The sequence below is a fragment of the Mastigoproctus giganteus genome, chromosome 11 (assembly GCF_048544385.1).
Source record: "Mastigoproctus giganteus isolate SK-2022 chromosome 11, ASM4854438v1, whole genome shotgun sequence".
In the NCBI taxonomy this organism is placed as follows: Eukaryota; Metazoa; Arthropoda; class Arachnida; order Uropygi; family Thelyphonidae; genus Mastigoproctus; species Mastigoproctus giganteus.
In genome coordinates, this window is record NC_143585.1 from 77,569,029 (window position 1) to 77,641,117 (window position 72,089).

General features: G+C 37.7%; 1 protein-coding gene and 1 pseudogene across 2 annotated transcripts; one reads left to right on the forward strand and one right to left on the reverse strand.

Moving 5' to 3' along the window:
* Window positions 1-20,322: 20,322 nt before the first annotated feature.
* On the reverse strand, window positions 20,323-47,363 carry LOC150078152 (uncharacterized; annotated as a pseudogene). The gene is made up of 2 exons (XR_016547614.1): window positions 47,282-47,363; window positions 20,323-21,538 (listed from the first exon to the last, which is right to left on the reverse strand). The product of XR_016547614.1 is annotated as an uncharacterized LOC150078152 (transcript).
* Window positions 47,364-50,548: 3,185 nt separating this feature from the next.
* LOC150078153 (uncharacterized) lies at window positions 50,549-51,583 on the forward strand. The gene has a single exon (XM_090384478.1). The coding sequence runs from the start codon at window positions 50,549-50,551 to the stop codon at window positions 51,581-51,583; it is 1,035 nt and encodes a 344-aa protein (XP_090240604.1).
* Window positions 51,584-72,089: the final 20,506 nt, after the last annotated feature.

A 72,089-nucleotide genomic window follows, 5' to 3' on the forward strand; every position in this document is an offset into this window, starting at 1 on the left:
CATTTCTCTGAGGTTACTTCTATCCATATGCAGTACTTTGCATTTGTCAAGGTTAATCTTCAGTTGCCACTTCTCAGCCCAAATTTTATAGATCCTGTTGCAGTAGCACACTGCCATTACTGTCATTAACAACACTGCCAACCATTGTATTATCTGCAAACTTCGATACCTTCATCCTTTTATCCATTGTAGCAATTTACCCTTAATACCATTCTGCTCCAATGTGTACGGTAGTCTTCCATGCACAATAGTGCGTTGTATCTTCTGACCATTTAGCAGTTGAGCCCCTAATGGGACCCACCATTGCTCACACTTTGCCTCGAGGAGGCAGGTCAGGTACAGTAGATTATATTGCGTACTCTGGCAGGTTCTGCCACCTAGTTTCCGAAGAATTCAGTGGCAAGGGTCTATTGTAAAAAAAAAAGGGATAAGCACTAGAGTTTGATTAAGCCGAAATGGTTTAATAAGAGTGAGGTTTGAATTTTAACGTCAGTAATTTGGCTTTTAATTTCGAGAACATACGCTGTCGTTTTAGTTAGGGGGGGGGGACAAACAGATAGAAATATGGGGACTATAGAGAAGGCGACCCCAGATAGATCAGTGGGGATATGCCCCCCTAGGGGCATGCCCCAACAGAGGAAGAAAGGGGAAACCGGAAGGGGAGGAGACAGAGGCCCATCCCATTCCCTCACGACTAGGGGAAGGAATAAAGATACCGAGCAAGTGAGTCGGTACAGATCGCCAAAAAAGGCGATGGCAGCAAAACTGCAGATGTCATAGTCAAATCAAGTAGGTTAAGTCCGGTTGCAGTTGCTGAGACAGTGTGGTCCCATCCAATAGTTGTCAGGTTGGTTTTTGGTCATACATGGGAACGTTGTTCCATCCATAAAGTCCATTCTTCTGGTATTGCTGAGTCGTCTCGGCCGTTTTGCTACCCCTACATTGAGTAGTGTAACGTTAATTATTGAATATACATTAATTTATAGCTATAGGTGGGCCGTGGGAAAAAAAAATCTACAAACACCGGTCCGCAGTTGATAAATTTTGGGAAACCCTTATTTAGGCAATAGTGCCTTTGCTCAGCACGAATTAAGAGCTAAAGAGATTACCATCATAAACTTAGTAGTACCCTTGAAACCTATCCAACCAACAACCTATTCCACATACCGAGAAGTCGAGCTGGTCAACTACTTTCTGTGTATCCTTTAGCCAGTGAGGAGAGCAAGGCGTATTCAACATTAGGCTTTGGTCAATCTTCTACTGTAAGCACACTATCAGATTTAGGAGAGTGGTTTCCTTTAACCCAACAACTGGTTATCTATTGTTCCGCAGAGGAGAATTTCCCCTATTTCTGTTTAAATGGTCACAGTAGTTGAATATCCGAGTAATCAGACATTTTGGACACTTTCAAAACAAAAAAAAAAAAAAAAAAAAAAAATCAAATTTAAGGATAACGAAGACATTTGACCTTCTAAACATGAAATGTTGGCAGTTTCTGAAACTTCGTTGAGGCCTTCAGTGTAAAAAAATTGTTCCTGAACATATATGTATTTCAGTGTTGAAACAAATACGAACATTTTTTAATGATGATGTACAACAAAAGATAGCCAAATATTTTGCAAAATGATAATTCTTAAGTGTACTATTAAAAAAGTCGTTTCTATATGTAAAAAATCGCGTATCTATATATTAATAAATTGTTTTAAAATGTTAGAAATTTTATTTATTTTATCTTTTCAAAACTGTTTTTAATTGTTGAAAAGGTTATATTTCTTTATATCGAAATTTCTGTTTAATTAATGAATTTTTGCAACCGAACAATCGATTTCGTTATATAGAAATCCGATATTTTTATCATTGTTTTATTGAGTTTAAACATAAATAATATCATTGGTTATATGTATACCTACAGGGTGATTCACTACTAGTGCGACAAACTTGCAGGAGGTGTAGGGGGCACAAAGACGAATCGGAATCACATAGCATTGCAGGGTCCGAAATGCCTTCTTCATGCGGGAGGTCGCGTGAACAAAGACGCAAAGAAAAAGAACAGAAACAGCAACTCGTTAGTGTAACAGAAATCATTTTAATGACAAGTTTTACATTGGCAAAAAGCCTGCTACAGGTGTTCGAACGTTCAACCAGAAGTAGTCACACAGGCTTCACAGCGCCACCGCATGGAATCCCTAACGTTCTGGAAGATTCGTGGCATGTCTCGAATCTCCAAGGCAGCTACAGAGATGCGAGCGACGAAGTCCTCAACTGAATCAACTGGGGTCTCATACACCAATGTCTTCATTTGACCCCAGTAGAAGTCCAGACACGATCTAGCAGGCCAATGAACCGGACCACCACGACCTATCCAATGTTGTCCAAATGTAACGTTTAGGCGTTGGCGGACGTCATTGGTGTAATGTGGGAGAGCCCCATAATGCTGGAACCACATTGAGTGGCGCAACGACTGAGGAACATGTGCTTCTTCAATAAGTTCGGGCAGGACTTGCTGTAGAAAGATCAAGTATGCCCTACTGTCCAGACGAGGGGGCAGAAGGTACAGTCCAATGAGGTGGTCTCAACAATGCCGGCCCAAACATTGACAGAGAAACGGTGTTGAGTTGCACATGTTCGCGTACCATGGGGGTTCTCCAAAGCCCACAAATGGGCGTTATGTTGATTGAAGGTTTCCTATCTTGTGAAACTTGCCTCATCCGTGAAAAATACGGATGCAGCAAATGCACTGTCTGCCGCACTCTGTTGAAGAAACCAAGTAGCAAAAGTCCTCCGGAGTGGATAATCCACAGACTCCAATGATTGGACACGTTGCGGATGGTATGAACTCATTTGGTTTGTTGACAGTATCCTCCGTAGTGGATTGGGAAATACCCAATCATTGGCCTATTGCTCGAGTATTTGTACTCTGACTGCCTTCTGCAAGACGTAGGACATTCTCCTCATTGTCTGTCTGGCGTCATCATTCGCTCTCGATTCATGGTACCTCTCGTGAAACAACCAATCTCACGTAACCTTCTGTGCACACGTGTAAAAATCGTATGATGAGGAGCACGCCTGTGCAGGAAACGTTCCTGGTACAAGCGCAGAGCGGTGCGCCCATTACAGTCTGCAGCTACATATGCGAGGTGCATGTCAGCCAGTTCAACGTTTGAATACTCATCCATCCTACCTGCCTCGGGAACCGGTTCGCAAATGCTGACTTCCAGCAGGATCGCTGTTCACGCGACCTCCCGTTCAACGTCCTCTATCGCATGACGAAGGCATTTCGGACCCTGCAATGCTATGTGATTCCAATTCGTCTTTGTGCCCCCTACACCTCCTGCAAGTTTATTGCACTGGTAGTGAATCACCCTGTATACAGTATAATGTAAAACAAACTTCTCTTATTTAATAACAAAATTAAAAAAACTGCTAGAGGAACATTAATATATAAAATCACAGATTTTTATGGATAGATACATAAAGTTATTATATAGGAGCGTAAAATTATATCAAATCGTAATTATTAAATTATATCAAAGCTTAATTTTTCTTGCTTTTGTGTTAGCAAAATTTGTGATAATTTCATCAAAGTATATCTTTCTAGCAAGTACACGTTCAATTGAAAGGAGACATAGGTATGATGTGCGCTCTCATCTTGACGTCGATCTCAAATAATTCTTAACAAGTTTTAACTTGCTAAAACTCCTTCCCGTCATAGCTACTATCATTGGCATTGTAAGGAATATTTTAAGAACTTTTTCAATATTTGGATAGGTTTCTTGTAACTCCCATTTAGCCAATATATTTAAAATATCTGAGTGATACACTGTGCTGCCACTTTATTAGGTACACCTACCTAGTAGTGTGTTGGGCTTCCTTTAGCCTTCAAAACAGCCTGAATTCGTCTAGGCATGGATTGAACAAGATGCTGAAAACGTGCAGGAACGGAATGCCATGCAGATATGAGTGTCACACAATTCCTTGAGATTCGACGGAGATGTAGGCCTGCAGTGAACAGCCTTTTCCAGCTCATCCCAAAGATATTCAATAGGTTTGAGATCCAGGGACTGAGTGGGCCACTGCAGCAAAGAAAAATCAGTCATGCTCCTGGAACCATTCCATAGAGATTTGGGCTTTGTGCACTGGCACATTATTCCTGCTGGAAGTAACCATCTGAATGAGGATAAACTGCCAACATGAATGGATGCACTTGGTCAGGAAGGATGTTTAGGTACGATGTGGTATTCAGACGAATCTAGGGGTATCAATGGACCCGTGTGCCAAGAAAACATTTCCCACACCATAAGACTGCCCTCCACTACCTTGCACAGTAGTCATCAGACATGACGGGTCCATGGATTCGTGTTGTTTTCGCCAAATTCTGAGCCTTCCATCAACATGATGCACCAGGGACTTCTACTCGTCAGACCAAGCAACTGTTTTCCAATCCTTGATAGTCCAGTGCTGGTGTTTCTGTGCCCACAGGAGGCATGTTCTCTTGTTCTTCATTGATAACAAAGGTACACGATGTGGCAGTCGGCCGTTGTAGCCCATTTGCAACAGTGCGACTAGTGGTCCATTGCGATATTTTGTTCTGCGCACCAAGTTTGTATTCTGATGTGATGTGCGACATTGTGGCCCGTCTGTTTGCTCGCACATTTCTAGCCATCCTCCTCTGCCCTCTCCCAACCACAAGCAATTTTCTTCCAAAGGAATGCCCTTGAGATGTTTTCTGTTAGTTGCACCATTCTCGATACGCCCTTGAAACTGGTGCGTGAAAAGTTCAGAACTGCCGATTCAAAGATTCTTTGTCCATCACATCTTGCACCTACTACCATGCGACACTCAAAGTCCATTAGATCACTCCTTTTCTCCATTCTTGTTACGGCTTGTACGCTTAACTGATACTAGAAAGGTTGTTCTGCTGCATTTATATCCACAACTGTGGTCATGTGACTTGCAAAATTGTGGGACAAACCATTTGTGTGCACAGCAGGGGTGTACCTAATAAAGTGGCAGCACAGTGTATATTGTGTGGGAATTTTTGTTTTCTGATATTTAAATTACTTGGCGTTTAAAGCATTTGATTCCAATTTTAAATTGGTCTTGATTAATTTTAGGGTATTTTTCTAACAATAAAATAGCTTTAGTTTCTAAATCTTCACTTGTCATTGAATGGAACGCTTCGCCAGTCAAAAAATTAGTCTTCTACTATCTTTTTTTAGAGATTCAAATATTTCATTTAACTGCATTATAATACAATCAATTATTGAAAAACAAGAAATTTTTATTCCACCGAAGTTCGACGATTCGTCTTCAGCATGCACACCTGGCTTTTTTTTTTTTTCGTTTCACCTTTCTCATTTCAACTGGTACTATCTTCAATTTTTTTTCAAGTTTCCTCAATTTTAGTAAAAACAAATTCATCTGACATCCATTTAGGCCTAAACCTTAAACAATATTTCTCAGTTGTCATGAAAAGCCAGATTAATTCTTTGAACTCTTCCCATTTAGAATTTGCTGTTGGTAACATCATCAATTTAAAAACTATCTCAGACCACCATAGTCACCTTTAAGAAGCAAAAACCCCATCCTTTACCCCTGACAGTAGTTATCTCTTTCAGTAAATCCCACATCAGCATACTGTGATCACTGCCACCTAGTGGTTCCTTTATCTGCAGATTCTTGATGCATGAAGAATCACTACCGGTAATCAGATCAAGAGTGTTACTCCCTCTAGTTGCCTCCCAAACATGTTGCTGTAGAAAACAATCATCCAGTAAATACACAAAAGGCTTGCTAGTGTGTGAGTGACCAACCCACAAGTTCCAGTCAATATCTGGGAAATTAAAATCCCCCATTATAAGACAATCTGATTTACTGGCCCACTCTATTTCTTTGTTCAGTTGTTCATTATGCTCATCAGAGTCATTTGGCCATTAACACACTCCTACTCTCAATTTTGTTTTCTCAGTGCTAACCACTGGAGGACAAACAAAAAAGCTCAGAGGTGTGACGTCACAAAACGGACCATACTTTATAAAAGTTTATAATTGGAGTTTCTCTGTTATTTTCGAAATTTGTAAAACACTGTTCTGCCCTGATGTTTTTTTCCCGTAAGTGATTATAAATCCTGAATTTATAATTTTTTTTTGCTCTCATAAAATCACAAAAATTTCTGGAATCATAAGTAGCACGTACAAAGATAATGCAGTATTTCTTTTAATAAAATGTTTATTTTTATTTTAAACAAAGAACACAAGTTGACCAGAAGCTATTATCCATGTTGGGAATACACCTTAATCTTTTGATTGGCTATAGAAAGCAGTTGACTAGCATGACTTCTCGGTATGTGGGATAAGTGGTTGCATATGTTTTACGTTCCACTTACATTTTGGAATGATAGTTCCTTTAACCTTTAATTTGCACTTTCTAATTGCTTAAATTGCCTAAAGGCCAGAGGTGGAAAAAAGCATACAAAGTTAAGTCTCTCATAATCCGTTCGTTGTATGGAAATTTTCTTAATTTTACAGAAACTTTTAAATGTAATTACCAAAAAAAATTCAAAAAATTTGCTATAAAGAAGTTTGCTAAACACAGGTCTGACTGTAATTAAATCAAAAATGAAGGAATTTTAAAATATATAACTGGTCAAATGTGCCCTTAAAATGCTGCACCTGGGGCTGGTGCTCTGCTTTTGCTCCACCCTAGTTCCAGCTCTGATGCCCTCCCCTCATGTGAGTAGTCTGAGCAAGAGAAAGAAAGCCATAAGCATTGAGCTTTCTCAATCCATTCAATGCCTTAAACACCTCAATCAGATCACCTCACAGGTGTCTGGTCTCCAGATGCTGCAATTTGCAGAACTGAAGCCTCTCTTGGTAAGACCACTTTTTTGTTTCCTTTACCAATCACACTGCCTTTCTTTGTACCCATTCTAGCAAATCTACATCTCTCCTAAAATGAGGCCTCCAGGCTTGTATGCAGTGCTCAAGATGTGGCCTAACCAATGTCTTGTACAATGGGATAATTACCTCATCTTGCTAACAAAGTTCCTGTATATCAGTGACAAAACTCCATATGATGGGAGCATTGTCAATCAGTTCTGCCCTGGAGAGATTGTGCAAGGCTCGTGGGGTAGAATTTTTCTCAGCTCGGTCTGTGCTTGTTAACAAGAGAGAGTGCTTCTACAGGGATGGAATACATTTAAATAGAAAGGGTGCAAGAATATTTGCTGATGTTATCAAGGAAATGTTAGGTGGGTCGGAAAACTGTTAGCTTGGGGGATACACAGACTAATAGATTAACAGTAGCCGCTGGCAGAGGTGAAAGTGATTCTTGCACTGCTTCTATTGAAATGAGCAGCAGCCTGGAAAGAAAGGCAATGGGGATTTCCAGGACTGCTGGGAGTCATAGTGGAACAAATAAATACATGGGCTGTGTAGAGTAACTAAGTGTAAGAAGAGGTGCATGTATACTTGCATGTACACCACATGCTGGGAGTATAAGAAATAGATTTAATGAATTTGAAGTTAATTATTGGGATTTCAGATATGTGGTGTCATTCAGATATAAGGGAAGCAAAATTTGAATATGGGAGCATGGTTCATACAGAAAGGACAGGCAGGATAGGAGGGAGAGGGTTATGCTCTTAGTTAAGAAACAAAATCTAAGACAGTGCATCCAGTTGACATGGGTGGCCAGTGCAATGTTCAGTCAATTTGGTGTGACATAAGCACTGAGAAAGCAAAAATGAAAGTAGGAGTATGTTAGAGACCTAATTACTGTAACGAGTACAACAAAAAACAATATATAGGGAAATAGAATGGTTGTAACTCAGAATGTCTAGTAACAGGGGACTTCAGCTTTCTAGATATTTACTGGAATTGTCGGTTGGTCACTGAAACACTAGCAAGACCTTTGTGGATTTATTGGATGACTGTTTTTTTTTTTTTTTTTAAACCAGCATGTTAGATAAGAGGGGAGAAAGCAATATTCTTGAACTTATTATCATTTTATTTTTCATGCATTAACAATCTGTAGATTAAAGAACCAATAGGTGGCAGTGACCACAGTATATTAATTTTGGATACCATCAAAGGTAAAGGGAAGAGATTTTGCTTTCATAAAGGTGACTACAGTGGTATCACAGTTTTAAATTCTATACAGTGGGACCAACTGATGATGTTACTATCAGCAAATTCTAAATGGAAAGCGTTCAAGAAATTAATCATAGAAGCTACTAGGATTTTCATACCAACTAAGAAATACTCTTCAAGGTATAGGCCTAAATGGATGTCAGGGGAGCTGATGAAACTCATGGCAGAGAAGAACAGTGCATGGAATACATATAAATTATCAGGCAACACAGAAGCCTATGGTAGATAAAAACTAGTCTGTAATCAAGTTGCAAAGGCGGTCAAGGCAAGCAAAGGCAGATTATGAGAAATCTTTGGAAAAGGATGCAAAGAAAAACAACAAAGACTTCTTTACTCATGTAAACAGTAGAAGGGGATGAATCAAATTGGTCCATGCTATATTGATGATTTGACCCTTGATCCTGCTCAGGTTGCTAACAAACTGAATGAGTATTTTTCATCTACATTCACACATAAGGTATTCTTTAGGGAAGGGAATGCCAGAAGTTTATCAAGTTCTACCAGGAAGCTAAAGGATTTTTTAATAACTGAGAGGAAAGTGGAACAGAAATTGTTGAAGTTAAAGGATAAGAAAGGTACATGGTATCTTTCCAGTTATATTAAGGGAGACAGCAAAGGAAGTGAGCAAACCCTTAGTCATAATTATGACAGCATCCTTGGATTCAGGGGAAGTCGCCACAGACTGGTGATGTGTGAATGTATCCTCAATTTCCAAGGGGAGATAAAAGTATCACACAATTAATTACAGACCTGTTAGTTTAACTTCTATTCCAGTTAAAATAATGGAGTCACTAGTAAAAGAAGTAATTCAGAATCATCTAGAGAAGGCCGCAACTATACTTCAAACACAGCATGGGTTTGTTAAGGGGAAATCTTGTTTGACCAGTTTGAATGGTTACTATGATGTGGTCATAAAAAAACTAGATGCAAAAAATTATTCTGATATCATACAGTTAGATTTCAGAAAAGCTTGTAATACTGTTCCACATAAAAGACTGCTGTGCAAATTCAAGCAGTGTGAGATTAAGAGCAAGTTGCTGCTGGATAAAGGAATGGTTGGGTGGAAAAGACAGAGTGATAATCAGTGGACATTGCTCTTTGTGGACTAATGTTATTAGTGGAATCTCTGGGGTTTGGTGTTGGGCCCATTGTTATTTTCTATATTTATTTATGAAGGCATATCGAGCTTAATGTTCAAGTTGCAGATAATGCAAAGGTAAGCAGAGTGGTTAATGACAATATATCACTGCAATATATAACAAAAAAAAAAGGCAGATGGACTGAGAAATGACAACTGAAGTTTAACATTTATAAATGTAAAGTAAGTTTAGTGGAATATGAAAAAGACCTGGGGGTAATTGTGTAGTCAGATGTGAAGTTCTTTGAGCAATGCAGACAGGCTGTAAAGGCAGCTCATGGGGTTTTTATCAATGATATACAGGAATTTTGCTAGCAGGGATAAGAAGATTATCCCATTGTATAAGCAATGGTCAGGTCACATCTTGAGTACTGCAAACAGGTCTTGAGGCATTATTTTAGGAAGGATGTAGAGAACAGGTTACAGAAAATTGCAACGAGATTGGTGAGGGGAACAAAGAAGTGCTCTTACCAAGAAAGATTAGTTTTGCATATCACAGTGTCTGGAATCTGGCACCTGTGAGGTGATCCAATTGAGGTGTTTAAGGCTTTGAATAGTTTGGGCAAACTCAATGCTGATGGGATTCTTTCTCTTACTCGGACTAAGCACATAAGGGGGCATAAATTCAAACTGAGGAAGGATGGTTGCAAAATAGATGTTTGGAACTTTGTCTTCAGCCAAGTGGTTGATTAATGGAACAAACTTCTATCCATTGTTGTGGAAGTGGATAGTTTGAATTGTCAAGAAAGAACTAGAAAAACTATTGGAGGGATCAATAGGTGAAATTTTTTTGGCTGATGCTGTAAAAGCTTGCTTTCTTGCATCACTTGCCACTACTAATACTAACAGTAATGGTTCCTCTTATCACCTCTTTAATATGCTGCTATAGAAAACAGTCATCCAATAAATCTGCAAGTCTTACAAGTGTGTAAATTCTTTCATTATAAGACATTCTGATTTACTGGCCCACACTATTTCTCTGTATAACTGTTTGTTGTAGTCATCATAGTCAATAAGCCTATAGCCATAATTATGAGATATAACACATTTCTACTCTCACTTTCGTTTTCCCAGTGCTTATGTCACACTAAACTTACTCAACAATGTAATATCCATCCATATTGACTGGATGATGCACTGCCTTAGATTTAATATACCTCTTAACTAAGAGCATAACCCCCCCCACGTCTCTCCTGTGCTGTCACTTCTTTCTCCCTGTGGTAAAGGACAGGCAACGTTGGGTACTCGATTTTCAATGGTCCAATGACAAAGAAGCCAAATGAACAACAGACCAACACACCCCCCAACACTACACTATAATCTACCCTTTTCTGGCTTTTACAGAGTCCGTTTTGTGTCACAAAAGTTCATTGCAGAGTTAGGAGAAATGAAAAGCTGCAAGCCCTGTAACACCGTACACCACGTTCTTTCTGCACTCCTCATATTCAAATTCAAATTATGCATCTCTTATGTTTGAGTGATCCCATGTCTCTGATATGCCCACAATGTCTGCATTTGATGACTTAATCACTACTTCAAATTTGTCAAATTTATTTACTATGCTCCTAGCATTAGCGTACGTGCCAGTACACTAAAGCTAGGAGTCTGGATACTCTCCAGAAATTAAAACGAAATTCGTTTTAATTTCTGGAGAGTATCATACAGAAGTGTTCTACGTACTATATTGAGGTAAACTCCTCTTATTATTTTACAAATATTGATATCAATGTAGAATGTATTGAGCATTACAGCTCTGGTTCATACCATCTAATTCATTTTTTAAACTCTTATTGACTATTTCATTCACTTCCTTTCTCTCCAGGTATAACAATTTTTTCATTTTAATTTCTGGAGAGAATCATACAGAAGCGTTCTGCATACTATATTGAGGTACACTTCTCTTGTTATTTTACAAATAGAACCAATGTAAGAATCACTTTCATTTCTACCTGCGGCTCTAGTTAATCTATTATTCTGTGTATCCCCCCCCTGCAATCTATCAGTTGTCGACCCACTTAACACTGTCTCAGTAGCATCAGTGAATATTCTTGTACTCTTGCTTTAGTGTATCCCATCCCTGTAAAAATGGTCTCTTTTGTTAACAAGCATAGACCATGCTGAGAAAAATTCTATCCCATGAGTCTTGCACAATCTTTTCAGTGCTGAAGTGATTAACACAACTCTCAACATGTACTCCCTTCTATCTTGTCTGGGCAAGATTGCAGTCACTTTCAAATTTATCCTAACTTGCAACTTTTTCCCAACATTGCCCTGTACTTGTTAAGTACATCCTCAGATCTTCTCCTCTTAATATCGTTAAGAGTAAAAGATCTGAGGACTTTTGTACACATCAGCAATGTACTGACATTTGTACAAAAATATCATCATTTGTGCTCTTAACAGATGATATCTATTCTACAATGTCATCTATTTTTGCTCCTGGCAGACATAAAAAGTAAAGTGCAGCTATTATCAACCCACTGCAGGATGGAAGCCTCCTCAACAATTCATGCTGAAGGAAATGGACCATAATCTGCCATGCTGGTCCAGTGTGGATTGGCAGATCGACCGTATCCTGGTCCTATTCCACCTTTCCTTATAGCACAACATATTTTCCCTTTCCTTTACAACAGAATCACTGACAATAACTAACACAAATGTGTGTTCTTGCATATCTGGAACAGGACACAATACATTCCCCTTGGCTGTATCATGTCTGTTCCAGATAGGCCCACAATAACTGCACAAGAAGCACATTTCATAAGGATGTGATATTTGTAGTAGAACCATCCTTTCAGTTCTTCTCTGAGTCACAGCACTTCCTCTACTTTGAACCAGTTGCTTTGCTGCTCTAGTCTTTATCTTCATCACTGTTCTTAAGGTTGGGTCAGATGAATCAAAGCCTTCTATCTTTTTCTGTCTTTCCAGATCTTGTCTTCAAATCATTCTCTCCCACTCAATTCCCTTTGGTTCCACATCTCTAATCTGATCTCTCCACCTCTTCCTGGGTCTTCCTCTCTGCCTATTTTTGTCTATTTTCATCTCAAACATTCTTCTTGGTAATCTGTCCAAGTTCATTCTCTTCATGTATCCAAACCATTGCAAACGTGATGTAATCATCTTCTCCCTCAGACTTTCTATTCCCAAATTCATTCTTATATCAGTATTTCTTATTTTATCTCTTCTAGTTTTAGCTAGCATAGTCCTTAGCACCTTCATTTCCGTTGCTTGGACTCTGCTAGAATCCCTATTATTCATCCTCCACGTCTCAGCAGCATAGGTCAATATAGGAAACAAATATGCATTAGCATTAGTAGAGGCATTTGATGCAAGAAAGCAAGCTTATGCAGCATCAGCCAAAAAAATTAAAGTAAAATAAATAAATAAAAAATAACCACTTCCACTTCACCCCTCTGTTCGTTCGAAATACCTGTCCAGCCGAGCCTTAAACTTATTTAGGCTATCAACTTCCACGACAAGGGATGGAAGTCTGTTCCACCTACCAACCACCCGCTGGCTAAAGGCAAATTTCCGCACATCTATCCTACATCTGTCTTTCCTCAATTTGAATTTATGCCCTCTCAGGTGATTATTCTGAGCAAGAGGAAGAATCCCATCAGCACTGAGCATGCTCAAACCATTCAAGGCTTTATACACCGCTATCAGATCACCTCGCTGCTGCCTAGTCTCCAGACACTGTAATTCGCAAAACTTAAGCCTTTCTTCGTAAGAGCACCTCTTTGTTCCATTCACTAATCTTGTTGCCCTTCTCTGTACTCGTTCCAGCAGCTCTACATCCTTCTTGAAATGAGGTCTCCAGGCCTGTATACAGTACTCTAGGTGTGGCCTGACCATTGCCTTATACAAGGGAATAATCACCTCCTTATCCCTGCTAGAAAAATTCCTATATATCATTGACAATACACCATGAACTTCATATCTGCCTGTACAACCACCCCCAGGTCCCTTTCATTCTCTACCACTGTCAGTGTAGTACCACAGAGTTGATACGTTGCTCTGGGGTTGCTGTTTCCCATGTGTAGTACTTTACATTTGTCAATGTTAAACTTCATTTGCCACCTCTCAGCCCATCTGCTCAACCTTTCCAGATCCTGTTGCAGCAGCATAGTGTCAGTAGTGTCCTTGACAACCCTGCCAACCTTCGTATCATCTGCAAACTTGGACATTAAGCTTGATATACCATCATCAATATCATTTATAAATACAGAAAACAATAAAGGACCCAATACTGAACCCTGAGGGACTCCACTAATAACATTAGTCCACGATGAGCAGTGTCCATTGATTACCACTCTCTGTCTTCTCTCCCTCAACCACCCCTTTATCCATAGCAGCAATTTGCCTCGAATGCCACACTGCTCCAATTTGTGCAGCAGTCTTCCATGTGCAACAGTATCAAAAGCCTTTCTAAGATCCAAGTATATAATATCAAAAGTTATTCCCTGCATCCAGTTCTTTTGTTACTGCATCATAGTATCCAATCAAATTGGTCAGGCAATACTTCCCCTTAACAAAACCATGCTGTGTCTGAGCTATAACTGAAGTCTTGTCTAGATGATCCTGCAGTGCTTCTTTAACCAGTGCCTCCATTAATTTTCTGGGAACAGAAGTTAAACTCACAGGTCTATAATTACTTGTGTCAGCCTTTGATCCTCCTTTGTGAATTGGGGTCACATTTGCACATCTCCAGTCCATGGGTACCTCCCCTGAGTCCAAGGAAGCTCTCATAATTATGGCTAAGGGTTTGCTTACTTCCATTGCTGCCTCCTTTAATATAACTGGATAGATCCCATCCACCCCAGGTGCCTTTCTTGTGTTTATCTTCAACAATTTCTCCTCCACTTTACACTCAGTTATTACAAGATTCTCTAGCTTACTGCCAGAGTTGAATACACCTCTGGCATTCCCCTCGCTGAATAACTCCTCATGTGTGAATGTCGATGCAAAATATTCATTTAGTTTGTTAGCTACCTGAGCAGGATCATCAACAGTTGACCCATCGATATCAAGTGGACCAATCTGATTCATCCCCTTCCTTCTAGAGTTTACATAAGTAAAGAACTCTTTGCTGTTTTTCTTCGCATCCTTTGCCAAGGATTTCTCGTAATCTGCCTTCGCCTTATATATCAGCTTTTTACATTTCATTGGAACTTCCCGAGCCCATAACAAGCTATTAAAAGTATAGAAGAAACCCTGACTAGTTGCTATTCTCCTAGTTATTTCCATATAGGCTGCAAGTTAATGAATTCCCTAGGAGCTTAAAATTATCCACCACTTCCAGCATTTCCTTCCCCAATTTCACATCTTTTACACTCACCTCTTCCTCTCTGTCCATCACCATCTCTTTGCTTTTCTGGCCACTTATCTTTAAACCATACTCACTAACTACTCCTTCCCAATGTGTTAGTTTCTCTTGAAGTTCTTCCTCCTTGTTTGCCCAAAGGACAACATCATCTGCAAATACTATTGTTCCACCTTTTTTATCATCCACTGCTGCAAGGATATTGTCCATGACAATAAAACAAAGTAGTGGTGGCAATACACTGAATATTGGACACTGAAAACCAATCTGAATCCCCAAATTTTGTCCTCGCACAATTTTTACACTTTAAATATATATATTTTTAATCATCACTACCTCCTCCCTATCTATTACCATTTTCTCCAAACCCTTCCCACACTTTTTTTCTTTGCACACTATCATATGCCTTTTCAAGGTCTAAGAATACCAAAAAACACTCTTGGAAAACTCCCAGTGTCTTTCTAGCAATTCTCTTAAGGCAAATATCAAGTCAATCATTGACCTTCCTCTTATAAATCCATATTGTTCTTCCCTCATTCTCTCTTATTCCTCAATCCTGTCTCAAGAATTCACTCAAAGATTTTAGAACAGTGGCATAATAGGGCGATTCCCCTACATTTGTTGCATTCTCTTCTGGTCCCTTTCTTAAAAATTGGTATAATGATTCTTCTGTCTGAGGAATAATTTCTATTTAAATTCAGTTTAACTTGAGAATATTACACCAAACTAAAAGATACCTAAATGCAATAATATGTATTCTGCTACCAAATTTCCGTTATATGTATTACACTGTGCTGTTACCTTTGTAGAGTTTTAAATTAGTTATAGCCTTATTAGAAATAAAATTTCTTCTAAAACAAAAAAAAATATCCTAACCTATGGCAAGGGTTAAGGGAAGGTTAAGGGTTACGGTAAAGGGAAGGGTTATTGCTTTCGTAAAGGCAACTACGATGGTCTGAGACAGTATTTAAATTCTATACAGTGGGACCAACTAAAGATGTTACCAACAGCAAATTCAAAATGGAAAGCATTCAAAGAACTTATCTTGGAAGCTACTAGGCTTTACATACCAACTAAGAATTATTGTTCAAGGTTTAGTCCTAAATGGATGTCAGATGAACTAATGAGACATATGACAGAACAAAAATGCATGAGATACATATAAATTCACACGTGACACAGAAGCCTATGATAGATACAAGTTGATCTGTAACCAAGTTACAAAGGAGGTTAGGCAGGCAAAGGCAGATTATGAGAAATCTTTGGCAAAGGATGCAAAGTAAAACAGCAAAGAGTTCTTTACTTATGTAAACTCTAGAAGGAAGGGGATGAATCAGATTGGTCCACTTGATATTGATGGGTCAACTGTTGATGATCCTGCTCAGGTAGCTAACAAACTATATGAATATTTTGCATTGACATTCACACACGAGCAGTTATTCAGCGAGGGGAATGACAGAGGTGTATTCAACTCTGGCAGTAAGCTAGAGAATCTTGTAATAACTGAGAGTAAAGTGTTGAAGATAAACACAAGAAAGGCACCTGGGGTGGATGGGATCTATCCAGTTATATTAAAGGAGGCAGCAAAGGAAGTAAGCAAACCCTCAGCCATAATTATGAGAGCTTCCTTGGACTCAGGGGAGGTACCCACAGACTGGAGATGTGCCAATGTGACCCCAATTCACAAAGGAGGATCAAAGGCCGACAAGTAATTATAGACCTGTGAGTTTAACTTTTGTTCCCGGAAAATTAATGGAGGCACTGGTTAAAGAAGCACTGCAGGATCATCTAGACAAGACTTCAGTTATAGCTCGGACACAGCATGGTTTTGTTAAGGGGAAGTCTTGCCTGACCAATTTGATTGGATACTATGATGCAATAACAAAAGAACTGGATGCAGGGAATAACTTTGATATTATATACTTGGATCTTAGAAAGGCTTCTGATACTGTTGCACATGGAAGACTGCTGCACAAATTGGAGCAGTGTGACATTGGAGGCAAATTGCTGCTGTGAATAAAGGGGTGGTTGATGGGGAGAATACAGAGAGTGGTAATCAATGGACACTGCTCATCGTGGACTAATGTTATTAGTGGAGTTCCTCAGGGTTCAGTGTTGGGTCCATTATTGTTTCCTGTATTTATAAATGATATTGATGATGGTATATCAAGCTTAATGTCCAAGTTTGCAGACGGTACAAAGGTTGGCAGGGTTGTCAAAGGACACTACTGACAATATGCTGCTGCAACAGGATCTGGAAAGGTTGAGCAGATGGGCTGAGAGGTGGCAAATGAAGTTTAATATTGACAAATGTAAAGTACTACGTATGGGAAACAGCAACCCCAGAGCAAAGTATCAACTCTGTGGTACTGCACTGACAGTGGAATGAAAAGGACCTGGGGGTAATTGTGCAGGCAGATATGAAGTTCTCTGAGCAGTGCAGACGGGCTGCAAGAGTAGCTTATGGTGTCTTGTCAATGATATACAGGAATTTTTCTAGCAGGGATAATTTTTTTTTTTTTTTTAGTTAGTTAGTTGTTGGCGCATCGGCTTCTGTGACCATAATGCACCTCCCAAGGTTTTTGCAGTATTCTGATGCAAGCCCGAGGCGGGATTCGAACCCGCGACCTTTGGCTTGCCAGGCAGGCACTTTACCCACCCGGCTAGCCTGGTCGGCAGCAGGGATAAGGAGGTGATTGTGCCCTTGTATAAGGCAATGGTCAAGCCACACTTTGAGTACTGTATACAGGTCTGGAGGCCTCATTTCAAGAAGGACGTAGAGTTGCTGGAATGAGTACAGAGAAGGACAACAAGATTTCCCAAAGTGAATGGAATAAAGGGTTGCTCTTACAGAGAAAGGCTTAAGTTTTGCAAATTACAGTATCTGGAGACTAGACACCTGTGGGGTTATCTGATTGAGGTTTATAAAGCCGTCAATGGTTTGAGCATGCTCAATGCTGATGGGATTCTTCCTCTTGCTCAGAATAATCACCTGAGAGGACATAAATTCAAATTGAGGAAAGATAGTTATAGGAGAGATGTGCAGAAGTTTACCTTTAGTTAGCGGGTGGTTGATTGCTGCAACAAACTTCCATTGTCGTTGTAGAAGTTGATAGCTTAAACAGATTCAAGGCAGTACTATATAAACATTTGGAGCGAGTGGATGGGTGAAATGAGAAGAGGTTTTTTTTTTTGGGTGATGCTATATAAGCTTGCTTTCTTGCATCATGTGCCTTTACTAATGCTAAATGCTAACATATGACTCAGTGAGCCGATTTGGTTTCTGGCAGGCCTGATCATAGATGCTTTTTTTTTTTTTTTTTTTTTTTATGTGAACCCCAAACACGAGAGGTATTAGAACCTATAGTATTTAGTACCATGCTTGGGTTGGAGGTTGAGAAGACGAAAGAAGATATTTGTTGACATTGGACTTGAACTTCTGTAGATTGTAATGTTCAGGAAATACGTATGAAGGAAGGTTGTTCCAGAAAACGGCAGTTGAATGAATAAATGAGGAAGATGAAAAGTTGGTTCTGTGGGTTTGAAGTTGGACAGTAAATGGATGTTGACTGGTGGCGGCACGTGTTCGGACTGTTTTGAAAGAGAGAGCGGGAATTATAGAAGCCAATTCAGAAGAACAGTGCCCATGGAAGTATCTGTAGAAGAGGCATGCAGCAGAAACAGTACATCTAAGAGAAAGCGAGTGGAGAGACTCTGTTAGAGATGTATCATTAATTAACCTAACTGCCCTCTTCTGAATGGAATCAAGAAGCTTGAGAGAGGTTTTGCGGGCACCACCCCCAAATGTGGGAACAATATTCCATGGCAGGGCGGATTTGCGATTTATACAGAGTGAGCAGCTGTTTGGAAGAAAAGTAGCGCCGAGAGCGAAAGAGAAAACCAAGTTTTTTAGATGCAGAGGATGACTTCTAATCTCTCTTGTGCCAAGAGAGATTAGAAGTCAGGGTAATCCCCAAAAGAGATATATCATTATGCCTAGAAATCGGAGTGTCACTAAAGATAAGCAGCCGGTTGGTCATTCTGCTGTTCTTCGTGGGCAGGATGATAAGGCTATCGATATTAGAACATCCAGTCTACCTGAAATGAGCTCGGAGAAGGTAATTACAAGTGGTAATAACTTCAAAGTGAGGATGAACAATCGCAGCCTTTTGTTTCCCAAAAATCTGAAGTGGAAAACAGGAACCAACTAATAAAAGACCAAAACAAAAGTACAATGACAGTTATTTGAATTTCGGCTTTACATGTGTTGGAAATAAAGATGTTCCTGATGCACAGCGCATCGTAAGTAATAAAATATTAGCAAACAGTTCTTTGGCTCCTACTAAACTTGTGTTTTGTAAGTGTTCCGTATATATATATATATATATATATATATTGTGAGATGAAAAGTGACCCATGACTAAAAAAGTTTGGGAAATGCTGATCTATGCTACAGTCTGTAACTATCCCATGCTTTTTTCTTTAGCTCAATTAAACCCTTGCCCTCTCTGGTCATCCACAGGGGCATCTTTCTTTTGTGAAATGTCTTGAATAAATGTATGAACTTCCAAAATAAATCCTTTGAATACTTCCCATAATGAACTCATACTCAACAGCTTATTATTTCTTGGGCTCTATATAGTTAATAGAGCCCAAGAAATACCTCAATCCATTATAATTCCCTCTGTTGAAATTGAAACCCGCTCCTTTTCCCTTCACAATAGAATTATCTTTGGGCACTACCAACTTTATGACATTGTGGACACTACTTGCTATTGGTTCCTGCACTGTCAAATTTTGAATGTAGTTGAGATCCTTAGTAAGGTTATTAGAGCTCCTGGTACTTTTTCTGACATGTTTGAATAAATAACAATCATTCAGATTGCTCAGAAATCTGTTTCCTATGGTGTTTGGCCATCCACAGTTTCAAATCTGCATGAGGTAAACTCGGGTCGCCCATAATAAGACACTTGGCTACCCATTCAAGTTGCCCGTAGAGATTTTTGTCATATTCCTCAGAATCATCTGGTTTGTAACATACCCAACTATCATCTTCCCTCCACTGCATGTGACCTTACATCACACAGACTCAATGGCCATCTGAACTTTACTTGATTCTGGATATAGTCTGATCGCTTTTAGAGAACTTTTGATAAGAAGTATAACTTCCCCTCCCGAACACGCTATACTCCCCATAATTTAATTCTTCATGCCCTATCTCTGGATGGCATTATGTCTCCATTAGTCTTATTACATCAGAACTGATTGACATAATCAAAACTTCAGATTTGTTCAATTTATTTCAATACCCTTGGCATTACTATATAAATAAATTAAATTGACTTTTTACAACCCTGACACATCCTTTATATTATAGTTGCTTAAACACGAATTTCCTGGTGTGTGCGACTGCTGGTCATTTTTGAACTTATTTCAACGTTTCTTTTTGTGCACAGGATAATTATAGGTTGCACTCAAGTACTCACAGGGAGGAATGCCAGTGATTTCCCAAATAAAATCAGCCTTGTGGTGGGGGGGGGAATAACTTGTACTTTTTTAAATCAACTATGTGCCTTTCTTTGTGTATAATTTATTGGAAAGAAATAGACTATTAATCCAGTTTTTCTGATAGTTTAATCCATATACAACATGCATCACTGATGAATGAAAAAACAAAAAATTAGAAAATTAAGGATATTCATGGGCTTTAATTTCGTTGTACTCTTGTTAGAGTCTAGTACAGTAGACAGTTCTTTTATCCTAATTTTCATCTTTAAAATTTTAGCATTTGTTCCCAGGATTCCAAAAACTTATTAACAAAGTTTCAAAAACTATAGCACAGCATATAAAATATACTTTCAATAACATATATCTTTGGATTCACATGTACCTGCTACTAACTAACTTTATCAGTTAATTCTGGTGGATGTGAAGGAAGAATACAGCCTCGATGTCTGGTGACTTCTCTTGCAGCATAAATTCCACACTGAACTGCATATTCAATATTTTTATCCTGAGAAAACATAGCTAAAAAACCACCAACGAATGCATCACCACAGCCAATTGTATCTACAATTTCTTCTACTGCAGGGATTTGATAAAATTTTAAGTTTTCTGATTGTATTACAAAAAGAGGATCTGGCCCTTGGGTTATGGCAACAATACGTGCATGCTGCTTCACATGTGGAAGTGACGCAATAAATTTTCCAATAATCAGAATATCATCAGTTTTTTCACCCAAACTCCTAACAAATGATTTAGCCTCAGTAGCATTCCCTATTACTATATCAGCATAATATATGCATTCCTTTAATGCTTGTGAGTGATTTTCACAAACATATTCGCCAGATAAATTCATTGCAAAGATTTTGTTATACTCAGTTGCTAATCTTGCTACATGAAATATGCAACTTGGATTATTAGATAATAAGAAGCCCTCTGCATATATTATCTTTGTTTCTGTAATAGACTGTTTTACTTCTTTTTCATGTAAAAAGCTTATATTTAATAATGATGCAGCACCCAATCTTGCACATAATGTCCTTTGACCATTAGCAGTTATAAGACCTGCAGTAACTCCAGTTGGAGCTGAATGATACTGGTACAGAATCTTTACACCAGATGATGTAAGCTTTTCAAAAAGTAAATTAGAATAATCATCTTGCCCAACAGAGCCAATGAAGGTAACACTTCCTGTTCCACGATCTTGCAAAATCCACTGTGCAACTCGTGCAGCATTTTGAGCTGAACCACCAGGAGTTAAAACTGGAGAAAGATGCATAAGCTCATCAAAAAGACCAGAATGTTGTTCTGAGGCTTCAATGGCCATGTCAGATTTCAGGTCATATTTTTTTAATAGATCATCCTCACAAAATGCTGAGATATCAAGAAGGGCATTGCCTAAAAATACCACCGTTCCAGTCATTTCTGTAAAGAGATCACTGAAAATGATATATTATATTTAAAAGCATATTCAAATTTTCAAAAAAAAAAAGAAAAAAGTTAATCAAAAGAATACTGTTTACTCTTAGAAAACCTCAATTCTATTCAAAATTTTTAGAATGCATATAAAACTCGGCTACACATTTATAGTTTCAGCGATTTGAGTTATCATGCACCAGCTGAACAGAGATTTCTATTCAGCTTCTAGTCTATGAATTCTGTGACTAATAAAAATGGAGCTTTCCTCACAAGTGATTTACACTGTAACCTTAACCTTTGTATTGTAGTGCAGGGTATCTACACAATTGATGGGGACAAACTAAGTGCTGTTATTATCATATTATATATTTATACCTTATATCACTTCTTTGTCAGAAAAAAAAAAAATTAAAACCTCTTTAGCCTTCTGAATAAATTCCTTAAAAAATTTTTTTTAAAATTTGTTAAGAATTCTGTAACTTACAGAACTCAAAAGAGTTGAGTTCTATAAGTTAGTGTTTGGAAACCAAGCACAGTGCAGTGCAGTGACATAATCAAGTATGCAAACTTTAAAAGGGTTGAATAAACTAAAGGCCAAAAGCATCTTTTCACATGACATACATAAGAAGGCATAAAATTAAATTGAGAGGGTACAATTGTGGAATATATGTCCAAAAATTTTCCTTTAGTCAAAGAGTGACTGACAGAATGCTAGCCCACAAGCTTGGCAGTTTATCTAAATTTAAAGAGAAGCCAGAGAAATAACTAACAGAAATGGGTAAATGAAGTGAAAGAAAAATAATGTACTCATGTCTCAAATATTTTTTTTTTTCCCAGTTAATGACATAAGCTTGCTTCCTTCCATCATTTTGCCAATACTAATACTGACCATTATTTTGGAATGCACTGAATTATGATTGATTCAGTTGGCTGCAGAGCAGTTTCTACAAATACATATAACGAGACTAAGACTAATTAGGGGGACTTCTTTGAAAAATCCACTTAATTAGTCTGGTGACGTTAAGTGGTAATAATGGAAAGTTCTTTGAAGTTCATCATATAAAAATGCGCTACTTATCTTCTATTTTAATTATATGCCTCTTGAATATAGACATGAATTCATTCTAAAACAATAACAGAATGCTAACATGCTTATTTTACATATAAGAGATCAATAAATCAACATCTCAAAATCAATTAAAAGCCATTAAGAATTGAAGATGCAAGCTGCAGCAACACTTCACACAGCAGATTCTGTAAACTGCTATGATACGCCAATTTACAGCAGAAATTAACAAATACTTATCAACATGCGGATTACTTCTAAGAATTGTAATATCAATAACTAAAAAATGTAATATCATAACAACAGATGTGTAATGTACCAACTGTGTGGTACTACACTCAGGGAAGTGTAAAGTGAAAAAGACCTGGGGGGTAATAGTGCGGTCAAATATGAAGTTTGCTGAGCAGTGCAGATGGGCTCCCGGGGCAGGTCATGGAGTCTTGTCAATGATATATAGGAATTTTTCTAGCAGGGACAGGGAGGTGATTATCCTGTTGTACAAGGCAATGGTCAGGCCACACCTAGAGTACCGTGTACAGGTCTGGAGGCCTCATTTTAGGAAGAATGTAGAGTTGCTAGAACGAGTACAAAGAAGGGCAACAAGATTAGTGAGGGGAACAAATGGGTGCTCTTACCAAGAAAGGCTTAAGTTCTGCAAATTGCAGTGCCTGGAGAGTAGGCACCTGCAAAGTAATCTGAATGAGGTGTATAAGGCCTTGAATGGGTTGAGCAAGCTGAATGCTGATGGGATTCTTCCTCTTGTTCAGATTAAGAACCTGAGGGGACATAGATTCAAATTGAGGAAAGACAGTTGTAGAATGGATGTGCAGAAGTTTGCCTTTAGCCAGTGGGTGGTTGGTTGGTGGAACAGACTTCCATCTTTTGTTAAGTTGATAGCCTAAATAAATTTAAGGCTGAGCTGAACAGGCATTTGGAACAAATGGAGGGGTGAAATGGGAGGTTTTTTTTTTTTTTTTTTTGGCTGATGCTGTATAAGCTTGCTCTCTTGCATCGTATGCCTCTGCTAATGCTAACATTCTGATTGAATGCTAATGTACATGAATACAAAATCTATAAACTTTTATAAACATTATTCTTATACATCATGTGGAAAAGGACTGAATTTGATTTCTGCGTGAATGAGAGGAACTTTTAGGGAGGGGCCCTCTTCCACACCATGGCTGAGCTAGCTCAGATGAGAGTTATATGGCTTCTTCCACAAATTCTTCCTGTAAAATAGGAAATCTGTTGGTAGCTGGACCTGGCAGCTACCAACAATTTGTCCCATTTTATCTAATTATTTTATTTCATTTATTTATTTATTATTATTTTGTTCTAGTTTCTCTTCCATTAGAGCTGTCTGATCTAATGGAAGAGAAACTAGATTACTGGTGCATAAACATTCTGAAAGCAGAGCAGAGAGTTCTATCGAGACAGGGTTTGCATTCCACACTAGCAGTGAAGGGCACTGGCAAAAGTGAGGAAACTATTGAGTCTTGTGACTGAAATTTTGCAAGCCCAGCTTATATAAATGTCCAAAAATTCATTTAACCTTGGCCCTCAAAAAATCCAGTACAAAATGTATATTAATTAAAAATGCAACATTACTATGCTTTTATGAAATGAAATGATACTTTAACACTAAATTACTATAAGTACTGAAAAACAAATCTTCAAATTGGTCAATTTCTTACAGGGGACACTGCTACCAAATGGGGAATCGCTTACAAATAAACCAATTTACACTACAATGCTATCAACAGGTACATATACAAGACATTGCTCAGATAAAGCTATATAAATAAGTGCAATGTAATGTGCTCACCTTTGTTTAGTTTCATTTTACTTGTCACTTTCTTTACTGCAGGTAAACCTTCAATATATTGTTGCCTTACATTGCAATAGAAGTAGAAATAGGAATTAAATCTGCTTATCTAAGAACTGGACAAGAAACAAAAATTAAGCATATCCCTTCGTGTCAATTCTCAGACAATGATGATGCGAGTTAATAAAGTAACGATGTAAATAAAGAGCTTCTAGAGAATAACAACAAATCTTCCAACTGTGCAATTAAATGTGAGCTCAAAAAAACTGTGGAAAGTAGTACACTTGCAAGAGTCACTGTCAAACTGAAAGGATAAATTAACAACTATACAGACAAATAAACTTGCCCAGGAAATCATAATATCTTACAACAGGGGACTTTCCAGATACTGCCTAGAATTTGTGGGTTGGTCACTCAAACACTAGCAAAACTTTTGTGAATTTATTGGATGGCTGTTTTCTACAGCAGCATGTTAGAGAGGCAACAAGAGAGAGCAATATTCTTGATCTGATTATCAGCAGCGACTCTTTATGCATTAAGAATCTGTAGATTAAAAAAATCACTAAATGGCAGTGATCACAGTGTAATGATGTGGGATTTACTTAAATATGATGATTTCCAACTACAAATACTAAATGGAAAGCATTCAGGAAAATAATCAGAGAAGGTACTATGTTTTCTATACCAACTAAAAGGCAGCATTCAAGGTTTAAAACTAAATGAAAGTCAGAGAGGAAAATTGCATAAAATGATTATAAATTATCAGGGGACACAGAAATCTACAGCAAGCATAAACTTGTCTTCAATCAAGTCAGAGAGGCAACTTGACCGAGGAAAGATAACATTAGACTAGCTGTACCCATTGCTAAAAGTTCGCAATTGGTAGCAGAGATTTTCTGTAGCTGTTCTAAAGAAATGTAGAATGTGTTTGTTCATGAGCAGGTAAACCAGTAAGTGTTGAATCCTTTCTTATTTCTGTAAAATAAAACTATTCTTTCTTTTAAGGTAGGCAGTGCTAGTAGAGAAAATTGGCACATTCTGTAAAATAAAACTATTCAGAATTTTTATATTTTCCCATATTTCTGCACACCTAGGAAGAAATATCTTCAATTTGAGATCAAATCCGTTAGGCCTATCATATGCAATGGCTACAGCTAGCTGTACCCATTGTGAAAATTTCTCAATTGGTAGCAGTTTTTCTCTAGCTATCCTAAAGAAATGTAGCACCCATGTAGTATCAATAGACAGGAAACCCTTGATTAGTGCGGTTAATGGATCCTTGAAATATACCGCACATATTAAAACCGCACTAATCAAACTTAAGAAACAATGGGAATAATTATAATGAATCCTTGAAAATTATAAAATTGTAAAAACATTTTTTCTTACTCAATACGTACCTATAATGCACTGCATAGTTCTTAAATTATTAAGGAATAAATTTTAAAAAAAGATAGTATGATTTAAATTTTATTTTTTGCAAAAAAACTTATCTAACTTCGATTGAACAGTGGTAGCTTTCTTCCTTTCCTCCATGATTTTGCGATAACAATCAATTTGCTTATCTAACCCTCGACGAACGTTCATGCTTCTCTCTGCATCTGGATCAATCTCTATTCCTTTGCTTTTTCAAGTGTATTAAACAGTTCTTCAAGTTTTTTGAATGAAATTTCTTTGGGTGCAATTTGCTTTTCTTCTGCTTCATTTTCGTCTTCTTCCTCGTATGCATGTTGATGCTCAATTTCAAGATCGTCGTTACTAAAGTCTTTTGAATGCGATTCCAATAATTCTCTAATATTTTCCGAATCTACTTCGTCAAAGCCGAAGTCTTTTCCAATTGTAGTAATTTCACCAATAACTTTGTTGACAGGATTAATGAAACCGCAAAAATCATTTGCGCATTTGAGCAAAAGATTCTGCCAGATTGCTCTCATGCAGCTGTTTGTCATTTCTTCCCACGATTTGTGTATGTTTTAATATCGTGGTTTTTTCCAAAATTCATCGAGAGTGATTGCGTCATCTCCAGTTGTAGCTTGAATTGACTGAGCAAACGTTTGTCTCAAATAATATGCTTTGAATGCTAAGATGTTAAGAAAAACAGCAAGGATTTCTTTACTTATATAAACTCTAAAAGGAAGGGGATGAATCTGATTGGTCCACTTGACATCGATGGTTCGACTGTTGATGATCCTGCTCAGATAGCAAACAAACTGAATGAGTATTTTGCCTCTACATTCACACATGAGGAATTATTAAGGTTTGAAAATGGCAGGTTATCAAATTGTAGCAGGATACTTAATGATTTTGTAATAACTGAAAGCAAAGTGGAGGAGAAATTGTTGAAATTAAACATAAGAAAGGCTGGGATGGATGGGATCTATCCAGTTATATTAAAGGAGATGGCAAAGCAACTAAGCAAACCCTTAGCCATAATTATGAGAGCATCCTTGGACTCAGGGGAGGTTCCCACGGACTGGAGATGTGCAAATGTATCCCCAATTCACAAAGGGGGATCAAAGGGTGACACCAGTAATTACAGACCAGTTAGTTTAACTTCTGTTCCTGGTAAAATAATGGAGTCAGTGGTTAAAGATGCATTGCAGGATCATCTAGACAAGAATGCAGCAATAATTCAGACACAGCATGGGTTTGTTAAGGGAAAGCCTTGTCTGACAAATTTGATAGGATATTATGATGTGGTTACAAAGGAACTGGATGCGAAAAATAATTTTGATATCATATATTTGGATTTCAGGAAAGCTTTTGACACTGTTGCGCATGGAAGACTGTTGTACAAATTGGAGCAGAATGGTATTAAGGGTAAGTTGCTACAATGGATAAAAGGATGGTTAAGTGGGAGAAGACAGAGGGTGGTAATCAATGGGTGCTGCTCTTCTTGGACTAATGTGATTATTGGAGTCCCACAGGGTTTGGTGTTGGGTCCACTGTTGTTTTGTATATTTATCAATGATATTGATGAAGGTGTATCAGGCTTAGTGTCGAAGTTTGCAGATAATACAAAGGTTGGCAGGGTTGTTAATGACAGTAATGGCAGTGTGCTACTGCAACAGGATCTAGATAATTTGCGCGTATGGGCTAAGAAGTGGCAACTGAAGTTTAACCTTGACAAATGCAAAGTACTACATATGGGTAGAAGTAACCCCAGAGAAACGTACCAACTGTGTGGTACTACACTTAAGGTGGTAGAAAATGAAAAAGACCTGGGAGTAATTGTGCAGGCAGATATGAAGTTTTCTGAGCAATGCAGACAGGCTGCCAGGGCAGGTCATGGGGTTTTGTCAATGATATATAGGAATTTTGCTAGCAGGGAAGAGGAAGTGATTATCCCTCTGTATAAGGCAATTGTCAGGCCACGCCTTGTGTACTGCGTACGTCTGGAGGCCTCATTTTAGGAAGGATGTAGATTTACTTGAGCGTGTACAGAGAAGGGCAACAAGATTGGTGAGGGGAATGAAGGGATCCTCTTACTAAGAGAGGCTTAAGTTCTGCAAATTGCAGTGGCTGGAGACTAGGCACCTGTGCGTTGATCTGATTGAGGTATATAAGGCCTTGAATGGGTTGAGCACGCTGAATTCTGATGGGATCCTTCCACTTGTTCAGATTACGAACCTAAGGGGGCATAAATTCAAATTAAGAAAAGACAGATGTAGAATAGATGTGCGGAAATTTGCCTTTAGCCAGCAGGTGGTTAATTGCTGGAACAAACTTCCATCTGTCGTTGTGGAAGTTGATAGGTTGAATAAATTTAAGGAGGAACTGGACAGGCATTTGGAGGGAATGGTGTGATTTTTTTTTTTTTTTTTGGCTGATGCTGCATAAGGTCATACATTTGCTTTCTTGCATCACATGCCACTACTACTACTAATGTAGAAATAACTCCTTGGTCCACTGGCTGGAGTAAAGAAGTCATATTTAGTGGAAGAAATATAACCTTCACATTGTTATTTAAATCATTGAGTGAGATAGGATGCCCAGGGGCATTATCTAAAATTAAAAGAACTTTGAAATCTAAATTATTTGCCTTGCAGTATTTTTCGACTGCGGGACAAAAATGCATAGTGAACCATTCTTCAAACAACTGCTTTGTCACCCAAGCCCTTTTATTTGATTTCCAAATTACTGGAAGGGATTGCTTGTTACAGCCTTTTAACGCTCTTGGGTTAATTGTACAATAAATTAGCATCGGTTTCAATCTGCAATCTCCTTCAGCGTTAACTCCAAGTAGAAGTGTTAATCTATCTTTGGATGCTTTATGACCTGGTGCGGTTGCTTCTTTTCTTGCCAAAAATGTTCTCGTTGGCATTTTTTTTTCATAAAAGGCCAGTTTCGTCGACATTGAAAATCTGACGATAATCATACCCATTTTTTTCAATTATTTTCTTCAGTTCAAATGGGATATTTGGCTGCTACATCTTTATCGGCACCAGCTGCTTCACCTGTTAATTTAATATTCTTTATGCCAGATCAAGCTTTGAAATTTTCTAGCCAGCCTTTACTAGCCGAGAATGTTGACGTATCCCCTTGATATTTGTTTTCTTTTAATGAAGAAAAAGGCTCAAAGCTTTAATCTTGATGTTATTTCCATCAATAGGAATGCATTTCTGATTACAATCTTCTAACCAAATAAAAAGCAAATCTTCCATTTCAATCATTAATGGACTTCTGTTCCTAGTGCATTGCATACTTAAAGATGCAGATGCCATTTTGCCTTTTTCCTGGTGCTCACCTGCTTTGTTCAAAACGGCGCGTATGGTTGACTCACCAAAGCCTAGTGCTCTACCTATGTTTGCTTTGCTTTCGCCATTATCAAATCTCTTAATGATGTCAAGTTTAGTATCCAAAGTGATGACTTTTTGTTTATTACCCTTTTTCATAGCTATGAAAGGTAATTTTAAAAAAAAATTGTTTTGTTAGGATGAGCGATAAGCCTGCCGCACTTCTACACTCATCGAGGATTGCTGAGGAACTGCAGAGCGACTAGTGAGAGTGAGTACTTTATACAGAGCACTTTCACACAAGATGAAATTAGCGCCAGATCCTCGCTAAACGCTACACAGGAATCACTAAAATTGAACAAATTGTGAAAAATCAGAGCGAAAATAATACAGAATGAAACATACATCACATACTACTTAAACTACATTAACTGTACATTTAGCATGATGATATAATATCTGCGTTAACGCTAAAATTATACAAGAATATGAGTTACCAGAGCAAATTTCAATTTCAGAGTGGTATGGGGTGCTGCTGTCGAGCATTTCGGAGTCGATTCCCTTGCATTTAAGTGGAAGACCCTGGTGAGTGCGTGTCACGTATTTGCCGCTTCAGGCGCCGTCGTGAGTTGCCAAGCACCGCAAGAAAAAAACAGCGCACTAATCAAATTTGATAACGCATATATTAGCATTAGCATTAGTAGAGGCATTTGATGCAAGAAAGCAAGCTTATGCAGCATCAGCTAAAAAAAAAAAAAAATAAATAAATAAATAAAAAATAACCACTTCCACTTCACCCCTCTGTTCATTCGAAATACCTGTCCAGCTGAGCCTTAAACTTATTTAGGCTATCAACTTCCACGACAAGGGATGGAAGTCTATTCCAGCAACCAACCACCCGCTGGCTAAAGGCAAATTTCCTCACGTCTATCCTACATCTGTCTTTCCTCAATTTGAATTTATGCCCTCTCAGGTGATTATTCTGAGCAAGAGGAAGAATCCCATCAGCATTGAGCATGCTCAAACCATTCAAGGCTTTATACACCTCTATCAGATCACCTCGCCGGTGCCTAGTCTCTAGACACTGTAATTTGCAAAATGTAAGCCTTTCTTCGTAAGAGCACCCTTTGTTCCATTCACTAATCTTGTTGCCCTTCTCTGTACTCGTTCCAGCAGCTCTACATCCTTCTTGAAATGAGGCCTCCAGACCTGTATACAGTACTCTAGGTGCAGTCTGACCATTGCCTTATACAAGGGAATAATCACTTCCTTATCCCTGCTAGAAAAATTCCTATATATCATCGACAATACACCATGAGCTACTCTTGCAGCCCGTCTGCACTGCTCAGAAAACTTCATATCTGCCTGCACAACCACCCCCAGGTCCCTTTCATTCTCTACCACTGTCAGTGTAGTACCACAGAGTTGATACGTTGCTCTGGGGTTGCTGTTTCCCATATGTAGTACTTTACATTTGTCAATATTAAGGGGATAGCATCAAAAAAATTTTGCGCACTAATTAAAACCACATTGTTCAAAACCGCACTAATCAAGGGTTTCCTGTATGTGTGTAAATGTATTCAGGATCAGTCTTTCAGAACAATCCTGAATATATTTGCAGAGACATGAAAAGGCATGTTTCTTCTTTTCTGCAAAGTACATTCAACAAGACCAGTCAATTGTAGTATAGCAACGGACATGTCTTCCACGTTCTGACTATGACATACTTCTAAATCCTTAAATTACTTACTTTAAATAACTTCGAAACGAAAAACAAATAAACTTGAAGTTGATATTGATAACAATAAAATGATGAGTTCTGAATGTCAATGAGTGTATGAGCTCGTGTGTGCATTGTGGGAACATACAGTGAGCAGTGCAATGGAATCCTAACGATTAGTTCTTTCTTTTAAGGTAAGCAATTTCACAACTGGTAGCACAGTTTTATTATTATTTTTTTTCTCATGGCCACGAATCATAGAATGTGCAAATTGTTAATCAGAAAAAAATGACTTATCAACTTGGACAACTGTTTGTTTAACAGTTAACATCTTCCTGTGGCTCCATCTATGAAGTGACTGTTGAATTATTCTCGTTTGTATTACAAAACTGGCCCATTCTGTAAAATAAAAATATTCGGAATTTTTAAATTTTAACAACTTTCTGCACACCTAGGAAGAGATATCTTCAATTTGAGACCTTCCAGCCTATCGTTCACTGACTGCCGAAAGAAAACAGCTTCCATATTAAATATATAAATTATATAACTGCTTGTGTTAACGCTAGAAGAAAAGCAATAAAGCACACTGGTCCACTAGATATGAATGGAATAACTATTGATGATGCCGTTCGGGTTGCTGAAAAGGTGAATAAATATTTTTTTATCTACATTCACATGTGAAGAAGTATTTTGGGAGGGAAGATAACAGAAGTATATCAAGTTATAACTGGGAACAAAATTGCTTCCTGATGCTCGAGAGAAAGCTGAAAGAGAAATTAGTATTGGTAATGGCAATATGATTCAAGAAAACAAAGCTTAAAGAACACCAGCCAAAAAAAAAAAAAGTTTATTTGCCCATTTCTTCCATTACTTTGTCCACACCTTCCATAAATTTATTCAACTACCCACCTCCTCAATACTAGGTTGAAGTTTATTCCAACAACTGATTACTCGTTAGCTGAATGCATATTTTCATACATCTATTCTGCAACCATTCACCTCCAAGTTAAATTTATGGGCCCTCGTGTACTTTACCTTAGAAAGAGTAAAGATGGCCATCAGCCTTTAATTTATTCATTAAAAGTTGAAGCTAAAGGTAAATAAGGCACCAAAAGATGACATAACTGATCCAATTATATTAAAAGCAGCAGCAAAAGGCAAACAAACCTTTTGAAGTAATTAAGGGGGCATCCTTGGATTCAGGGTGAATCCATTGTGGATTAAAAAGGCAAAGTGGGCAATTATAGTCCTTTCTGTTCCGGGGAAAATAATGGAGTCAGTGATTAAATAAATAATGCAGCATCATCTTGACAGAAATACAGTTATATAGCAATCAAGACACAGATTTGTTAACCCATCAGCAGGCATGAGAGGGATTGTTCTTCTAAGTGTGCAGGGTCATTTTGACATCATGTGCCTATATTTGAAAAATCAGCAAAAAATAATTAAAAATTGTTCACATTTTTGGTATCACCTATATATTTTCAATCATTTATGAACATAAATGTGAAAAATCTATTTTTTTTTAATTAATATTTGAAAGTAAAACTCCCTTCAGACCTGTTGGTGAGTGAAATGCAAATTGAAAAATCCACATGCTTCAATGCACCTACATTTGGGTACCAACCTGTCAGTAACACGAGTGCATGATGCATGAAATGTGTGCATTAACAGTTTGATTCCAAACAATGTTTCAATGTCATGAAACCAGAAAGCATTACCAAATGGAGGAAAGTATGCAGCAATAAAGCCAGTTTGCTATTGATAACTGCAAGTGTCAGATGCCTGCCAATCAACATGTGCATATAATTGGGTTTAACTAATTCAGGAATTTGTTTTCCCTAAATGTGCGATAATTAATAGACATTTCTGGAATTTTCAGTGGTGAAATCAAAGAAAACATTTTCAAACAGATATTATTATTATTATTATTAGCCATGGTGCAAAAAAGCCAGAGGCTTATGCTGCACCAGCCAAAAAAAAAAATTCTGAATTACCCTGAGAGAGAGAAGTAGAAGGGAGTCACCAAGAAAGAGAAGAATGATGATATCCAGCTCAGGACCCTAGTTGTGCCAAGTCCATACTCACCAGATGTGAGCCCCTGAGGCTTTAGGAGTTTTAGCTGTGTGTGCAAAATAAAGAGCATGAACTGCTGAAATACTGTCTGGGGTCTAATCAATCCTGCACTACTAACTCGTGGTTAAGGACAGATTTTGTCTTACCAATCTGTTCAGCTACTACAACACACAAAGGAACTGGATGCAAAAAATAAGTTTGGCATCATATTCTTATATTTCAGTACAGTTTTTGGTACTGTTCCTAATGAACAACAAAGGAGTAACTTGTCCCTAATGCTACACCACCATATTATTTGGGCAATGTATTAGCCAAGTTAGACAAGTTACTGATCATCAGGACACTGTGTAGTTATTAATAGACACTGCTCTTCTTGGACTAATATCATTAGAGGAGTCCATTGAGGTTTGGTGGGCCTTACTGTTTTCAGTATTAATTAATAATATTGATGTAGGCATATCAAGTTTAATGTCTAAGTTTGGTGATGATACAAAGGCAGAAATGCAAAGTACTACATCTGAGTAGCAATAATCCCAGAATAACATACTAACCAGGCAGTACCACATTCAAGATAATGGGCAAAGTAAAAGACCTAGTGGTAATTCTATAATTAAACAAAAGTTCTCTGAGCAGGATTGACAGGCATCTAGGATAGCTTGTGAAGTTCTGTCAATGGTATGCAATTTTTTTTTAATTCTGCTAGCAAAGACAAAGAGATCATTATCCTGTTGTATTAGATAATGATTAGGCCACACAATGAGTAAAAAATGCAGGTCTGGAATTGGTGCAGAGAAGAGCAAACAATGTTAATTTTGGTGCTCAAACACAATACTGCTCAATTCAAGAAAGATTTCAATTCTGAAAATTGCAGCATCTAGAAACTAAATGACTGTGAGTAGACCTGATCGAAATGTTTAAGGCTTTAAATGGATTGAGTAAACTAGATGCTAATTGCATACTTATTCTTTTTCAGAGGACACCCATAAGGGAACATTAACCAAAATTGAAAAAGAATGATTGAAGGATAGATGGGTGAAAATCTGCTTTTAACCAGAGAGTATTATTGATTGTTGGCACAAACTTCCATCTGGTGCTTTGGAAGTGGGTAGTTTGGATAAATTTAAGGAAGGATTAGATAAATTATTCGAGGATGGACAAATAAGGCTCTTTTTTTTTTTTTTTTTTTTTAACTGATGTTATACAACTTTGCTTTCATGAATCATTTTGCCACTACTACTAATATGAATGAATAACTCTATACTTTCAAACTGACCACTCAGCTATATACATGTCAATGCTTCAAAGGTTTTTATTTTGTTGCTTTTACATGTTATTATATTTATTTTTACATCATCTTATTCTAATGGAAGTTTGTTCCAGTATCAACCACCTTCTAGAGGAAAGCAAAGTTCTGCACATCTCCTGCAACCATCCTTCCTCAATACGAATTTATATCCCCATACATATGTACTCTGCACAAGAGGCAGAATGCCATCAGTACTGAGCTTACTCAATCCATTTAAAGCCTTAAACACCTCAAACAGATCTCCCCATAGGTGCAGTCTCCAGATGCTACAATTTGCAGAACTGAAGTATTTCCTGATAACAGCACCCTTATGTTCCCCTCACTAATCTCACTGCTCTTCTCTACACCCGTTCAAAGAGATCCTTCTGAAAATGAGGCCTCCAGACCTGTGTGCAATACTCAAGATATGACCCAACCATTTTCATATACAACAGGATAATCACCTCCTTATCCCTGCTGGCAAAATTCCTGTATATGATTGACAAAACTCTTTGAGCAGTCCTAGCAGCCCATCTGCACTACTCAGAGAACTTCATGTCTAACTGCACAATTACCCCAAGTCTTTTCATTCTCCACTACACTAAGTGTTGTTCCACACACTGGTGTGTTATTTTGGGATTACTGCTCCCCATATGCAGTACTTTGCATTTGTTAAACTTCAATTGCCACTTCTTAGCCCATCTGTCTAATTTTTCCAGATCCTGCTGCAGTAGCATACCATGATTACTGTTGTTGCCACCCTGCCAACTTACACATTAAGCCTGGTATGTCTTCATCAATATCAAAAACAACAATGGGCATAGCACTGAACTCTGAGGAAACTCCACTAATTGATATCATATATTTGGATCTTAGAAAGGCCTTTGATACTATTACACATGACAGACTGCTGCACAAACTGGAGCAGTGTGGCATTGGAGGCAAATTGCTGCTATGGATAAAGGGATGGTTGAGTGGGAGAAGACAGAGAGCAGTAATCAATGGACACTGGTCTTTGTGGACTAATGTTATTAGTGGAGTCCATCATGGTTCAGTGTTGGGTCCATTGTTGTTTTCTGTATTTATAAATGATACTGATGATGGTATATCAGGCTTAATGTCCAAGTTTGCAGATGATACGAATGTCGGCAGGGTTGTTAATGACACTAATGATAGTACACTGCTGCAATAGGATCTACAAAAGTTGAGCAGATGGGCTGAAAGGTAGCGACTGAAGTTTAAGATTGACAAATGTAAAGTACTGCATAATGTGAAGCAGTAACCCCAGAGTAACGTATCAACTCTGTGGTACTACACTGACAGTTGTAGAGAATGAAAAGGACCTGGGGGTAATTGTGCAGGCAGATATGAAGTTTTCTGAAAAGTGCAGACGGTCTGCAAGAGTGGTGTCTTGTCAATGATATACAGGAATTTTTCTAGCAGGTATAAGGAGGTGATTATCCCCTTGTATAAGGCAATGGCCACACCTTGAGTCATATATTTGGTCAGGATACAGGTCTGGAGGCCTCATTTTAAGAAGGATGTAGAGCTGTTGGAACAAGTACAGAGAAGGGGAACAAGATTAGTATATGGAACAAAGGGTTGCTCTTACGAAGAAAGGCTTAAGTTTTGCAAATTATAGTGTCTGGAGACTAAGCACCCGAGGTGACTGATTGAGGTGTATAAAGCCTTGAACGGTTTGAGCATGCTCAATGCTGATGGGATTCTTCCTCTTGCTCAGAATAATCCCCTGAGAGGGCATAAATTCAAATTGAGGAAAGACGGTTGTAGGATAGATGTGCGGAAGTTTGCCTTTAGCCAGCGGGTGGTTGATTGCTGGAACAAACTCCCATCTGTCGTTGTAGTTGATAGCTTAAATAGATTCAAGGCAGAACTTGACAAACGTTTGGAGCGAGTGGATGGGTGAAATAAAGGGGTTTTTTTTTGGCTGATGCATTCTTGTATCATGTACAAATGCTATTGCTAATAACAGATGACCAAGAGCAGTTAGTCATCTGCTGATAACCACTAATGTCCACTCCCACTCAACCAGCCATAACAGTAACTTTCCCCTAATGCCATGCTGGTTCAATTTGTATAGCAGTCTTTTATGTGGAACAGTGTTAATTAGAAAAAGAGGCTGTAATAGAATGCATACACTATCGAATCATAGTTATGTTTGCTTAGGAATATAAAGTGATATGTACCCTTACAGCACATTTTTTTATACAACGCAAGTTACACACCTGATCACCATGGTTACTTTGCTCAAAAAAAAGAAAACACAAATAATAAAAGGAAAGCTTTTGCTAACCCGTGATCACATTCTGCCTTTAAAACAACACACACACACACACACACACACACACACACACACACACACACACACACACACACACACACACGACCTTGGCTTATGGAGAAGGCCACTTTTAATTCTACATATAACTCAAAAGTAAATAGTGTCATTAATTACAGTCTAATGGCTGCTACTTACTGTCTTACCAAACTAATATTAAAAGTAGTAGGGGATTTTTTTTAATATTAAAATTGCCACAGCCAAGTGATAAAGTGTTAGGGTACAAAACTATATGTGCTTTGAGTGACTATGGTTCAAGCCCAGGTGACTATTGAATACAGTAATATTCTGGTATTCTTTCTGTGAACTCCTCTGACGTTCTGTGGTCAGCTCGGAGTATAAACAGAATTTATTATTATATTAGACTTCAATATAAATATAACTTTTATTTAAAAACTATATATATAAAATGAGGTAAGACACTCATTCTATGAGATATCCTTAAAATTTTCATGACATACTCAATAAATAAATTTATTTATTTATACCAAAAACCCATATTAGAAACAACTATATTTTTTGTATACCATCTCTTCCACATATTACACCACATGACACTATCGAATCATAGTTATGTTTGCTTAGGAATATAAAGTGATATGTACCCTTACAGGCATTTTTTTTATACAATGCAAGTTACACACCTGATCACCATGGTTACTTTGCTCAAAAAAAAAAAAAAAAAAGAAAACACAAATAATAAAAGGAAAGAATCCCTGTCCTGCTTGCCAAATTATTTTAAATGTCCATGTTTTCATCTGGACATATTAAGAGATTCTTCTTATTATAGCAAATAAATTTAGTAAATAATTTTATACAGAAAGTATATAATACTATGTATACCATTCCAGCTATATAAAAATAATGAATATAATAAGCATGTCACGGTCAGTGTATTAAAACAGTTCAAATGGGCACTGGTGTAAAGTTGCGTTTTAAAATAAAACAAATGCTCATGGAATGTGATACTATTCATTCTGATGAGTAACTACTTATTCTGCAAAATACAATCTACAGCATAATGTTCTGGGGCCAATACCAGACTACTATTCACATACGAATGAATTATGTTTATTATCAATATCTTTCATATGAAAGGTAAAAGTAATTACATTCAGTATTCCATGAGTGCACAACACACTTTTTAACAAGCTGACTGAAACCAAATGTACTCAAAAAGTGATGAAGACTGCATAAAAGAAACAAATAAGCATACACTATCACAATTTATAGAACCAGGGGTGGGCCGTCCCGAGGGTGAAAGGTTTGCACTGCACTGGGCACCAACACTCAAGGGGTGCCTGAAAACCTGAAACTTACATACACATATGAAGAAAATTTTAAAGGGAGGGGTGGCACCAAATTTCAATTGGAACCTGGGCACCACATACCCTAGGAATGTCCCTGTATACAACTTCACCAATCACTGTAATACTTTAAATGACAGAGAGTTAACACAATCTATAAAGGAGCTATTCACATGCAGGAGGTGTGGAGGTATAATGCAGGTGTGGTGGCAGATTCAAGGAGTAGCAAACTGTTACTAAATAAGTTTTTCATTAAAAATAACATGAAATATTTGGGCTCTCACAAAAAAAAACAAAGCCTGTTTTTCCTGTCAGATCTATTGTTAAAAACAGATTATAAGAGTTTATCTTCCTAACTCTCTCAATTACAAGAGAGATACGAGAAGGCAAAAGATTATGAGATCTCTCATAGTTGCCATTTTGTGAAATGGGCTAATGTAAAATTTTAGACTGAACAGATTAGTATTTTCACTATAATTTCTTGTCACAACCAACAAACTAGTTAAGCCAGACTATTAAAATAAAATAAATAAAATACAATATGAAATATACATAAATAAAGCATTAATGCTTTTATCTGTTTTAAAATACAATAAAAGCATTAAAATAAAGGAATAAAAATAGTAGCTTCTGGGGCGAGGTGTCCCTTCATCAGCTAGTTAGTGTATAGTGCACTGAGTATATAATCTCATAAAATTTTATATGAGATTATACTCAGAGCACTGTACACTAACTGGCTGATGAAGGGACACCTAACCCCAAAAGCTACTATTCTTATTTTTATTCCTTTATTTTAATGCTTTCATAGCTATTTTAATGCTTTATTTATGTATATTTCATATTGTATTTTATTTATTTTATTTTATTTTAATAAAGTCTGACTTAACCAGTTTGACAGTTGTGATCAAGAAATCACAATGATATGCAGCCTGATGCCCAAGGCCTGTTTTCTAAAGATTAGTATTTTCACTTTAGACAAACAATAAACCTATTCAACATGATTATGCTCAAATCACTACAAACACTGGAAAAGTCAGCACCAGTCAACTTTAGTTGACTGGTGCTGCCTTTTGATTCATATTGTCAAGGTCAGTTCTACTCTGTGTGTGCAATATAACTGTGTAAAGCTAGGAAAAACTATATGCCCAGTGCCAAACACTAGATTTTAAAAACACAAAACAATATTTTTTGTTATACTGTAATAGGAATATGTATTAATCTAAAGACAAGAAAATCAGGTACAACCTTACAAGCAAAGTGCAAAACACAAATCATAAAACACAGTATTGTTCATGAAACTGCTTTATGAACAGGGCTGTTTTATGTCTGAGAATAAAAAATTTTAACTCTGAGTTAACCAACAATTTTTATTATGAGTCAGTAGAAAATGTAGGACCAGGTGCAGCATATTCTCATTCCCACCATGCATAAAGTCTATATTAATCTAATATCCAACTAAAGAATAATGAATATCACTCAAATATATTCAGGAATTCATACTTAATGCTAGCTGATGAAGTTCACACAACTTTAACAACCTAGAAATTGATGCAATCTGTTTTCAGTTATAAATGGCAAATGAATCTGCAATTTTTATTATCAAAAACAAAGATTCTGTTTTTCTTGGGATGTGAAACTGCCACTACTAATTAAAATCTCACCAATGTTGATTTTATAAAATTAATTGTATTATATGAACAACCAGATTGGCTTTATCTAAATTAAAGTTATAGTATTAAAACAGCATAATGAGCAAGGAAATGAACTTATTCTGCATTAAACTTAATCTGCCAAAATATATATACAAGGGGGTACAAAAAGTTTGTACCCTTAACCAGAAATAATAGCTCTAGAAAGGTAAAACTTCACAGGAACTTTAATCCTTTACTACGTACTCTCCATGTATAGTAACACATTTCTCCCATCAATGGATCAGTTGTTTAATACCTTTACCATGGAGGATGTCTGTGTGTGTGTGTGCGTGTGTGTGTGCTAGGTGCAGAGAATGCAAGGAAATTACGTGCCAACTCAGCGTTCTGATGGGTATCTATGAGAGCTTGTAGAGTCAGGTGGATGCCCTCGAAGGAATTAAAATGGGGGGGGCATCAAGTTCTCGGCTACCAAACTCAATGCCAGAGCACACTCTTACCAGGCAATGTAGCAGCAACCTTCAGGGAAGAATACGCTGGTCCCACAGGAGCTAGTTATTGTTGGTGACTCGATTGTCAGGGAAACAGGAAATATATTGTACAAAAAGGATAGGTGGAATAGGACCAGGGTATGTCTGCCAGGGGCAAAAGTTCATAACATTGTAGAGCAGATATCAACTTTAAAGGAACAAAAGGTGATATCATTGTACATGATGGCACTAATGACATGAAGTGTAGGAGATCTGTGGATTTACTAAGCAAGTACAGGTCAATGCTGAAAAAAAGTCCCGAGTTAGGGTTAAATTTGATAGTGTCTGCAATCCTGCCCAGACACGACAGGAGGGACTTTATGATGAGAGCCTTGTCAATCAATTGGGCCCTGGAGAGACTGTGCAGGGCTCATGGGGTTGAATTTTTCTCAGCATGGTCTGTGCTTGTTAACAGGACAGATTGTTTCTAGAGGGATGGGATACACTTAAATAGAAAGGGTGCAAGGATATTTGCTGATGCTATTGAGGAAATGTTAGGTGGGTCGGAAAACTGCTAGCTGAGGGGGGGATTCACAGACTAATAGATTAACCGTAACCACAGGCAGAGGTGGAAATGATTCTTGTACAGATTCTATTGTAATGAGCAGCAACCTAGAGAGCCGGTTGCTGGGGATTTCAAGAGCTGCTGGAAGTCATCATGTATATACATGGCCTGTGTTAGGGTAACTAAGAGTAAGAACAGGTGCATGTATACTTGCATGTACACCACTGCTAGGAATATAGTTAATAAATTTGATGAATTTTAAGTGCTGATCAAGACATCAAAAGGCACATATTGTTGGGATATCAGAGACATGGTGTCATACAGATATAGGCAGTGCAGAATTGGAATTTGGGAGTACAATGTGTACAAAAAGGATAGGGAGAGTAGGAAAGGAGGCGGGGTTACTGCTAGTTAAGAAACACAATCTAAGGAAGTGAATCCAGTTGACATTGGTAGACACTGCAATGTTGAGTTGGTTTGGTATTACATAAGCACTGGGAAAGAGAAAATGAGAGTAGGAGTGTGTTATAGGCCTAACAACTCTAATGAGTACAATGAACAACTGTGCAGAGAAATATAGTGAGCCAGTAAATCAGAATGTTTTGTAATGGGGATTTTAACTTTCCAGATATTGACTGGAACTTCAGTTGGTCACTTGCACGTTTTGTGGATTTATTAGATGATTGTTTTCTAGAGGAACATATTTGAGGGGCAACCAGAGGGAGTAATACTCTTGATCTGATTATCAGTAGTGATTCTTCAGGGATCTGCAGATAAAGGAACCACTAGGACGCAGTGATCACAGTGTGCTGAAGTGGGATTCACTCAAAGAGATAACTACCATCAAGGGTAAAGGGAAGGGTTTTTGCTTTCGTAAAGGCAACTACAGTGGTCTCAGAGATTTTTTTAGGTTCTATACAGTGGGACCAACTGATGATGTTACCAACAGTAAATTCTAAATGGGAAGCATTCAAGGAAGTAATTTTTGAAGGTACTAGGCTTTTTTGTTCCAACTAAGAAATACTGCTCTATGTTTAGGCCCAAATGGATGTCAGATGAACTAATGAGACTCGTGGCACAGAACAAAAATGCATGGGATGCCCATAAATTGTCAGGCGACACAGAAGCCCATGGTAGATACAAGCTAGTCTGTAATCAAGTCACAAAGGAGGTTAGGCAAGCAAAGGAAGATTATGAAAAATCTTTGGCAAAGGATGCAAAGAAAAACAGCAAAGACTTCTTTACTTATATAAATTCTAAAAGGAAGGGAATGAAACAGATTGCTCCACTTGATAACAAAGTTTCGACTGTAGATGATCATTCTCAGATAGCTGACAAACTAAATGAGTATTTTGCATCTACATTCACACAAGAGGAGTTATTCAAGGAGAAGCGGGCCAGATGTTTATCAAACTCTAACAGGGAGTTATATGCCTTTGTAATAAATGAGAGAAAAGTGGAGGAGAAATTGCTGAAGTTAAACATAAGAAAGGCACCTGGGGTAGTGGGATCTATCTAGTTATATTAAAGGAGGTGGCAAAGAAAGTTAGCAAACCCTTAGCCATAATTATGAGAGCATCCTTTGACTGGGGGGGGGGGAATCCCCACAGACTGGAGATATGCAAATGTATCTCCAATTCACAAAGGAGGATCAAAGGGTGACATGAGTAATTACAGACCTGTTTGTTTGGCTTCTGTTCCAGGGAAAATAATGGAGTCACTGATTAAAGCAGCATTGCAGGATCATCACAAGACAGCAGTAATAATTCAGACACAGCATGGGTTTGTCAATGGGAAATCATGTCTAACCAAACTGATTGGATATTATGATGTGGTCACAAAGGAACTGGATGCAAAAAACAATTTTGATATCATATACTTGGATTTCAGGTAAGCTTCTGATACTGTTGCACATGGAAGACTATTATACAAATTGGAGCAGTGTGGCATTAAGGGCAAGTTGCTACAATGGATAAAAGGATGGTTGAGTGGGAGAAGACAGAGTGGTAATTAATGGATACTGCTATATGTGGATTAATGTTATTAGTGGAGTCCCTCAGGGTTCCATTGTTGTTTTGTATATTTATCAAATGATATTGATGAAGGTATATCAAGCTTAATGTCAAAGGTTGGCAGGGTTGTTAATAACAGTAATGACAGTATGCTGCTGCAACAGAACCTGGAAAACTTGGTAGATGGGCTGAGAAGTGGCAACTAAAATTTAAAATTGACAAATGCAAAGTACTGCAAATGGGTAGCAGTAACCCCAGAGAAATGTACCAACTATGTGGTGTTACACTCAGGGTAGCAGAGAATGAAAGAGACTTGGGGGTAATTGTGCAGTCAGATATGAAGTTTTCTAAGCAATGCAGACAGGCTGCCAGGACAGGTCATGGGGTTATTCCTACATTTAACATGCTACCCAAATGAAAGCTTCATATAATCCAGTCTACTGCTGCTCATTAACATTTTACAATTGTGCCCTCTAGTTCTTGTATCCCTCACCAGTGAGAATATTCCTTCCTCATTCATCTTACTGATTGCCCTCAGTTCTTTATATACTTCAATCAAATCTCCCCCCCCACCAAAGATGTCTAGTGGCTAAGCTCTACAGACCACGTCTCCCTAGGCACAATTCAGCCCAGAGGCTCTTGTGGCAAAATAAACCTCCAATAACAATCACTTCACCTAAACCATTCTCCATTGGAATAATGCTTATCTCTATTTACCAATTTGGTCACCCTCCTTTGCTCCTTCTCTAGACATTCTATATCTTTCTTTTTTTAGATGCAGTTGACAGATCTGAATACCTAATCCAAATGTGGTCTCATCATCATCTTATAAAGATGGATGATTTACCTTCAACTTGCAAAATCTTAGAACAGCATCCTTCCTGTTGCCTGTTTACGTCAAATGTTGAAGTTCATAGATTCTGTAACCCAAAAGACTTTCGCATCCTGAAGATCCTTTAATTCCTCTCCACCTCATCTATAAACTATTTCTGGGTTTCTGTTCTCCATACACAATACCCTACACAAAACTTAATTGCTTTTTTTCAGATCATGCTTGCAACTGGTCAGTATCTGTTTTGAAGCATCATAGCCTAGTTCTGATCATTAACCATCAACACAACACCTTTAAGTCATCAACAAACTTTGACAGCTTCCCCAGCCACAGGTGCCATATTGAGTAATTAGAATAACTGAATCGATAATATATTTTTAAAATATGACAATCAATATTATAATTAATTATAAAAACCTGTCACTTCTATATAAAAGTATAATTTTATGGATAATAATTTTATATTATAATTACAATTTATATTTATGAAAACAAAAACATATTTCTAATATTCAGTCATTAGCATCAAAATCTAGTTATACTTCTGAAGATAAAAAACAAGAGCAGTCCAAACACTGATGATATAGTTTTAAATAGCATCACGTCACACGGGGGTGAGTCCCAGGACTTTCTTGGGGAGGGGCTAAAGCAGTGTTGTGGGGAATCACTGAACTTTGTCACAGCATTAAAAATCCACATTATTTTGATTATGAAGAAGCCTATAGCCTGGGGGAATGTGCTAGGGACTTACATAAGCCCCTTATTAAATTTTTGGGAATTATCTGACCCCTTGTTTTAAAAAAATTTGTTTTATAAAATGCTACAGATTATTTTATCAGGGAATAACCATTAGCTGAAATTCTTCTTGAGTGAGTCCTTTTTAACAAATTTCCACTCCTGACTATAACTCATACCTAGGAGCACCCCCGACAACACAAGTTAATTTGAAACATAAATAATGGTTCTTTCACTTCTACATATTTATTCAATGTTATTTATTTCAGTAATCAGTGGAACTAGAAAAAAGGAGGACCAGCTAAAGACTGAACCCATGTAGGGTGGCTCAGGTCTTGGTACACATTAAATAGTTACAAAAGGGAACAGAATTAAATAGTTACAAAAGGGGACATAATTGGGAGTTCATGTTTTTGGGAGAGGGGAAACAGTGTGAGTTAAAACTGTTCTGTTTATAGATAACACAGAAGCATAACATGCAAGAACATCTTAAGGTAGGATATTTAGCACCAATTATTCCCACCATAGAATCTACCTTTTATGTTAGCTCTCAATGCCACTGACTGACTCAGTATACACCTGAAAGATGCAGCTTTTTTAGATGAATGTTGTAAATGTAACTGAACTTCAGATGACTATACAGAAGTAAAAAGGGAAAAAAAAAAAATGAAAGGTGGCACTGGGTTGGCTACTTAACTGCAATGTTAGCATTACATTTTTTACAACAAGAATCTACTAAGATGCCTTTTCTCAGTGTGCACTTCTGGAATAATTAATAAACACTGAAAAATGTAGTTAGTTAAAACATCATTCCTGTTCAACAGAAAGCTGCTTACATGAATTCATTTTTATATTCTTACTTATCTCTTGATTTTTAAGGAGTCCTTATGTGCTGTAATGTAATAACTAGATCGTATATATAGTTTAGCTTAATTTTCAATATAGCAGAGGTGAGTGCTGAAAATTAAGCTAAGCTATATATACGATCTAGTTATTCTTACTTATTTAAAGTACTTCAGTTAGTTTTCAATTTTGGATGTCAGTGCACAAAAAAAAAAGTTTTTATGGATGGGGTCAAAACCATCATTATGGATGAAGATATAAATAGTTAAAAATTCACACTATATAATTAGTGACTATTTCCAAAGTTATTTTCATTAATCACCAATCAAAAAATGAAGTGGGTGGATAAAAGTTAAAATAATTTTTGATATAAACATTCCAGTTTACAAATTTTGGTTGATTTTTAAAGAAGTTACATAACAATTAACATGGACATATCACTGTGTTATTGTATCACTGTAAACTGAGTAGCCAGGTTATTAAGTACATCAACCTAATGGCAAGTTCTTAAAATACTAAAAACAACGCCAGTTGCAGTAGCATGAATTGCACAAGGTGCCAAAAGCTCTTATAGGGTGATCAGCCAAAGTAGACTTGATTGCATTTGACAGTTGCCTTAGATTGGATGGCAGCAGATCTCTGCAAACAGCTCATTCTGTTTACAGCAGAGATCATCCCAATGACACTCAAATGATTGCAATCTGGTGACTGGGCATGCTATTGAAATATATTAAAGTTTCCCCCTCATGTTTCTGGTACCCTCCTTGAGTGATCCACTCTTTGTAACATGGCACATTTTCTTGGTGAAAGTACCAGCAGAAAATGGATAAACTGTGAACATAAAAGGGATGCACCTGGTTGGCAAAAATGCTTAAGTAAACTGAGGCACAGGTGCTAATCCATAAATGAATCAGCATATGAGGGGACCTAATGCAAGTCACTAAAATACCATTGTCCATATGATTTGCTGCTGGCATGAAACAACAGGAACCATGATTTGTCAGACCAAGAAGCCTATTCCACCCCTTTCTCCTCAAATAAATCAGAGTTCATGTGCCTGCTGCTGTACCCATAGCTGCTTGTTTTTAGCTGGGTAAGAGGGGTCCCCCATGAGGTTATCTGCTGCTATACCCTATTCATGACAGATCAGATGAATTCCATGCACCTTTGCACACTACCACTGTACTGAGCTCTCATTTGGCAATTACTCTCATCCATTAGATTGGATAATTCTTTTCATCCCTGTCAACCTCTAACATCAACAAGCTGTATATGACTACATGACTACTATGACTGGGATATTAAACCACTCTCAGTACACTCTGAAAACTGTTGTGAGTGAGCCCACCAGCAAGGCCAAAGTCAGGACCAGTTGTAAGTGAGTGCACAGAGAGGCAATGCATCAAACCTTGTGATATCATCCACACTCAAAGTTGCTATGGTCATGACATTAGCCCATTCCCTCACTACATACACAATCCCTCATTATCTGATTACTTGCTTTTTATGGCCTACTTGGAACATGTGACAATGTCTCTGATGGAGTGGTCACTGCTTTGGATAATGAGTGTACCTAATAAGTTGGCTCTTCACTATATATCTAAATAGAGTATCCATATGAAATGTTATACACTATATATCTAAATACAGTTAGATATAGGAAATTTTTTTTTGGCTGGTGCAGCATAAGCCTCGGGCTTCCTTGCACCATATAGCTAATAATAACAATATCAATATACCCAGTAATAATTAGGTAACAAAAAAAATGTAACGATAGGAATGACATTAAAGTTTTCGAATATAACTATACATGAGTTATGAAAGATTAGAAAACCGCTGCTAAATCAGAAATCATGCATTATTATGTGTGGTAATCGATACCTGCATATATATATACGCTATCTACAAAGATAGCATTCAGGTTCATTTACTTCATTTATTTACGTTCATTTATAAACTTTACGTGACGAAAAGTTTATAACGTCCTATTTTGGATAATAAAGTTTAGTACTGTATACAATAAAAAAAAAAAAAAAAAGTAATCACTTCGATAAGATATGAAATGGAGGAAATTTCCATAATTACGTGGATATGCAATCAAAAAACACGGATGCATTATTACGAGTGATTCACCGAACACCGTCAATTAATGGAAATATACTATTATCTTTCTCTAATTATTTTTCTCTTTTTCTTCCTCTCCTCACAATATTCTAACTTACTTTACCAAAAAAAAAAAAAAAAAATCATAAGTTGAAGAGTATCATACCCACGTGATTTGTTCTTATCAATCAACGAACGTCTTCTAAATTTTGATTTGAACTTGGGCAAACGTTAAGTAAGTACAAATACTTTCTTTTTTTTAAAAAAAAAAAAAAGGGTACGCTTAAAATTTTTAAACTGTTATTTCACCATGTATGTGCATGGTGGAAAGACCGGCACATACACCAGTACATGGTTCCGTTTGTCACTTCTTCCAATGTGCAAGAAACCATAAAATGATATACGGTAATCATTGATAGGCGTAACTAAAATCTTGATACGCTGAGGCACAAAGTACTCTGTGGAGCTAAATCCTTTACTTTAGCGTCAATAATTCCTACATTTCTTGCGGCGCATCAACTCCGGCTGTGAATACGCTTTAGAATATGGTACCCCTTCCAATTGATCATTGCGATTAGCAGTGATTACATGTCTAGTACGCTATGGTTAGTCTTAGGGTGTTTATCCCCCCCCTCCCTTGCCGCTATTTAAAAAAAAAAAAAATTGGGAACTCATCTTCCGATTTAAAAACAGCGTAAAGGAGGGGGAGAGGAAGGAATAACACACCAACTAAGACTAACTAAAGCAGACTAGCATGTCAATCACTGCTACTCGCAAAGATCAATCGTAAGGGGTACCAGATTGTAAAGACTAACCAAAAAAACTTAAGTAGAGTATTATATTAGGATCACCTGAAAAATCACTTTCAACTGCCCATGTGCATTGCGTCTCTAAATAGCGTGTACGCTGTCGATTTGACTGCTTTGCTGGACGAAAAACCCAAAACCAAACTATTATATTTAGGCCACCCGAATAATTAAATTCATCTGCCGTGCTCTGTCTAATGTCTGTTAATTCTGTGTGTGTTCTGTGGTCGATTTGTCTGTTTGCTGGACGAAAAACCCAAGTTTTTTCAGGGAAAAAACCTCGCTATCTACGCCTGAAACTGACATACTCGGCTATAGAGAGAAAAAAAAGGCCATAAAAGTTCCTCACGTCACGGGATTCGAACACGGGCCTTTTCCAACCGGTGTGAGGAGGATGGTGACTATACCACTGTGCTACCGCGCAGACTAAGACTGAGAATACATGCATGTATACTTGAATGCACATACAGCACACTAATGCTAAGAGCATTGTAAATAAATTTGATGATTTAAAGTACTTATTAATGCAGACATTGTAGGAATAGCGGAGACGTGGTGTCACATGTGCATAAGTGATACTGAATTTAAATATGGGGAGTACAATATATACAGGAAGGACAGACAGGACAGGATAGGCGGAGGGGTATGCTCTTAGTTAAGAATATTAAATCTAAGGCAGTGCAACCAATTGACTTGGGTGACGAGTTAAGAAGAAGATTAAATCTAAGGCAGTGCAACCAATTGACTTGGGTGACGAGTGCAATGTTCAGTCAGTTTGGTGTGAGCACTGGGAAAACAAAATTGACAGTAGGAGTGTGTTACAGGCCTAATGACTGTGATGAGTATACCAAACAGCTATAGAGGGAAATAAAGTGGGGCAGCAAGTTAGAATTTCTCATAATGGGGGTTTTTTAACTGTCCAGATGTTGACTAGAATTTGTGGATTGGTCACACACTAGGAAGACTTTTGTGGATTCTTCGATGACTGTTTTATACAGCAGCATGTTAGAGACGTAACAAGAAAAAGCAATACGCTTGATCTGGTTATCAGCAGTATTCTTCATGCATTAAGAATCTGAAGGTAAAAGACCCACTGGGTGTCAGCGATCACAGTATACTAATGTGGAATTTAATTAAAGATGTAACTACTGTCAAGGGTAAAGAGAAACGTTTTTGCTTTCATAAGGGTGACTACAGAGGTCTCGCCCAGTTTTTAAATTGTGCGCAGTGGGACCAACTGATGATATTACCAAGAACAAATTCTAAATGGGTAGTACTCAGGAAAGTAATCAAAGAAGCTACTGGGCTTTTCATACAAACAAAGAAATACTGCTCAAGGATTAGAACTGAATGGCTGTCAGATGAACTATTGAGACATATTGAGTGGCAGCGAAGTGCATAGGATGCATATAAATTATCAGATGATACAGAAGCCTATGGTAGATATAAATTAGTCTGTAATCAATCCACAAAGGAAGCAAGCTAAGGCATATTATGAGAAGACTCTATCAAAGAATACAAAGACTTCTAAGCTTATATGAACAGTAGAAGGAAGGGGTCGAATTATATTGGGCCACTTGATGTTTATAGGTTAACCGGTGATGACGACCCTGCTCAAGTTGTGGAGAAATAGAATAGGTATTTTGCATCTACATTCACACATAAGGAATTATTTAGGGTAAGGGATGCCAGAAGTCTATCAAACTCTAACGAAGAGCAAAATGACTGTGATAACTGAAAGTAAAGTAGAGGAGAACTTGGGGAGGATGGATATAAAAAAGGTAGCTGGGGTAGATGAAATCTATCCACTTATATAGTAAGGGAGGCAGCAAAGCAGGTAAGCAAACTCTTAGCTATAATTATGAGCGCATCCTTGTATTTGGGGAATGTCCCTATGAACTGTCCCTAAGAAGTGCGAATATAGCCCCAATTCATAAATGGGGCTATATGGAGTGAATGGATGGGTGAAATGGGATTTTTTTTTTTTTTTTTGCTGATGCTGCATAAGGTTGCTTTCTTGCATCGTATGCCTTTGCTAATGCTAATGCTAAGTCATGTATATCTAATTTTAAGGGAGCTGTAGGAAATTTACATTTATCATACCCTTTAGTAAACACTATTTTTCCAGAAATACATTCCTTGAAAAAAAACGTCGACTTAGGAATATAGGCGGGTTCTGGAGCTAAATGAGAAGCCATGAATTGAAGTTTCCAAGAATGTGTTTTGCTCTCTTTATTTCTGGCCAAAGCCACTGTTCATTACACAGAAGTTGGAATAAGGCGTGGTACATTCTCGGTCTCTGTTCGACAATAGCCACTGCAAGTTCTTTAACTTAAAAAACATGCAAGGAAGGCAAAATGATTACTTTACCGTGTAAAATATTTAAACCAGGGGGCGCTGTACTCTCTGAGGTAAAAATTAACAGACAGACTGCAATATGTAATTCAATGAAATCTGATGACTGTAGTTGTTACCAACGGAAAGAGGAAAAGAAATAGGGTAGTGTTTTTTTTTTTTGTTTTTTTTTTTGTGTAACAAAAGTCTCTGGCTTCTTTGCACTGTATGGTCAATACTAATACTGTATCAGTTATAGATATTATTTAATATTATTTATTTTATTTTTTAGAATGGGCCACTACAATTTGCTTTTCCTAGGAAGTGCCTTAATGGATATTTCTGTGCTCTGCGGAAAGGAACTTTTAGAAAAGTACAATTTAAAACCAGGTAATAATATTTTAGCTAAAAATGAACAAACTCAGTTATTTGATCATTTACTTCAAAGACCTGATTCTCTGTTTATTCCTGGTGGATCAACGCTGAATTCATGCCGAATAGCAAAATGGTTTTTGCAAGATCAAGGTGTAACAACATTTGTGAGTGCTGTTAGCAAGGATAATTATGGTAGAATGATAGAGAAACAGTTAAAAGAGGAAAAAGTGATTTGTCTTAGTTATTACTGTGAGTCTCTGCCCACTGATATGTGTGCCACCCTAGTAACTGAAGATGGAGATCGCTCATTATGCACTAAAATAGGGGCATCTTCCGGTTTTAAAATCGATCATTTGCACGCACCAGATGTTGAAATGGCTTTTAAAATGGCTTCTTTAATATATGTGGGAGCATATTTTTTTAATTCTTGTCCTGAGGCAGTATTTAAAATGGTGAAATATGGGAAAGAACATGGAAAACTTTTTGCTCTAAGTTTATCTGCCACATATATTTGTGAAACATTTTTAAAAGAATTAATGATCTGTCTTGCTGATACAAATATACTATTTACCAATGAAGATGAAGCAAATGCACTGGTTAAAAGTGTAGGAGTGAATGTGGGCAGCATTGAGCAGTGTGCTGAGTTCATAGTTTCCAAAATGGAAAAATCTCCACGTGTCGTTGTTATTACTCGTGGTCCTGATTCTGTTGTCTTAGCTGAGGGAGTGAATAAAGTCAAGTTCTTTCCTGTGCCACCAGTAGAAAAAGTTGTTGATACTACTGCATGTGGAGATGCTTTTGTCGGTGGTTTCTTGGCTCAAATTGTACAAGGGAGGTCAACGACGGACGCGGTTAACTGTGGAATCTATGCATCAACAGAAATATTAAAACAACGGGGATTTTTTATTCCTTCTTATTTGCCGAATTTTGTGGTACAAACTAATGGTATGTAAACTAAAGGAGAGGGCATTGTATGATAAACAACTTAGGTGCATTATTATTACCATCTAATACGCATGTCGAATCATCCAAAGAGATCTAGTGGATAAAAAGCAAAGGTTACCAATGCAAAAACGGGACACTTCTTAAACATTGCTAAATTATGACAGAAAGGATAGGACTTACCAAATCATCTGTGTACACAGGCTGCAAGATAATATTTTCTAGTTGTTTAAATATCTATGTATATACTACCCTCCAAAAGTATCTGGACCCTTGTCTTCACAGTCCATTGGATTCTTCCCGGATAAGAAAATGATTCCTGCTAGTATATAAGTAGGGCAAATGTTAGTTATACTTGTATATACTACACTATACTATGCTATACTTGTATATACTACACTATACTATGCTATACTTGTATATACTACACTATACTATGCTATACTTGTATATACTACACTATACTATGCTATACTTGTATATACTACACTATACTATGCTATACTTGTATATACTACACTATACTATGCTATACTTGTATATACTACACTATACTTGTTATACTACACAAGTTAGTTATACTTTAGTTATACTTGTGTAGCTAACTAACACAAGTTAGTTAGCTACACAAGTTCGTTATACTCGTTATGACAAGTAGAGCCGATCTGACTGATTTCGAGAGTGGATGTCATTGAGTGTTACATTGCTGGGTTGTCGATTCGTGTAATTGCTGAAAGCCTACACCATCCAAAGTCAACCTTTCATTTCACGATTTTATCATAAAATAGAAGCGTGAGATTGCCATTATCGTCCATCTCGTCAGTCATCTCTGCAAAAAATCAACCAGAGTTTGAGGACTATAAAAATACACAACATATGGAAGTCCACGACCTCACTTTTCATGGGAGAATGGCTGCACATAAGCCAAATATCACCAACCACAATCATGGACCTTTCCTTCCATGTTGCAAGGCACTCCTTAATTGGCCCATAAAGCAGTTTTGTTGGAGCGAAGAATCTCGCTACACTCTGCTCCGATCAGATGGGCGGGTGTAAGTATAGAGGTTTCTAGAGAATGTCTGCTGCTGGAGTGCATTGTGACAACAATGAAGGTTGGAAGAGGTGGGATGATGCTGTTTTTCATGGTATGGCCTAGGACCTTTGCTGTTGTGCAGGAAACCATGAATGCGGACGTCTACTTTAAAAATTTGAACATTTTCATGCTCCCTACAATGTAACAGTTCTTTGCTACTGATCCATAGTTGTTTCAACAGGATGATGTCCCATTCTATACCGCTGATGCTTATCGAGAATGGTTCATGGATATTAATGTATAAAAGTCGGACGTCTACTTTAAAAATTTGAACTTTTTCATGCTCCCTACAATGTAACAGTTCTTTGCTACTGATCCATAGTTGTTTCAACAGGATGATGTCCCATGCTATACCGCTGATGCTTATCGAGAATGGTTCATGGATATTAATGTATAAAAGTTGGACTGGCAGGCGCAGAGCGCTGATTTGAACCTTATGGACTGCCTGTCGGGTGAACAGGAACGTTGGGTGAGGGCCAGACCAACTCGTCCCACATTGGTAGCTCAAATGATCACTGTTCTGCAGGATGAGAGGAGGGCTATACCCACTGCAGTCAATGGCCTTAAAGCTCACAGTTGAATAATCGTGTTTCCACGAGTTACTTTAGCAAGTACTGTATACGCACCAACAAACATCAAGACTGCGATAGCAGTTTGTTTGTGGTTTACTAGTTCCTCATCACATGGCAATTGGTTTCTAGTGACAGTCCTCAGATAAAATAGAATTGTTACTAGAAATTATTGGAAAATTTGCTCGAAGTCAGCAGCCATTCGATATGTGAAAATGGAACTTCTAAATTATGATTGCCCCATGTCAGGTAACACTTCTTACAACGATTTCCCATTCTCTTTACAAGATTCGTTGGTGGAAAGCGTACCCAGGTGGGAGGAATGTGAGGACAAATAGATGGCAGTATGCTATTGTAGCGAGTAGTAGTGATGTCAGTGTAAAATATTTTTGGAAGGTAGTGTATATCATGAAATTAATTTAATTTTGAAGATGATGATGGATCTAAACCTCAGACATTAAACGTTAATGGTTGTAATATTGCTTATTGCTTATTTTTTAGGATAAATGTGCTGTATTTTCAAATTATAAATAAAATTTCGGAAAATCTTTTAAGTATCACAGTGTTTTTCATCTGCATTAGGGTTCTTATGCAAGGAGGACTGTTTAAAGCACATTTGTTTGTCATTAAAGTCGTAGGCTAAGCCAATAAAAATATGTACTTGTTGATAACTATAAACAATACTATTATTTTGAGATGTTATTTAGAAAGAGAGTTTGCATATTTTGCTGTTATTTTCTCAAATTTCAGAGAAATTTCATTTCAGGCTAATGTTAATGTAGCATTCTTTTCCTCCGCTTTCATCCGTGTTTTAATGGATTACACGCAACATGGATGAAGTGAATGAAAAATCCAAAGGGTGTGCGCGCGCCTTGCTAAGAAAAGCCAAATGAAACTTGAATAAGTAAAATTTTTTCTGAGTTCTTTATTTTTGAGGTGATTAATATTGATTGATATTAATATTGACGTGACTGTATAATTAATTTAAACTTAAAGGATTAAAAGTACAAGGACTTTCTCGTCCCCTCTTATGTTTATCGGCAATGGTTTACAATGTCAAGAAAATTCAATGATTTTTATGCTCACAGCTGAAATACGTCGTGTTTCCACGAGTTTACTTGGCATTGCGCCATCAAACCAATGACTTTGAAAGGTTAATATGATGTTGATTTGAAAGACGATTGCTGCAACACAGCCCGTTTGAAACCTTACTGGTTGATCATCAAATAATAGGTGGTGTCTAATGACAATCCGCTGATAAAAGAGAGTTGTTCTCAGAAATTTTCCAAACATTTTTTTGAGATCAGCTGCTATGTGGTATGTGAAATTGTAACTTCTAAATTATGATTATCCCTGACACTAAACACTTCTTACAACGATTTCTCATTCTGTGTACAAGGATGATGGTTATGTCTCCTGCAGTAGCGTAACTATGCCAATGCAGCCAATTAGGTGCATTGGGGCCTACGACCAAAAGGGAACCCACTGTCCTCCTGCCCGAAACAGAAAAAAATTTAATTGAGTAAAAATGTAAGTTTTTTAGTTATGTTTATGATAATTTACTATGTCTACGAACAATTTTTTTTTTCACACAAAGCATGTTTACAGTTTGCTAGCTGCAAAGCACAAGCGAAACGGTATTAGCATAGCTGCTGCTTCCAGGGCAATTTTTAAGGATTTGTTTTTTAGGATTCTTTATTTTTACGACAAAAGTGCCATCTATAACAAACGAAGAGCAAGATCTGTTTAGCCGTATTGCAAAGTTAAACCAAAATTGTTTCGCCCAGAATTATTATTTATTATTAGACTAAGGCGCATTTAGGGCTGGAGCCTCAAGCTGCGAACAAATTTAGACTATGTATATAAAGTGCTTAGCATCATAATACACAGCCATTTCTGAATAAACAGAAAATTTTTAAGGTGGCATCGTTTTAGGTTATATCTCATATTGTGAATACCTTCACAACGAGTTGCCATGATATTGTACTACTTCGAATAAGTAACGCTCACCTAAGGAGAAGACTAGTGTTACTTATTCTCAGATAGGTACCACCACCCAGACAGCACTGTTTCAGGGCTATTTGGCCCTTCGTCAGTGAGTGGGTAGGTACCCAAGTGATGCAATGATGGCAAAAACAGTTATGAAGTATAACTCCACAATATGAGAGATGCCTGATGGTGTATGATGTATTTAGACTAAGGCGCATTTAGGGCTGGAGCCTCAAGCTGCGAACAAATTTAGACTATGTATATAAAGTGCTTAGCATCATAATACACAGCCATTTCTGAATAAACAGAATAAACAGAATAACCTAAAACGATGCCACCTTAAAAATTTTCTGTTTATTCAGAAATGGCTGTGTATTATGATGCTAAGCACTTTATATACATAGTCTAAATTTGTTCGCAGCTTGAGGCTCCAGCCCTAAATGCGCCTTAGTCTAAATACATCATACACCATCAGGCATCTCTCATATTGTGGAGTTATACTTCATAACTGTTTTTGCCATCATTGCATCACTTGGGTACCTACCCACTCACTGACGAAGGGCCAAATAGCCCTGAAACAGTGCTGTCTGGGTGGTGGTACCTATCTGAGAATAAGTAACACTAGTCTTCTCCTTAGGTGAAGCGTTACTTATTCGAAGTAGTACAATATCATGGCAACTCGTTGTGAAGGTATTCACAATATGAGATATAACCTAAAACGATGCCACCTTAAAAATTTTCTGTTTATTCAGAAATGGCTGTGTATTATGATGCTAAGCACTTTATATACATAGTTTATGTATTATTATTATTATTATTATTATTATTAGCTACATTTGTATGGTGCAAGGAAGCCTGAGGCTTATGTTGCACCAGCCAAAACAAAAATTCCCAAGTTACCCTGAGAGAGAGAGAAGTAGAAGGGAATCACCAAGAAAGAGAAGAATGATGATATCCAGCTCAGGACCCTGGGTGTGCCAAGCCCATACTCACCAGATGTGAGCCCCTGGGGTTTTTCAAATTAGAACTAATGAGAAATATTTACATGTGTTAGATAAACTTTTGACAAAATTATATTTAGGTTTTTGTCGATGGACGGCGTATAGAAGATTTACGACTTGTAAAACTAAAATTCATTCAACCAAGAACACAAATATCGACAAAATACTAAAAAAGCAGGGCTCGAATTTGAAAAGTTTACAATACGGACCGCTCTTGAGGATAGAATAGAACAGAAAATGTTGCATCCAGTGAAACAAATTCAGAACAAGTGCGGAAAGCATTGCAGTACGTTCCATTCATTCTTGACAGATTGGTTAGTTCTTCTAGGGTTTTAGCGCACCAGCAACTTAGACCATATTCCATATACATCTTATACACCGATGAGCCAAAACATTATGACCAGCGAGTCGTTATGGAAATCAAAGCAACTGCAGGTGAACTACGGCGCGGGTCGGGACATGGTATAAAAAACACCTGATATTGAGCTCCATTACTCCGTGTTACTCTTGTTCTTCAGATGGGAAAGGCAGCGGACTTAAGTGAGTTTGACGAAAGCCAAACTGTAATGGCCAGACAACCAGGTCAGAGCATATCCGAAAAGGCATGGCTGGTGCCAGGCACCAGCCTCACGGTCAGTCGTGGTTAGTACCTACCAAAAGTGGTTCGAGGAGGGGAAACCGACGAACCGCCGGCAAGATGTTGGATGACCACGGTTCATCGATGATCGAGGTTAGCGAAGGCTCTCCCGGATGGTACGTGGTAACAAAAGGGCGACTGTAGCGCAACTCGCTGGTAATTGAAATGCTGGTGACGGGAGTAATGTGTCACAACACACAGTACATTGAACCCTGCTGAAAATGGGGCTGCATAGCCGCAGGCCCCTCCGAGTGCCTAATGAACCATGCTAACGAGTGCCTAATGAACCATGCTCGCAGGCCCCTCCGAGTGAACCATACTAACCATGGTTCACTGGCGACAGTGCCTACAATGGGCGCGCGAGCATTGAAACTGGACCTTGAGTGATTGGAAGAAGGTCGTCTGGTCCGATGAATCACGTTTCCTGTTGCACCATATGGATGGCCGGGTACATGTGTGCGTCATTTACCTGGGGAAGTGATGGCGCCTGGATGCACTGTGGGAAGAAAAGAAGTCGGTGGTGGCAGTGTAATGCTTTGGGCGATATTCTGCTGGGATACCCTGGGTCCAGTCATCCATGTGCTGGGCACTCTGATGTCTACCACCTACCTAAACATCAGTAGTCAGTCTCAGGTGTAGATAGGAAGGTTTCCCTCCCCTTACCCCAGCAACTCGAGTTTTTCTTCCAGCAAACAGGCAAATCGACCATAGAACACATGCAATTTACGGACATAATACGCAATCACAGCAGATGAATTTAAATATTTGGGTGGCCTAATAATAATAAAATACCTAAACATCATTGCTGACCAGGTACACCCTTTCATGGCAACAATCTTCCCCTCTGGCGGTGCTGTCTTTCAGCAGGATAATGCGCCATGCCACACCGCCCGGATTGTTCGAGACTAGTTTTCGGAACACGAGGAAGACTTCTAGGTACTGCCCTGGTTTCCAAATTCCTCAGACATCAATCCCATCAATCATCTGTGGTTTGTGTTGAAACAGCAACTCCGATCTGCGGCATCTCAACCACGCATCTTACAGTAGTTAAAGGATGCTGGTTATGTGTTGGTACCAGATACCACAAAACACATTTAGAAATCTTGTAGCGTCCATGCCTGTCCTGGTACGAGTGTTTTGGCTGAATGTGGAGGACCAACATCATATTACGTAGGTGGTCGTAATGTTTTGGCTCATCGGTATTTTAGCTCATACTAGACGAAAAATTACCTTACCACACAATGCCTACTAGGGCCAATATGTGCTTATTTGGAGATAGCTTGAAGCAAGCCAGTGAAAGTGGAATGTACATAGGCTAATTTCATCTTGGGACCTGTATTGAGGGATCATGCTATATTGGTTAAATTCCATTCCCGAAACAAATAAAATTTCTTCACTGGCTTCTTGCGAATACCCGACTGAAAAGCCTGGAATGTTGCAGGAGGGGAGAGGGCTCTCGCACACAATGTTAGACAACTAGACACAGAAGTTTCAGGAAACGGGTAGTTTGCCTGATGTCCAAACGGAGGAAGACTCTCAGTTTCTGAGGACGTTATTGAGAAATTGCTGTTCTAATGTACGAGAGAGCAGCACTTAAATCGCATTCATAGGAACGAATGTGTATTTTCATATCAGGCCACCTGAATATTAATTCATTTGATGTGCTGTGTGTTTTATATCTGTAAATTGTTTGTGTTCTGTAGTCGATTTGCTTATTTTGCCAGACGAAAAACCTGAGTTTCCATTGGGAGAACCTTACTATCTACAGCTGGGACCGACAAACTCAGTCACGGAGTGAAAAAAGCCAATAAAAGTTCCTTTTGTTGATGGGATTTGAACCCGGGTCTTTTCCACGAGGTGTAAGGAGGACGGTGATGATACCACTGTGTTACACGTGCAGACTCCGATCGAAGCTGAAAGACTGCTACAGAACTGGATCTTCCATAGTCAACTGTCCAAAAAGACTTGAGAAGAATGCTAAACTGGTATAACCCGAAGTGGGTGTAAAGTGTTCGATGTCTAACGGCCCAGGGGTTTCCCCCATCTCCACGTTGTGTATCACAGAACTCTGTAAAGGCCAGAGGTTTAAAAAGGGTAATGTGTCTGTTAGCGTTGTGTAGTGTCGTGTTATGTTGTTCTTCTGACCATTTAGCCCAGTGGTTTTCACTGGGATGCCGCGGCACACTAGGGTGCCGCAACAACATTCTTGGGGTGCCGTGTAATTTGGGTTTAAGTTACTTAAAGTTATTATTATTATTTTGACATTTATATATTTATTTCATTATAAAAAGGGTACAATATAAAGGGTACGGTACAATATCCATTGTACCGTATCGTTTTAATTTTGTGGCGATGTATAATTAATCTTTATTTAGTATCTCTATATAAAGAATAAAATTATTATATATAGGTATATATTAAAAGGTCGAAAAACCACTGTGTAGGTATTTCTTTTGGCCTAGGGGTGCCGTGAAAAAATTACTGGGACAGTAAGGGCGCCGTGAATCGAGAAAGGTTGGGAACCTCTGATTTAGCCATTGGGCCCCTAGTGGGACCCCCCCCCGTTGCCCACACTTATCCCCGAGGAAGCAGGTCAGGCAGTAGAGGGATCGCTTAAGTACTCTGGCAGTCCCTGCCACCTAATTTCCGAAGATTTCAGTGACAAGGGCCTAAAAAAATAATAAATAAAAAATAAATAAAGTAAAAAGAATGCGACAAGTTAGATTGATTTTTTTTTTTTTTTGATAGTTGTTAGCGCATTGGCTTCTGTGGCCATATTGCACCTTCCAAGGTTTTTGCAGTACTTTGATCCAAGCCCGAGGCGGGAATCGAACCCGCGACCTTTGGGTTGCCGGGCAGGTACTTTACCCACTCGGCTAACAAGTTAGAGTAGGAGTAGAGTCTGGAGAGGAGGGAAACAGGTAGAAATATGGGGATGATAGGGAAGACAACCCCAAACTGGTCAGTGGGGACAAGTCCCACCAGGATAAAAGAGGGTAGCAGGGAGGGGGACAGAAAACCGTCCAAGGCAGTGCAGCTAACTCCAAGACTTTGTGGAGTAGTAGACCATGGTAGACTGTTCTAGGTGTTGTCATTACTGTTCAATGTGAAGTGGGCCTCTTCACTTACAGTTCTTAGATAGGATGGATCAATGACGGATTTAGCACTTGAGAGGCCCCAGGCGCAATTCAATTTTGAGGCCCCCTCTAAATATTTTCGGTACCACTACAGTTTTTACTATAGCACGCGCTCTAGATTTGGTGTTGCGGTTTTCATCATTTTGGTTGCGCAATTCTTTCATACATATTTTAACTAATGTTTAAATGATAAAATGACACAACTACCATCCCTCCCAAATCTAACATTAATACATAAAATCTGCATTAATGATAATATGTATTGTACTTCAGATTCACTTAGTTGGCATAGATATTTCATATAATATGTGGAGATATTCGCATAAGAGTTTACTAACTTCTCATATTAAATTATAGTTTTATTCAGTAACGGTAATAAAGATGAGTGTAAAAATTGAAAATGAAACAATTTTATTTTTATTTTTTTGAGACCTGAGATTTGAGGCCCCTCGATTTAAGAGGCCCCAGGCGCGCGCCTCGTGCGCCTGTGCCGAAATCCGCCACTGGGATGGATATGGATATTACGGTAATTGATCTTGGAATAATCTGTAAATGATGATGAGGCGCACTTCAAGTTGAATTGTAACGATAACACCCAGAAATGTTGAATATGGCATAACGATGTTGCGCCATATTCAACATTTCTGAGCGTTGTCACGTTTCGTCAGTGAAATTTCGCTGCATTCTGCACATGTTACTGTGTAGTGCATTTTCACTGCTATGTAGAACCCATCTTCTTCGAGAAGGTACAACCACCCACACGGTTCCCCATCGTTACCCTAACCATCGTGGTGCATGATAATACCATGTCTCACCCAACATATTACTTTCAACTAGGGCTTACAATACCGGTCAAAATCTTAATACCGATATTCCAAAAACAAACGTTTTTCTCAATAAATTCTCATGACAATTAGGTGCAATAAAGTAAGGAAAAAAACAAGTACTGTGATTACTTGAATGTATGTTTTAAATAAACTTTTATTGCAATAATAAATATTCTTAAAAAAATCATTAATTAAAATACAGTTATCTGAAAACAAAAAAATACGTATTGTTACTGCAAAGTTTAGTTATGTTTAAGCATCCACACTACCTGTCCGAATAAAGTGACCTCTTAAGAAACATAAGCAATCAATAGTATGATCGTTTAAAATGGATCTAATTTTGGTACATATTTGATTAGCGGCAGAAAACGCCCTTCCAGATTCTATTCTGGTACTATTGTACTGAGATAATCGTAGACGATCTCAGTCCATATTTTCTAGGCTTTGAACTTTTTTACAAAAATAGTTAAAAGTATTTCATTAATTTCCGACTCAAGTTCATCTTTTAAAATCTCATTGGAGTCAGGTAATTTCTTCTTTTGGAAAGAATTTGCGGAACACTGATGTTCTGTTCCATGTTGGTCTTCCATGGTTGAATTATGTTCATCATTTTCTGAAGGAGAAAGACGTTTTATTCAGCGAAGTATAATTTTCACTATAGTATCTTTACTGAGTCTCGGAGAGAGCAAAGAGTGCAGTTAAGGAATTCTTCACATATATAAATGCAAAGAACAGAAGGACAAATCAGATTGGATCCCTTATATAATGGACGTGGGATAGTATTAGATAGCATAGCTGAAGTTGCAGATGAACTCAACAGTTACTTTGCATCGATATTTACATAAAAAAATCCTTTGTGTCAATGAGATGTTATGGAAGTGAAGTTGAAAAAAATGTGATCAATGATGTTGAAATTTCAAATGATTATTTAATGAGAAAACTTTCGCGCCTACAGGCGAGTAAGGCTCCTGTGGTTGATGGCATATACCCTATAATCGTAAAGGAGGCGGCAAGTGAGTGCATAAAACCATTAAGGCTAGTTATGAGAGCATCAATGGACTCAGGAGAGATTCCGTTGGATTGGTGTAAATTGGAACATAAAGGCGGTTCTTACGAAATTACGGGAAATTACCCGTAATTTCGTAAGAACGGGAAATTACCGACCGGTCAGTCTAACTTCAGTAGTAGGGAAAATCATGGAGGCAATGATCAAGGGTGGAATTCAGGATCATTTAGATGGAAATGGAATTCTGTAGGATACACAGCATGGTTTTGTAAAGGGAAAATCATGTTTAACAAATCTGGTTAGCCATTTTGATAGGTCACTCGTTAGCTGGATTTAGGGAATAATTTCGACATTGCTTATTTGGATTTCAGCAAAGCATTTGACTCAGTCCCACATGAGTGGTTACTTTATAGTAGTCAAACAGGCGGCACTTCAGTTGAGGCACTGTTTGCATAACAAATTTACAGTGCCATTCTATTACAGTAATTAATACTGTAATAGCATTGCACCGTAAATTTGTTATTTCTTCTTCTAAATAAAATGTTGTTCTAAATTTTGCTTCTATTTTTTCTACACATAATTCTGACTGCTATTTACTTGTGTATTTTGTACATTTATATCTATTATACTACTCTTTGAGGTGAGCAATATTTAATATGCATTTAAAAGATACTTTTCTTTATTTTGTAATATAGTATTATGAATTTCAGTAATGAATAATTTAACCTTTTATTTTCAGTAACCCTTGCCATGTCAAAGAAACGCAAATGGAATGACAACTATGTTCGTTATGGTTTTACTTGTATGACAGAGGAAGATGGAACTCGGCGACCGCAATGCTATTATTATTATTATTATTAGTTTCAAGTTTTCAGGCGCTAAAGGGGCGCCTGAAAACTTGAAACTTACATGCACATACGAAGCGCACGGGCGCAGTGCACCCTGTCACGCTTGGGACGGCCCGCCCCTGGTGACGAAGGTACAAGTTATAGTTTAAACAAACGATTTATGAACTTACTAGTCCGTCTGATGATGAATAGAAAACATGAAAGTTAGTTTATTAATGCCGTTGAAGGTACTTTTATTTATTTATTTTTCTATTTATGAGAAATTCAACATTTTTAGAATTGTTATATAACATTTCGTTTCAATTCAATGTTCTATTTATGAGAAATTCAATAGTAAAAAAATGTCTACTTTATACTGAATTGGTAATACATTCATTCATATATAAATACAATTTTGAAAACCGCATTTAAAATATTCGCATGTTTAACCAAATCACCCTTTTTCAGCAATTCGACCACGCCGACTTGGTCATGAGCACATGCGTTCAGGGTCACATTTCGCGCGGTCGGATAGTACAGTACAGTATATCATTGACAAACTCCCATGAACTGTACAGGTAGCCTGTCTGCACTACTTAGACAACTTCATATCTGACTGACAATTACCCCCAGGTCTTTTTCATTCTTCACTGTCCTGAGTATGGCCAAAAAAAAAAAAAAAAAAAACCACAGCTGGTGCAGTAATCTGTAATTCTGCTTCCTATGTGGAGTAGCTTGCATTGGCCAATGTTAAACTTCAACTGCAATATCTCAGCCTCATTTTAGGAAGGATCTGGATCTGCTTGAACAGTGGAACGAGATTAGTGAGAGGAACAAATGAGTACAGGAAAGTACATAAATAGAATATTGAATTGAAATGAAATGATATATAACAATTAAAAAAATGTTGAATTTCTCATAAATAGAAAAAATAAAATAAAAGTACCTTCAACGACATTAATGGGCGGTGGAACGACATTAGTGAGAGGAGCAAATGAGTACATGAAGTTTTTCCTTATCAGGAAAAGCTTAAGTTCTTTGCAGAACTGAAGTTCTGCAAAGTTCTGCAAAGAACTTAAGCTTTTCCTGAACTGAATGCAATCCTTCCCTTGCTCAGATTAACATATGAGTTGGTCATAAATTGAAATTAAGGAAGGATGGTTGCATGATAGATGTTCGGAAATTTGCTTTCAGCTAGCTGGTATTTGATTACTGGAAACAAATTTCCATCTGGTGTGTGGAAGTGAGTAGTTTGAATACATTTAAGGAAGAATTAGACATATTATTACATAGAATGGACAGATGTGGTTATTATTTTATTTTATTTTTTTTTTTGGTTAGTGATAAATATGCTACATTTACTACTAATATATAAAATAAGACTTGCTATATCTGCAGGTAGAGATAAATCTATATCTGTAACTGCAAGTTCTAGTTTTCTGGTATTAATTTCATATATTTTTGTCTCCTCGACATTCATTTCAGGTGACAAAGATATATCTTTAATTTTAAAATTGGCCTTGGTTGAGAAAAAAAGAAAGAAAATAAATTAAATTTTTTCTTTTTTCTCGGCATCTAATAACTGTTGCAATGATACAATAATTTGGTCTCAGATTACTGATGGTAGCATCTAAATAGTGTTTCTAAAGGGCCAGTTTAAAACAGAATGTATTGTGGTTTAAATATATAAATTGTAGTTTCACACAATGAAAGGCGGGGTCGGCTTAATGCACGATCGACCGGTTCCCCCGAACAGGCTGCCAAAATTTAGGGGGCGCAAATTCACTGATTTGCTGTTAATCTCAATTCGGAGAGGGCGCACCAAAAAATCTCGCACAGGGCGCTGATAGACCTGGGGCCAGTTCTGACGAAAGGCATGTATCTGAACAGGAATGAAATGTCTGCGAACCATGATCGTTATATACGAGTATTTTGAGATAAAATATATAACGATATTTGCTATGAGATAAAATCACATATTCTTTTAACCGAAAGAAAAATTGTTCTTGATTTCTCTCTTTAACTGGACTGGAATCAGGATTAAGCCGAATACTTTCTATGAATTCAACTGTTATTTTCCCACCTGTTTAAAGTGACACGCTTCGATTCCAATTATTTAAATACAAGGACATTATCGTAATTTAAAGTCGTTAAAACTAGCGATACCTTTTACCTCTCAATATTACTTGGATATTATTTATTTATTTATTATTAACATAAAATATACACAACAGGCGTGCGCCCAGTTAAAGTGTATAACAGAACAGAAAATACATGAAAATACAAAGATGGTACATTAACATGTAAATAAATAAAATAATACATACTATTTAATCATAACTTTCACCTTGAACCCAACTGTCAACCAGCCAACTTGCTCCAGATAGTTCTGTGAAACTGTTTCCTGTCCACAGCCATATCCAGATCATACTTGTTCATAAGAGCCAAGGTTCTTTTAAAGAACGAGTTCCTGGATATCTCTAACCTAGATTTACTGATGTGGAATGTCGTCTTCTGTCTAGTAGCCACCGCTGGAACGTGAAGATCAATATGGCAGAAAAGATCAGGCAGGTAGGTTGAACCTGTGAAGATATGGTACAGCAGTTTTAGATCGACAATAGTTGGCTGAGTTTCCAAAGATTGAAACTTGAAATAAGAGCAGAGATTCGGTTAGAAAATTCGGTGTACAAACCATGGAATTACGTCTGGAAAGATAGTGGATAAATTTTATTTGTAGTGATTCAATTTGTTGTTCATATTCATATTAGAAATATTCAATTCATAGTAATAACTCCATTCCTGGTGAAACAGTAATAATTACATTTTACACAAATCATTGGATATCCCTATTTAATTATTTTTGTAATTATCAATCATTATTAGCAAAAAATGTCATAAAGAAAAAACACTTTTCTGCAGATAGGATACAATATCACTAAGGAAATTTTTGGAGCATCAGCTTCTTCAGTATAACTAACCATACTTTGTTTAATAGCACTAACTGCTCCTCTTCCTGTTCGCTCCGATTTCGCCTCCTCTTTTTTTTTAATTCAAATGCTGTGTTAAATGTAATTTCTCCAACGACTGTTGGATACGAATAGCGACGCGCTTCAGTCTATCTATTTTAACAATTATCAACTTATCTTTATCATCTTCGTGATTACAAACTCTTTTGGAAAATGATGGATGCATCCATGGGCGCCGGCAGGATATTTTGCAAAGTGGTGCACGTGAGAATAAATTTTTTGTTCACCAAAATAAATTAATGAAAATATTAAAAATTGTGTATTACTTCGAAATCCAAAGGTGGTGCACTTGCAAAACATTGCACCATGCTGCCGGCACCCATGGATGCATACATAAAAGTATTTTGTGGCTTTATAATTCTCGCAACGTATTTTAACAAGCCACATAGCACCAAACACTTTAACACGTGTTTGGTGCTAAGTGCTTAACGTTTTTCCTTTCTGGTATAATCGAAGCAATTCACCATTCACAATTATTAAACTATTTCAATGTTAAAGTTCAATGCGCTGACGGAATACATGTACATACTTTTCGGAATGAAGACAGATTACTGCTAAAACTAATTGAAAGTTTAAAATTATTAAATTATTATATTAGGGTTACCCGTAATTGATTATATAAATCCGTATTTTTATCTGTAAATTGTGTGCGTTCTATGGTCGATTTGCCTGTTTTGCTGGACGAAAAAAATCCCAGTTTCTGGAGGGAAAAACCTTGCTATCTACGCCTGAGACCGACTAACTCAGCCACGGAGTGTAAAAAGGCCATTAAAGTTCCTCGCGTTATCGAACCCGGGCCTTTTCCACTCCGAGTGGGGAGAACGGTGACGATATCACTGTGCTACTGCGAACACAATTGAAAGTTTATATATACAGGGTGATTCACTACCAGTGCGACAAACTTGCAGAAGGTGTAGGGGTGCACAAAGACGAATCGGAATTACATAGCATTGCAGGGTCCGAAATGCCTTCGTCATGCGGTAGAGGACGTTCAACGGGAGGTCGTATGAACAGCGATCCCGCTGGAAGTCAGCATTTGCGAACCGGTTCCCGAGGCAGTAGGATGTACGAGTATTCAAACGTTGAACTGGCCGACATGCACCTCGCGTATGGAGATGCGGACTGTAACGGGCGCGCCGCTCTGCGCTTGTACCAGGAACGTTTCCAGGCTTGCTCCTCATCATACGATTTTCGCACGTGTGCACAGAAGGTTACGTGAGACTGGTTGTTTCACGAGAGGTACCATGAATCGAGGGCGAACGACGAGGACGCCAGACAATGAGGAGAATGTCCTACGTCTTGCAGAAGGCAATCCGAGTACGAGTACTCGGCGATAGGCCAACGATTGGGTATTTCCCAATCCACTGTATGGAGGATACTGTCAACAAACCAAATGAGTTCATACCATCTGCAACGCGTCCAATCATTGGAGCCTTCGGATTATCCACTCCGGAGGACTTTTGCTACTTGGTTTCTTCAACAGAAACGGTTCGCAAATGCTGACTTCCAGCGGGATCGCTGTTCACGCGACCTCCCGTTCAACGTCCTCTACTGCATGACGATGGCATTTCGGACCTTGCAATGCTATGTGATTCCGATTCGTCTTTGTGCCCCTACACCTCCTGCAAGTTTGTTGCACTGGTAGTGAATCACCCTGTATATATGTATATGTATATATGGTGTTTGGTGACCCCTAGACATTAGTCTAGGCGCCTCCGTAGCCGAGTGGACAGGAGCAGCAGTGCGTAGCACACGCTTCTTGATTAGACCGGGGTTCGAGCCCGTGACTACCAAATACGGAGGATGCAGAAAGGTCAGGGAATGACCACCGCATATCCCAGGAGCAATATGGCCTTAGTTGCTAATGCTCCTAAAAACCAAATAACAACAACAAACAAACAAACATTAGTCTAAATCCATCACCAATTTGTCTGTAACATCCAAACCTGAATTACCACAGGCCTGGGAGAAAAAAAAAAAAAAAAAAAAGTGTAAAATTTATGTTGCGTGTAATGTTGTATCCAGGCTTACTTTTGGGATAACCAAATGCGTTGTCCTACGAGTTACACTGTTATCCTATCTAACTTGGCGCTGATCCACTAATTTCTTAATGATATTTTTCTTTTCCTTCTTAACAAAGAGAGATTATTTAGCAATGCCCATAAAAGAAATCTGTTTACCTTTACGTATAAAATAACAGAAAGCTCTAAACGTTACTACTAAATCTAATGGAAGAGTCCCTACAATTACTTGTAGAACAATAGTTGACACTGTTTTACATACCCACAAGATAGTTAACAACATAATTTTCTGTATGGACAATAACTTCTGGCGAAATTTAATTAACAACCCCTACCCAGTGGTGGACTAAGGAAAAATCGGGCCCTAGGCAAGATTCTCATTTCGGGCCCCACCTTTCAGAAATGGTAATGGAAGACACAGTTGAATGGGTTAAAAAAGGTATATTTTATACCGTTTTTTAACTATAAATACAAGACCTGTATCAACATAATACAAGACCTATATTTTTAAATATAAAAATACAGGTCTTGTATTATGTTGAAAGCTAAAAAGAGTCCTCTTCCTATAAAAATTTATACTATAAAAAATGTATAATAAAACCGTTTTACGGGCCCCAAAAAATTACGGACCCTAGGCAGTTGCCTAGGCCAAAGTTCGCTCCTGCTCCTACCCGGGCGTACCAGACAGAGGCCGCATAAGTAACTATAGGGATAAATATCATTTTATAATAAAGAGTAAGAGTTCTTTTATTCAAATCCCAATCTTTCTTAGTAATCCTCACAAGGGAGGCCATATATATATTTTTCATTTTATTACTCAAATAATCCAAATGCGGTGTAAATAGTAATTTGTCGTCTAAAATTACCCCTAAATATTTAACACAGGAGACTAATGGTATTTGTTTATTATTAATTACTAAACGAGGAGGTCTATTATAGTCTATTTTCCTTTCAATAACATCATACCTGTTTTGTTTGAAGATCATCATCAGCCATTTTCAATCCACTGCAGGATGAAGGCCTCTCCAGCAACTTTCCAGTTCCTTCTGTTTTGTGCAATGGCCATCCATTTACTACCCACAAACTCGTGAATTCCATCTGTCCATCTCCGTCGCTGTCTTCCAGGTTTTCTTCTAGCTCCTGATGGGTACCAGTCTGTTAATCTCTTAGGCCATCTGTCATCATGTCTTCGAGCTATTTGTCCTGCCCAAGATCATATTAGTTTGAAGATATTTTAAGTTTATTCGTTGAAGCCCAGTCCACAAGGTCATCAATAAGTTCCAACCTACTCTCAATGACACGGCTAGACTTACCTGTCACACACAATACTAAATCGTCTGCGTAAGCTACCTTATGGCAATTAGAAATCTTCCTTTGCAACCACTGATCGAGGACCACGTTCCAAAACTGACCCTTGTGGACATCCTCGATTAATATCCCTTTTAAAAGTAAGATGTTGCGATCTTACAATAATTGAAAGTTTAGGATCCGATTGAAATAATTGCTCATCGCCTGCACCAGCTATGATACCTACTGAAGTGATACGTCGCGCGAGAGCCTGGGATTTCCAGTAGGTCATGAGAGCACGGTTTGTAAATCGATAGAGAATCTAGTTGCTTCGCGTTACCCAATTTCTCATAGTATACCGCCTGCAATAATTTTATTGCAGTCGGTGTACAAAACATCGGATATAAATTATTCGGCCGATATACTAAAGAGAAATTATTACATTGTTTTAGGCAAAAAGAAGTCAGTACTTTATATGGTGCATATTTTATATACAGTGTAGTACCCAGGTTTTTCTTTGAAGGGGAGCAAATGTGACAAAATAGGCTCTTTTACTCTTTGTAAAAGCGCCTATTTCCCTGTCAAGAAATTGTGCACCCTTTCATAGGCGCCATTTAAGGCAAAAATGTTTTAAGGGGGGAAAATGCTCCCCCCTAGGTAAGCTACTGATTTTATATACAGTATACGTTTTATACTTTACATTACAATACTTTATATACTACGTACTTATTATTAGTATAATGAATAGTGCGAAACAGCGTCAGCCAAAAAAAAAAAAAAAGCTAACACTTCTCATATCACCTGCTCATGCTTTCTATCAGTTTGAAAAGGTATCAACGGGTGATATGGGAAGTATTGGCTTTAGTTTATTTTTATTACTTTTACTATATTTACTTCTCTTTTATACTTTGAATTACGGTATTTTTTTTTATACTACTTTACAATACTATTCATTGCAGTATTTTATTTATATATGCCTCCGCGAGTAGCCACAGTGGATATAATCACTGTCCTCCCACACCTGGTGGAAAGGGCGCTGGTTCGAATGCCAGCACTAATGCGAGAAACTTTTATGGGCTTTTTTAACAACGTGGCTGAGTTAGTCGGTCTCAGGCGAGAACAGCATGTTTCTCTCCCCCCCGGAAACTCTGGTTTTATATTAAATTTATATTTACTTCTCTTTTATATTTAAAATCATAGTACTTTTTATACTACTTTATAGTACTATACGTTGCAGTACTTTATTTATATAGGCGTTCGTAAGTAGCTACATTGGATATAATCCCCGTCCTTCCCACACCGAGTGGAAAGGGCCCGGGTTCGAATCCCACCACTCATGCGAGAAACTTTTATGGGCTTTTTTCACAACGGGGCTGAGTTAGTCGGTCTCAGGCGAGAACAGCATGCTTTTTTTTTTTTTTTTTGTATTGCCGACAAACTCTGGTTTTTCTTCCAGAAAACAAAGAAATCGACCACAGAATACACAGTATACTGACGCCTCACAGCCTCAATTGCTTTGGTACTTAACACACACATTACATTACTCTAGCACAGTACTTTATATACTGCGAAAAAGAGTAATAAATATAGATTGCGAGTACAGGAATAATATTATCGGCTTTCACATACATGATGATTATATTGTGTTCACGTTCGTAGCTACTGCAAAATAACAGCATAAACACATGGGACTGAATATGTTTATTGAAAAATAATGATTTGGTACATAGTTGTAATGGCTATTTTAAAGAGTTGTTGTTTTATTCTGAGTTTAAAATATGGAACCTACGCTGCAGGATGGTCAACACTGGTAAATTTGTATTTTACAATGTAGTTTTTTTATGATTTAAAAGCAGGTAACATCGAAGTTTTTCAAATGTGTGTATGACGATCTTATTACCCAATAGTCAGAGCAAGGTAGAAATAAAGAGATAAATGTTTAAAAAAGATTTTTTTTTTTTTTTCCTTTCGAAGTGCCAGAAATTAAACAAAATCTCTTGTTTTCATTTCTGTCATTTACAACTACATGCTCTTAGTTTCTACGGAAATCATGACATCCATATTTTCGAAGTTTACTTTTTACTTTTCAAACAATACGTGCCACTAAACGATATTTATTGTTCGAAAGAATATGTTCGCTAGATTATTTTCGTTGAAAGAATATAGAAACCAAAGGCTTTTTAATAGCGATTGTATTCCTTATTTTGGTGATTAAGTTAAATTTAATTGTATTTAAGTATCCACTGTATTCAATACAAAAACTTAAACCCGATTGTATCTTGTATTTTTCATTCCAGTAAATAAAATAACTTATTGTATTTACTGGAACCTGTTTAGTTACGTGATTTTTAATTATATCAGCCAATGCTGAATTTAGGCATAAGCTAAATTAGCCATAGCTTGAGTCTTTACTATCCGAGGCAGTGGCGTAGCTACCATGTAGGCAGGTAAGGCAATTGCCTCCGGGCCCGTGCCCTTTAGGGACCCGGCGTCTTTGACTGACTCCTCTTTTTGCAATTTTCATTAATTAAGTAGGGGCCCGAACATGTTCTTTGCCTCCGGGCCCGAAAAAAAAAAGGGTAGCTACGCTACTGATCCGGTGGGGTTCTTCGTCATTTCTTTTTCTGTTATTGTTGTTGTTATTGGTTTTCAGGAGCCAATGATTCACCAGATAGCGCTAGTTGCACATTGATTAGGTAGATTTAGTTACTTAATCAATGCCTCTGTTGTGCGTTGGTATGAACTATTTGGGTTAAAGTTGTCAACTTCAATAATAGAGTTCAAATGTATTATTCTATATTTAGAATAAATGTAAATGTAAATTTTAAAATTTAGAATAATTTAGAATAAATTAAAAAAATTTAGAATAAATGTAAAAATAAATGTAAATTAGAATAAATGTATTATTCTATATATTCTATATTATAATAGAAGACCTTTTTTTAACACATTCAACTATGAACTCCATTACAATTTATGAAAGGTGGCAACCCTAGGTGGGGCCCGAAATGAGAATCTTGCCTAGGGCCCGATTTTTCCTTAGTCCATCACTGTTCCTATCCAAGGTGTCCAAGCCAATTTCAGAATTAACAAAATT

Coding starts and splice junctions, on each gene's coding strand:
- LOC150078153 (XM_090384478.1), top strand. CDS start 50,549: ATGGGCCACTACAATTTGCTTTTCCTAGGAAGTGCCTTAATGGATATT.